At 36.6% G+C, this 72,089-nt stretch overlaps 3 protein-coding genes and 1 long non-coding RNA gene across 6 annotated transcripts; 2 read left to right on the forward strand and 2 right to left on the reverse strand.

The window, feature by feature from the left end:
* Nucleotides 1–7,780: 7,780 nt before the first annotated feature.
* Nucleotides 7,781–8,662, reverse strand: LOC113274296. Of its 2 annotated transcripts, none has more exons than XM_026523726.1 (2): nucleotides 8,289–8,662; nucleotides 7,781–8,206 (listed from the first exon to the last, which is right to left on the reverse strand). In XM_026523726.1, exons 1-2 carry the CDS (start codon nucleotides 8,562–8,564, stop codon nucleotides 8,195–8,197), a joined length of 288 nt encoding a protein of 95 aa, XP_026379511.1. In that variant the 5' UTR covers nucleotides 8,565–8,662; the 3' UTR covers nucleotides 7,781–8,194. The 2 variants fall into 2 exon arrangements, with proteins under 2 accessions (XP_026379511.1, XP_026379510.1); XM_026523725.1 differs by having other exon boundaries at nucleotides 7,781–8,091; nucleotides 8,289–8,617.
* A 7,633-nt stretch (nucleotides 8,663–16,295) lies between these two features.
* On the reverse strand, nucleotides 16,296–16,727 carry LOC113273168. The gene has a single exon (XM_026522929.1). The coding sequence runs from the start codon at nucleotides 16,725–16,727 to the stop codon at nucleotides 16,296–16,298; it is 432 nt and encodes a 143-aa protein (XP_026378714.1).
* Nucleotides 16,728–20,868: 4,141 nt separating this feature from the next.
* Nucleotides 20,869–28,117, forward strand: LOC113362757 (probable alpha-mannosidase At5g13980). Its single transcript, XM_026605249.1, has 29 exons — nucleotides 20,869–21,263; nucleotides 21,357–21,440; nucleotides 21,574–21,662; nucleotides 21,808–21,982; nucleotides 22,146–22,265; nucleotides 22,380–22,463; nucleotides 22,546–22,617; nucleotides 22,790–22,903; nucleotides 22,979–23,079; nucleotides 23,159–23,252; nucleotides 23,346–23,513; nucleotides 23,609–23,698; nucleotides 24,100–24,165; nucleotides 24,259–24,315; nucleotides 24,575–24,794; nucleotides 24,886–25,016; nucleotides 25,171–25,239; nucleotides 25,396–25,455; nucleotides 25,535–25,606; nucleotides 25,692–25,739; nucleotides 25,847–25,966; nucleotides 26,147–26,212; nucleotides 26,299–26,411; nucleotides 26,554–26,638; nucleotides 26,729–26,839; nucleotides 26,928–27,023; nucleotides 27,314–27,361; nucleotides 27,499–27,567; nucleotides 27,745–28,117. The coding sequence occupies exons 1-29, from the start codon at nucleotides 21,057–21,059 to the stop codon at nucleotides 27,991–27,993; spliced, it is 3,078 nt and encodes a 1,025-aa protein (XP_026461034.1). The 5' UTR covers nucleotides 20,869–21,056; the 3' UTR covers nucleotides 27,994–28,117.
* A 12,624-nt stretch (nucleotides 28,118–40,741) lies between these two features.
* Nucleotides 40,742–43,297, forward strand: LOC113362758. 2 transcript variants are annotated; one of them, XR_003365814.1, is made up of 6 exons: nucleotides 40,742–41,131; nucleotides 41,479–41,545; nucleotides 41,790–41,865; nucleotides 42,146–42,302; nucleotides 42,497–42,857; nucleotides 42,986–43,297. It is a non-coding gene; the product is annotated as an uncharacterized LOC113362758 (long non-coding RNA). The 2 variants fall into 2 exon arrangements; XR_003365813.1 differs by having other exon boundaries at nucleotides 42,146–42,857.
* The last annotated feature ends 28,792 nt before the right edge of the window (nucleotides 43,298–72,089 follow it).

The raw sequence follows: 72,089 nt of genomic DNA on the forward strand, positions 1-72,089 counted from the left end.
AAAACGTCTCTTTCTCACCATCAAGGTTACTAACAACTCTTTGTGGGGTGATTTGTGATGTTTCGACCATCGGTGCTTTTCCTTTGACATCATTATCTTGGCTTCTCGTTAATTTCTTAATACCAACCGCACCACTAACTTTTCTTTGGACACTACTAGCTTTTTTTGTTGTTGAGCATTATTGGGATGGAACACCCGGGTCTTTAATTTTTACTCCACTATCAACTTTTGTTTTTGAACTTTCTTGGGACGCAACAACCACATTCTTCTTGCGGCTTTTTACCTTCATTTCACTAGCTTGGCTTGGTCCGCCTTTTTCCATTTCCTTTTGTTTAAGTTTGTACAAGTGTTCAACTTCTCAAAACCCGAAAGATCTCTTCACATTGAAGGAGTCAATTGTTGACCTTCTTGAACCTTTCTCTTAGCTTCTGCCCTTTCCTGTTTCTTTGTTGTTTTGGTAGAAGACCTACCCTTGCCTTGTCCGTTGTTAGGTTCTAAAATATCTTCTCTAGTGAATGGACGGTTGAATTTCTGCAATTCATACAACCAAAGTTATCTTTGGGCCGGTAGTAAAGAAGCATACTTCTCAAAAATTTCCTTGTCTACCTCCGTGTCGCAAAACACGTCCCCAATACCTTGAATTGGTAATGGATCTTTAAATGTTAGTTTTTTTCCAAAATGGATCTATATCTTCGATCAAAATCATCCTTGTGGGATAATTTTCTACCGCATGCATACATGGGAGCACCAAAGCCGACTTAATGAGACAATTACATCTCATTCCTGGTGGAAAATTGTGTTCTTCCCAAGCCTCCACTTCCGTTAGAATTTTTAGGATTACCCATTGAGAAACATATAAACTTATTCCCCGGAGCCAAGGGCTATCCCGGTAGTCGGTAACCGTTCTAGATCGGCTCTTTTCAAAATCCCCTTTGATTCTATCGAGATCACGCTTGAAATACTCGACCATAGATTCAATAACAACAATGAATCCACCATCACAACCATTTAACTTACTCTTGAACTGATAGTGATCCGACTCCACAATGCTTGTGGCTTGATTGTCATAATGTCTACAACGGTTTACCCATGCACTAACAAACTTTTCTTTGTGGGGATCTAATAACTCGTTCTTCAAATATGTTATAACATCCGTGTAGGTTGACCATTTTTCAATTATAAAACGCTCCCTTAGGAAATATATTGGTTCCGTGAGCGACCATATTAGTTGTTCCCAATCAACTTGAAAATCCGCCCAAAGCACCTCGACTATTTTGTCATGATCTCAAACTTTTCTTTCTCTTCTTGTTGTTTCTCCAACGGTATATTTTTAATCCTCTCCATCTCGCTCTTGTTTGCTGGCCATATAACCCTCTTGCAATTAGTTTGCACATTGTTCCATATATGAAACGTGCAAAGATGATGACATACGTAGGGGAAAACACGTGGTATGGCCCACATCAATGCTTGCTCCTTATCCGTAATCAACACCTGTGGAGTATAACCTTCTTGATACAATAACTTCACCTTTTGCAATGCCCACATATAACTTTCTTTCGTCTCGTCTTTCAAGAAACAAAACACAACGGCAAATGTTGACTTGGTAGATGTTTGCCCAACAAAGTTCAATATCGGCATGTTGTACTTGTTAGTTTTATACGTGCAATCCATAAAGAGAATTTGATGAAAGCATCTTGCCAATTGTGCACATTCCGGATTGGCGATGAAAAGATATTTCACTTCCTTTTCTTCATTCGTTTCATAGGCGGTAGAGTACTTTGCCTCCTCAAACAAAAACAATAATTGTTGCATAAACACTCTCTCTCTTCCCATGACTATTTTCTAAATTTTTCTCTTTCGCTATAAAAAGTTGCCAATGAGGATGAGTTTTGGGGGTTTAACACCTTCACGCCACTAAGAATATCAATAGGTCTTGTGAGTCTTTTACTCAACACGTGTACTAACTCCCTTTCTAATGGGTTGAGCCTTGCCGTATAAGGATGGTTGATCAAACTCGCCGGAATATGATGATTATGATAACCCGGGATGACTTTCACCATAAACCACACTTTCTTATCATTGTTATATTTAAATTGAAGATTAAAAGGGCATCCACATTTCTTCGTATTATAACGTCCCTTCTTCCTTATTTTTTTGGTTTATACTCACTACCCTTTTTCCAATGGCTCTCATACTTTCCAGTACACTTGAAAACCATTTGAAAGGTGGTGGTTGTAACTTGTTTATTCTGGACTATGATGCACATCTTTTTCAATCCTTTTGATCGAGCCCACTTCTTTGCATCTTCCTTATCTTTCCACTCATAGTTGTTTGCATAGTGAGCACTTGTGTCCTCGAAAACTTGCACAGGTTGGGGTTGATCTTCCATAACCTCCTCTTGGTGTTCCATAACCACCTCTTGGTCTTCCACCGGAATGTACGGTACAATCTTTAATAAAATGAAATATGTCACATCATTATTCACAAAAGAAACTTAAACACACAGAAACGACTGGGTCGACAAGTGATATTCCAGCCGTCAATTAGTATACGGCTGGGTCGACAAGTGATATTCCAGCTGTCAATTAGTATACGGCTGGGTCGAAAGTATTATTCCCAACCGTAAACTGGTTACGTACAGGAATTCCAGGACGTAAATTGCCCTGTAACTGGAAGAGTCAGCTTACGACCTAAAAAACGAGCCGTAAATAAGGTTACGGTTGGGTAAGCCGACGCCGTCAGTATTAAATAACATTTAATATTTTCCGACAGTAAACCTAACCGCTGCCGACAGTATTAAATGCTCCCCATACACGTAGAAAAAACCTGGCCATAATTTTTTAGTTACGGCCAGGAAAACTCATCGATCCATCCGTGATAGTTTGATAACTGCTGGGAGTTCACCAATAATGAGCCGTAAAATAGAATTACGACTAGTAGTTCACGAGTTTCCAGCCGTGATTGGACCTGGCGTCTGGAAACCTAGGGCTTTCGGAAGGAAAAAATCGAAACTCCTTGCAACTCTGAGCTTAAAAATTGAAATAGGAGTTAGAATAGAGGTATACCTGGTAATCTTGAGCAATTGTTTCTTCGATTTCTTCTTCTTCTTGGGTTGGTCCTTTGAAATCATAGTAAGATTCATAAGGGTTATTTTGAGTTTAAGAAAAAATTTCATGATTTTATGAAAAATCAGCAAAGAACTGATCGTTGTTGATGAAGGGTCACCTACATCAAAAGTCTTGCTTAAATCACTCATTTCCAAAAAAAAACCCAAGATTTTTTTTTCCTCTTCTTCTTCGCTTCCCTCTGATCTTTTTTTTGTTTTGATTTCATCTACATTACCTAACTTAAAGAGATGAATTAGTCTTAATTGATCTGCTATTCATGATTAATAATGTTAATCAAGTTTATTATCTAAAATCATATGGGTTCATATTAGTCATTATATAAATATTTGATGGGGGTGTCCAAATTACTATTTGGTGACCCTAAAAATCCCCCAAAAGACCAAGACTTTTTAAGCCCTAAGGCTGGGTCTAATGGGATCCAAGATATGCACTATTGAAGTGTCATTCTTTTAGCTACTGTTACCCTGATTCCCAGTGAGTGCTTCGTTTTGCTTGGATCCAAGATGGAAGTAACCCAGGCACGCCCTTTGAAACTGCGTACACAAAAAGCATCATACGCCGTTCCTAAAGGCGCACCATCGAATATTCTATGGAATATTCTTCTGCACGCCATTAGGAACTGCGTGCCACGGTGATTAAAACCGCGTATTCCAAGTACGCCGTTGCAACCTGCATGCCCGTTTTATATTGGTTTGACCTTTTTTTTTACTACACCCAGTTTACATTCTTATGTTATACAACAAGTTATTTGCGTATACTTTCTCACAGTGAGCGTTGGTTAAACATAAAACATTATGAATAAATTGATATTAACCTTAGGGATACACGGATGGAATGATTACAAATCTCTAAACGATTATTTAATCATAAACTTAGACAAACTTCCCCGAAAGCAAGGCAACGCCTAGTATGTGCGTCAAGCATTTAAACCGTTATGTGGTCACAACAGACGAGTTTTGTCTCGTGCGGGTTTACATATAGGTATGCCCACAAAACCATTAATATCATGTCGTCGATGCGGTTTTTTTAATCTTCCTCTACATCTTGAGGAGGACTTGGTGGTGGTTGTATCGTGTTTAGTTGCGGGACGTTAGCCTTCATGATTAAGTAGCATTGATAAAACATGAAATCTTTTCCTGTATCCCGAGCGTATTTCCAATTTGCATGTCACTCCTACAAAAAAATAATAATAAATCAGTTAGTGTTTTTGTTCAAGAATAAAACCAAGTGGTCGGAGTAAAAAGATAACCTACTTACAAGCCTATCAACTGTCCATAGAGGAGATCGGTTCTGGGTAATATAAATTTCTTTCTGGTAACGCATGTAAACCCTCTCCGCCTTTTTTATTACTCCGAGCCTACCCTTTATAGCTGTCGTTGTTCTTTGATGAATATTTGTGAATTGTTGTTTGTAATTTTCGAATATGAGGTCCCAAACCGTATTTGCCGGAACCATGTGATGGTCAACCTCGGGAAGGGTAACTACACTTGCCCACGCATTGGTGATTGTAACATCCTCTTCGACGGTATACCGAGCCATTATAAGTGTGTTCTGCTTGCCGGATAGAAGCGACCAGAAGAACCAATATTCCCGAAGAAGATGTAACTGGATGGATCTGAATTTCTTATGTTTTGCACTATAATCTTGGTTAACGAACAAGTGATTTGATAGAGGACCTTCTGTAATAGTCCTTTCATGTAGCGATGATGTGTAAGGCTTATCTTGTTTTTCAAGTGGGTTGAGAGGCCCAATAAAAAACCCGATATGTCAGACACTTTAAATCACTTCGTTGATTTTTCATTCACAGTTTACCTTGTCGGAATAAGTAATTCAGGATAAAATAATAGGAAAATTTTAAATGATGACTGATTTGTTTATCCCCAAAGATATTTTTTGGATACAATGTCTAGTAAGAATTAAAGGGCTTTGAAACATAATATAATTTACTTCATTAATTTAAAATTAGTACACGAACGACGAAACGATATAAAAGATCAATAATAAACGCCCAACAATCCTTTAAACCGGTAGGTGTCCCTAGCGGCCGAGTGGTCTCTCGGGAGGGTTTACAAGAAGTATACACACAAAACCATGAAGAACAGTGATGTTACATTACCCCAAGCGCCTTGCTAGCGACAACGGGTTGAAGTCATCCGGGCGTCCTTCAAAAAGAGGTATCATTCATAAAACTCAAATGTAATATCATTTTCTTTTTGGAACCATCTTTTCGTCATCTATTCCTACATGCAGTCAACAATAAAACCATTAATTACGTCCTCAAAACTAATGTTTTGCAAATACACAACGAAAGCAAAATATACTTACGATATTATTTTTATTATAACCATATGTGAGGTTTCTAAGCAGGTTGGCTTGGATGATAGCATACATCCTAACATGCCTCAGTATTTTTGTAACATGATGTCTTACATCATCTCTTGTTCTTTGCTTGGGATTCAAAAAGTTTGCAACAAAATTGTTATGTACCAGTGGCCAAAACTTATCTTCATATGTTTTAACTCCTTCTACAACTGGAACTAACCTTACTGCGATCCATGACGCTATAAATGCGTTTTGCTCCTCAGGGGATGATGTATAATCCATATTGCATAATAGAAATAAAAGATTAGATGTAGAGATTAAACAAGATGTTAAGACTTGTGGTGTGTAGTTATCTATACAAAGGCCTCCTTTTATAGGATATCAAGGGATGAGTCTTCCCTTCGACATACTCTAAAATAATGCGTGTTAACCGAATAGTATGACAGTGTTCTAGACACATGTTTCAAAATTTTTGATCCGATGTAATAATGCAAGATGGTAGGGGGTGTCGGTGATAGGTCTATCCCCATCATCCAAGGGGTGTTTAAAACAGTAAAGGACGTTTATGAGCAGTAAGGGATGGGTTTAAAAAGGTTTTCACACCGATTCGGCAGGGTTACCCCAAGGTATTTCACACTTAAAATTTAGTCCTTTCCTTTAGCCCCTTACATCATAAGTTACAATGTCTGAATTTGATTCCTCTGAAGATCTTGTAATAATGAAAGCATGAGTGGAACAATTTAACAGTGAAGCCTATAGACGAGGAAGCGTAAGTCAAGAATTTTTTTGGTTTCGCGTATTTCATTGTTACAAGGAGGAGTATGGAACAAAAATGGGAAGAACATTAAACCACATAAAGGATATGTGCAGATTAATCAAATATGAACTTTCTAGCTTTCGTTTCCAATAGAAACAAGCATTCAATAACCACCCTAATCCCAAGGAGATGACCCAATCGACACTAGTAAATATTTTAACCATTTATACATAATGATTTAAACTTAATCAGAATGTATTAATAATTTATATTTCAATTTTACAGGAGTTACTGGCAAAGGAGGGGTACCGCGCGAGATAATGAGGTGAAATTTCCTCATGTTGAAGTTTTTGAATTCATGAAAACCAAGTATCGTGTGGACCTTCTAACAGAACTCAAAAGTGATCTTAATGGAGTTTCTGATGAATGGGAAGGTACTTATTAGGTTTTGCATAAGATTTTGTGGGTAAATCTGTTCTCAACCCTCATGAGACAACACTCGTCCATTTGAAACACCTTACGGTTTAAAGGCTTGTTGCACGTGCTAAGTGTAATCGTGATTCCTACGAAAGTGAGTTAGGTTTTTGAATCATTATCTACGATATACTAAGATGCTTATAATAAAACTCGTCATTATAAAATTAAGTTGTTCACTGCCTCATTGAAAGAAGGAGAAAAACACAATATGTAAGACCACACTTAACATCATAAATATTTGTTTACCAAACTAAAACCGACAATAAAACATAAAAACCCAATGGGTCATCCTACTTTAGGTTCATTGAACTGTAGCATATCGAGACCTATTATGGTGCGCGCCTATACATCCTCCTCGAATTGTACTCGTCGAAGGCGTCCTTCATAAGGATGTAGCATTAGTAAAATCTGAAGGGGCGGCTGTTTTTTTCAAGAAAATATGCTTTGGTCATTGAATCCTGCATGAAGTGAACAAACAATCAAATGATAGAGTATGGAACAAAGACATGTTTGTTAAAAACCAATATTTGTAACTCTAATTACTTACAATATCCATATCCCCTGTAATGAGTGTTGGTGGAACGTATATAATAAGTCTGCCTTGGAGGCTTACATACAATTTCACGTCTCTTTTTATGCTCCCAAACCTGATCCTTATGGCTTGCTTCGATCTACGATTGGGATTGGAAAAATTTTCAACAAAATGGTTATGGACCAGATGCCATATTTTATTTTATTTTTATTTTTTGGGAGGGGGGGTGGGTGGGCGTGTCTATCTATACCTTCCACAACGGAGTTGTCATTACACTAACTCATCCAACAACTATTGTCATATCTTCCTGAACGGTGAATTCAACATCCATTTAGAAAAAATGGTATAAAATAATAGAAGAAAAAATCAAATAAGATGTTCAAAATTGTGTATTCCATCTTGGTGCAAGTGCATTTATTTATAGGGAAAATTAAGAGATGTGTTGTCCCTACGAGACACTCATCACGGGCGTGCAATCTCATTCAATGTTAGTGTTGTAGAAAAGGTGCTACATGTCTCCCCACTAGATGAGTGTCATCGACCTGTTTTTCGCAATAGGAACTATTTTTCCATATGAAATTAAATTATTATTTATAATAGGTGGACCACACTTTATCACTAGCATTAATCCAAGTGATCAATGATACGAATACATGCTAGAGGACCAACAAAAACCAAAAATACAGAAATATTATAAATAGACGTCATTGTCGTCTGACATGCGATTATACTTAGCCCGTGTAACAAGCGTTCCAACCACTAGGCGACCCTATTGGACGAGTTTAGTCTTGTGAGGGTTTACAGAGAGGTTTACCCACAAAACCTGTTGAGACGGTGTTGCTGTCTTAAGTTTCAGATCCATCTTCTGGATTGCCCTGAAACGGAGGAGGAAAGAACTCAGGTTCATAGTCCCCACCAAATTGCGTTTTTAACCGCTCAATGTGTCCATCTTATTCCTTCATATTCATATGCAATTTGTCATTGACGATACTGGGTGAAATTCATTTATCGTGTTAGTTTAGTGATAATGTCTCCAAAAAGAACGTAAATAATAATTTTTTAATAAACTTACAGCCGTTGCAACGTTATGACCCCCAGAAGCCATTCCCCAGCAACGAGCTCTCACATGACCGACGTATCTCTTAACATATTTTTTCAAGTTTGAGATTCGGTTCTGTATTGACTTGGTGTTTCTTGCAATGTCGTCGTCAATTGCTGCTCTAAATTCCCCTAGTATTCGGGCCCAATAAACCCTCGCCTCCATGTCTCTGCCAATAATAGGATCACTAGTAGCAACACAATAAGCACGAATTAACGCGACATCCTCTTCGGTTGAATATGCAGCCATATTGTGGTAAGTAAAAGTAGAAAAATTGGGTATGATAGAATAAAAAAGGAGATAACGAAACTAAGAGTAGTTGAGGGTGTTTCAGTTAGGCTTAAAACCCAAACTACTTATAGAGGGTCCATTATGTGTTTGTTTACAATCCTTTTTATCTTCGAACAGGTGGCAAAGAAACCCTTACTTAATCCAAAAGACAATCACTGCTCAAAAACACCCAAAATGTTTCTCAAAGGATGATTACTGTTTTCCAGACAAACCTTACTTTTTAAAGAAAACCAACCCAGTTGATATTTTCGAACTTGCCGTTACACCGTCAATTAACCAACACACCATAAAGTGGTTGAGTGAATCACGTGGGTAGGGACATCAAACAAAGAAAAAGAAAATCTCCAAAAGTTTGAAGATTCGTAACAAGATACGTGGGTACAATACTCAAATAACTATCTTTGGACAAACCAAAAAGAAAAAAACAAAAAAAATCATTGTTAATAATGCATGGAAAAATATAAGGAAAATATGTCCTTTTCACATGACACGTCAACATTTATTAACCAAGAAAATTACTTTCTCACTATTACCACACACATTCATAGATTAAGAACAAAACCCGAAAAAAATGGTGAAAATACGGAAACATTATAAATCTATGTCATTGTCGTCTGATCCGCGATTACACTTATCCCGTGTAACAAGCCTTTCAACCACTAGGCGACCCTACTGGACGAGTTTAGTCTCGTGAGGGTATGCAGAGAGGTTTACCCACAAAACCTGTAGATGGAGGTGGTGATGTTTTTATATTTCGCCTCCATCTTGAGGAGGAAGAATATTAGCTGGTTGTACAAAGATATCAGGATCATACACCAATGGAAAGTGTAATTTCAGCACATCATATACCGCATCATGTCTCCATATTTGGGGAAATGGTCCATCTTTCTTCATAATTCCTTCTACCTTGCTCGTACTGGATTTAAATTTATAACATGTGTTAATACCAGGTTTTCATTAACATATTTTTTTCTTTAATGATTTTAAATTTTACTCACCGCGCGTTCATTGTCCCATCCATTGGGTAAGTTCATAAAATAACGCCTAACAAAACGTACATATCTTCAAACTTCTCTAACCAACCTCCTAACCCTCTGCAGCAATGCATAGTTGTTCCTTAATGTCTCACCTTGCCATGTGGTTCTGTATTCTACTCTAACCCGGTCCCAGAAGATAACGCTTTCTTGATCGTTGCCAACTAGTGGATCTAACCTAACAGAACACCATGCACCAATAAGAGCCACATCCTCATTGCGAGAAAATATAGCCATTCTTTTTAAACTGTTACCGAATTGATAAAATAAAGATTATATTTTAGGAGGAGATAAAACATAAGGTTTTTTAGTGCGTTTTATTTTAGATGAATGAAACTCTATTTATAGAGTTCTCAATAATTTGCCTTTGGAGAAAAGTTGGATCACGTAGGGGACGTCTACGTGGTCATGTAGGGGACGCCTGTATTCAATTATTTTCAACCCATGGTAGTCCACAAACGTACTCCCTTTATAAAGTCTAAAAAGAAAATAAGTGATAATAATTATCACAAGTCCCCATCACCCATAAATGAAAAAAAAAATGCATATCTACCACCTAATAAAATAACCAACAAGTTGGGTTGGACACACCACCAATTTATTATAAGTATTTTAGCCATTGAAAAAAAATAAAATTGGATGAGGTACACGATAAAATCTAAACGGATGTCATTGTCGCCTGACCCGCGATTACACTTAGCTCGTGTAACAAGCCTTTCAACCCTTAAGTGACCCTACTGGACGAGTTTAGTCTCGTGAGGGCTTACATAGAGGTATACCCACAAAACCAGATTGTATTATGATGTCAGGATGCACGACGGGTAACAATTGGGGGTCCATATAGGAAAAGTGATGCCTCATGCTGAGGTAGCAATTGTGATACATGAATCTCTTTCCCTTTCTTTGGAGGTACAACTGTCGTGCATTTGTATCCTGCAGTACGCAAACATATAGTTAGGATTAATGTGTGAAGGAAACCAAGAAATTCAAACGCATGTATGCATTCACATCGGGGAACCTACAATCATTTGTTCGGACCACCCTTCGGGAACATTGCGATATATTGGTATCTGGATTGCAACAAAAAAATTCACCTCCTTCTTTATGGTGAAGAAACGTGATTGTAAAGATTTCCAAGTACAAAGGTTGTGATTGCCAATTATATCGGTAAACTCCTACGAAACACACATCCAAAAATCCTAAGATTTCTCATCTGTTAATACGTCGAGATCATTAGAAACGTTGCAGTAAGCCCGTGTTAGAGCTTCATCCTCTTGTGACGTGTACTTGGTTGCCATTTCTTGGTAGATACAAGTAGGGTAAACCTACAAAAAATAATAACCAAAGTATAAATGTTATATCCAAACGAAAATTTATAATTTGTATTGGCAATTGTTTACAATGGTTCCAATGGAGGCTATTTATAAGCTAAATTCGACACATCCAGCAACAGTCAAAACTCAATACTCGAGAGTCCGCACTGGTTCCGATGTACCATATTTACAACTAATAATGAACAAAAAGGGTAACAATAAATGACCATAACTTTTTTGAGAGAGTATTATCGCTATTTACAAATGACCCCTACTAGGCCAAAACGTCAAAAACTTTTTATCAAAGGCCATCCCTGTTCAAAAACGTCCCTTTCGTTGCTAACCCCCACTATAAAAACGTCAGTAAGGTTACAAGAAAATATCCACATATTAGCTAAGATTTCTTTAAAAAAAAACCCAAGTCAGAAATAATAATTAAAAAATGAGTTCTAATCGTAAAGGAAAACAAATAGTTTGTGTAGAAAGCATAGAAATTTGTCCATTGTGTTTCAATGATAACCATAGCTTACTTCAGTGCCCGTGGATGTACTCAAAGTGTCCCCAGAAAAATTGTACTGGCATTAAGATGGTAATGTAGTCGCCTAGGGAGAAGATACGGTATTTGAGGTGTATGTATGAAAACTGTTGTGAAGAACCCCAACTATTGGCAGATGTAATGAGGGACAAGGAAGATTAACAGATCGATGAAATTTGCAAAAACTTGAAGAAAAAGGGAAAAATTAAGATCGAAAACCAAAAGATTGCTTCTTACTCGACCCCTGACTGCAGGTTCTTTATGAAACTCCACCACTCAAAAGATGATAGCACATTTGGGAAACATTTCTGGAAATGTCCAGCATGTAAGTCGGTGGAATGGACCGAATAGGTTCCGTTACGGTACGGATCATTGTGGTTGAGTTTGGTGATGTAACTTGTGGTTTTAAGTTTTATCGTGTGTTTTAGTTTGGTGAAGAGTGGTTTATGTTGTTAAGTGTGGTGGTATGTTTAGTGTGCTAGTATGATTCCGATGTAATGTGTTTAACTTAAATTTCTATGATGTAATAAAGAACTATTTTAACGACGAGTTTTATTATAAACATCTTAGTACATCATACATATTAATTCAAAAACCTAACTCACTTTCGTAGAAATCACGGTTACACTTAGCGGGTGTATCAAGCCTTTAAACCCTCAGGTGACCCTAACGGACGAGTTAAATCTCGTGAGGGCTTACATAGAGGTACACCCACAAAACCTTTGATTATAATAACACACTGGAAAAAGTTAAAAAATAACAAAATCAAACAACAACCTAGTTCGCTATTATATGCGAGTACCAAATGATCCGTTCGCAACGAACTGTCTAAAAGGATGTGGTTGTTACGCTTCGTACGTTTCCATCGCCGTTGCACGATTACCATTTGCAAGAACAAGTTACTGCCTAAAACGACTACAATACCTCTTGCTACCGCTCCCTATTTGAATACTAAAATCGGCAACAATCTGAGACCAAAAATGTCTTCCCATTTGATGATTTTCTGAAATTGGATACAAATCATATACCCTACAAACACTTATTACTAGGGCGTTATCTTCCTCCATTGAAAATTGAGGCATCACCGGTGTTTATTATGGTAGGAATAAACTGGAAAACTAAAAGAGTTTTGGATTAAAGATTTGCATAGCTCGATTGGGTTTATATATCATTTGTTTTTTTCGGTAACTAGGTACACAACAAAGACTTTTAGATTACATAGGTCCGTGAATTTCTCCTAACTTGACGGTCCCAAAAAGCAGAAAGATCCGTTCAAGGAAGGACAAAGGGGATTCCCAGTGATGTACATTGCGAAGCGACAATGCATGTATGCAGTAACGAGTAACATGTCAGTAGCGTAGGGGACGCCTAAGTGGTCACGTAGGGGACGCACAAAGATGTACTTTAGGAAACAAAGCATGTCGGCAAAAATGAGGAACATGCCAGAAGCGTAGGGGACGCCTAATTACCAGTAGGGGACGCTTAATGATGCGGCCCCCCATATGTCATAAGGATGTTCCTGATCATTCATCCATATATATTCAATTTTTTTTTATCAACCCATGATAGTCCACAAACGTGCACCTTTTATAAAGTCTAAAAAAAAAGAAATGATAATAATTATCACAAGTCCACATCACCCATAAATGAAAAAAATAATACATATCAGCCACTTTACGAAATAACCAACTGGTTGAGTTGGACACACCACCAATTGATTATAATATTTTTCGGATTCTGATAGTCGTTGAAAAAAAAAACAAGGAAAGGAAAGGTACATGATAAATTCAAAAACCTAATTCACTTTCGTAAGAATCACGGTTACACTTAGCATGTGCAACAAGCTTTTAAACTCTTAGGTGACCCTAACAGACGAGTTCAGTCTCGTGAGGGCTTACATAGAGGTACACCCACAAAACCTATTTATTTGTTATTGGATTACTAATGTTGTCTATGGCCACCGATAGCAACAACTCAGTCCGCCAGAATCACCTGTGAATTTTAAAAGAATGATCAATTATAGTAATAACACAATTCAATTAATAGAGATACATGCAATGCAAGAGGTGAAACAAACCTTCTCTATGTTATTTAATGTGATGTTTATGAAAAAGTGTTTGCGTTTACTGAAAGAAAAGATAACCACTTTCTTCAATACTATTACTGCTCCAACTCTGATTTGCTTTCCATACTCTTTATGGTTTACCACAGCTGTATGACAATTAGCAGGCATTTTTCCGCTGGGATCCTGTGATACATTAGATTAACAAACAATGTGTATTGACTTTAATTACCAGTTCAAAATTCGACTGAAAAACTAAATGGATTACAAAAAAATTTATAAAATATCACCTTCACTTTCAAAAGAAAGCTACCGAGTCCATTTGCTTTTTTCTCCTCCACCAAAACAACCAAACGATCGATTCTCTGACCAAGGTCGAAGAAATGCATTTTTTCCGAATCAGGGTCCCAGACGTGGCCCTAGTAGGGATAAGGAAAAACGAAGTATACTGGAAGAGAGAAGAACAACTGAAGGAGTGAACCAAACATTAGAATATTTTAAACAAAGGGATGAAAAAGAGTTTGAATGAGAGCAACAAGAAGCTCAAGAAATGATGATTTTTCTTCGAACAGACGACGATGGTCCATCTATTAGAAATTTAGCGGCTAGCAGCGAGTTGTTAGCAATGAATAGACAACGTGAGACTGACATGGAGATAATAAAAATTGATCTAGGGTAAATATCCAACGAGATTCAAAGGCAGTATTTCGTCGGACTGAAAAATGAGATTATGATTCGTCGGGGGTCAAGTCGCCGTTATACCTAATGTAGAATAGTTAGTTGCATTTAACTCTTCTTAGGAATATAAGTATTTAATTATTCGTGTGGCATTATGTAATTTGGTTTTATTTTACCTCGTTGTATTATTTAATTTACCGTCTTGAATTAATTTCCAATGTTGCGGTTTCTTAATTTGTTGTACCCCTGAAGTGAATGTTAAAATTTCAATTTGAATGAAACCACTTTAAACTTTGTTGCATTAGAAATAACACGATGTTTTTTATTAGGATTCCATTACAAGTATTTACTCATTCGACATTGTATGCCGGCACAACGTCCTTTAGGAGCTTGTACAAATCATCATACATAAAAGGCCTCTTTGAATCCCCACTAAAATCTATCCTGACTCTTGTTTTCTGTAAAAGTTAATAAAAAAAATTAAGTTATTCGGCTTTCGTATTTTTAATTAGAGTGCTAACACTCGGTATTTATGGAAGGATATGTTTACTAACCTGAGCTTAGTATGATAGCGTAGGATGGCTTATGTTTACATGAAGCAGACATGCAACAAAAGCATCAACATCCGTGGTAATCAGATCAAATCTTTTTTTTTACCGAGGCTTTAGTTCTGGCGTTGTCGTTTCCGGTAAGATCTTCAAATTTTTGAAAAACACGGTTCCAGAAAACTTTTGGATCATCTTCAACCCCCCGGTGGACCTTGATTTGTTACCGCAATCCATGCTCTCACAACTCCTAAATCTTCTTCACCGCTGAAGCGCATTGCATAAATAATTTAAATAATTTAATATTTTGTCTCACACGTTATATTAGGGGACTGGTTTATCTGGAAGACCTTAAACTTTGGAAACAATTTGTTTTGACTGGAGATCATAACTCATTGCAGAGGATTGTGTTTTAGACTAGATTTTTTTCTAGGAGATGTAAGGTACTTTGTGGGTGTGATATTGAAGGGTAACTTTACCGACGTTTTTATAGTGTTAGTCAGATGCAAAAGGGATGCTTATGAACATCAAAGGACGTTTACAAAAAGTTTATATAACTTGTGAGACAAACACAAGTCATTTGTAAATAGTGAAAATACTCTTTCCAAAAAGTTTAGGTCGTTTATTGTGGCCGTGTATGTTGATTACTAGGGATACATAGGCTCTATCATCACAATTGAATATGCTGAATGATAAAGGGTTGTCTTTAGTAAAACCATAGACATGTGAACGTCTAACCAACATTTATAATAAATGCACTAATGTAATCCAAAATGATTTTTGCTCGGTATTTGAATTGAAATTTCATTCTAAAATTAAAATCTTAAAATGTCATAGGAAATAATTAAAAAAAAAAAGAATACAAAACAAGTCTTAAGAAACAAGTGCATAAAAAGTCTTAGGAAATGAAACAAGTGCGGAAAAAGTCTTAGGATAGTAAAATAAGTGCATTCTACGCTCCGTTCTCATAAAAGTTATCATTATTAGTTGGGTAAACATCTGCGTTTTCATCCACATCGGTAGTACCCTCATCATAAGTGGGGAGGGCATCCTGCACCTCAGCGGGGGCGACTTTACCGTCTCGCAATCCCAGCACGTGACACTGCCAAATGTGCTTGGTTAAATCTGCTTGTAAGAATCTCCACTAGGCATGGCTTTCTCTCACGTTACCTTGTACTGGAGGTGTTTCTTCTCGTCCATCGTAGCTCGCCCATTCCGTATCACGATACTCACACTCCACACACATGTTATGCATTATTAAACACACTCTCATAATTGTTTGTACGTCAGGAGGAGACCAGTAACGACAAGGATTCCTAATTATACCCCATTTGGTATTTATACCACCAAAAGCACGCTCCACGTCCTTCCTCTTTGCGGAGTGGTATTCATTAAATTTCTTATGGATCGCCGGCATAGTCTCGCGTTTCTTATAGCCATGGACATCCCCCGAAATTTCATTGTAGATTCCGTCGACCAAATAGTAACCATGCTTGTACTCGTGACCGTCGATGCGAAAATTTCAAGCAGGGGATAACGCGGCCATCTCTCTATCAAATAATCCCGACTGCGCCAACACATTCAAGTCGTTGTTAGCCCCGGCCTCGCCAAAATAACAGTGCCAGAACCATCTATCGTATGATGCCACTGCCTGTAAAACAAGATTTGGTTTCTTAATGTGTCCCTCGTGTGGAACGGCTTCTTCAGTAGGACATAACCTCCACTCCCAATGGGTGCAATCGAGGCTTCCAAGCATTCCAAGAAAACCACGAGCTTCATTATGAGCCAATAGACTCTTAGTATCTTCGGTTGTTGGTTGCCTCATGTAGCGGTCGTTAAAAACCCTAAGTAGTGCATCCATAAAATTTTTAATGTACATGTATATTTTTTCCGCGACCATCTGAGTGTAATCGTTAAGGATATCTGCAGCTACCCCGTTTGCTAGGTGTTTCATGACGGCGAGCACTTTCATATGAGGAGAGTGACCGAAATGTTACAAGCATCTCTTCGCTGTAAAAAATCACGATATTGGGCGCAAATTTCAGTCAATATTTTAAGAAAAAGTTCTCGGGGAAAACCGTGACGTCCCTTAAAATGCGCAGGTCCGTATCTGCAACCCGGGTTGAAGTAGTCCTGCATCATCTTGGCATCCGCATCCACACGACATCTGTTAATGGTCCTCCTGCTCAAAACATGTACTGGTTCGGGTTGGTGCAAATCATGTGCCTCCTGCAAAATTTCCTGATACATGATTGTATAATCTCCATGACTATCATTGTGGTACCGTTTAGGGTATGTTGCATGTCTCCGTCGTCGCATATATATAACGACAACTGACTCCATTTTACAGCTATAAATTTTTTTTATCAGTCACGCCATGGATTTAAAATGGTATATTGTTTCATAAATGTCATTGAAAAATAATATATAAGGCACATAAACATGAAATATCAAGAACATAGAATATGGATAATACGATGTCCAGCATATATTAGGAGAAACTAAATATATCATACAAGAACAAAATAACAAACATGTACTACACCCTCGCTACTCAACAACATTATAAGCAGTTGTACCAGACTAAGTGAAAAACCGACTATCTGGCACAACTTCCGTATCAGCACCATTATCACCTCTCTGACCACTACCATGAACACTACCCTGCCAACTACCACCCAAGCTCAGCCCTAAAAGTTCACCCGAGTTTGGTAAATCACTATATATTGGATAGGCATGCGTCATTGACATGTCGGGCTCTACACGAACGTTATTATCAACACCTACAGGGACATAATATGCATTCAGTGTACTGGGGTCTCCGGACTGACGCTTACGGCGGTGTTGGGTTTCCTGCTGAGATACACCTGCATTATAAGTGCTAGCAAAGGTTTGTTCTTATCGACTTGAATACAAGAGGCCATGAGAAGTTTCAGAACTACGATGTGTTGTGGGGGTGTTATACTGCGCACGACGACGAGACTCATCGTAGATTCCCTGTCTGCTAGATTGGATGTACTAGTATGCCTCCTCCGCAAACTGGCGTAACTCTTCCTAAAAAATTAAAATAATTTTTTTAACATACTTATTTAACAATAAATAATCTCCAAATGAAAATGAAAATGAGATATAAAAGGATGAAAATGAGATATAAAAAGACTAACCTTTGAGGCGTTGATATCATAAAAACTGTATGGGTTGGGTGGTTGCCTGGGGACTGCAACTAGATCTTCAGACGAATCTTTGTAGAAAGGCATGTCACATTGTATGCTCGGGAGTTGCATCATGGACTGTCCGGCTTGGTCGTATGTGTATGTCTGGGATGACATGGTAGGAGGTGGGTATTGGGGCATCAAACTCCGAGGTATACCACCGTGACCAACTCCGATATCATCACGTGTGTCTATGTGAGTTGTTTCTGTCCTAAGAGCTCCCACACTATGAGTTCTCCAAAACTGGGAATACACTTCTCCCGGGACAGGAAGGTAGTGGTCACTAATATCAAGCACTGTCCTATCAGATACGTCCTCTAATCGAGGGGGTTTGCATGGGATAACTATCGCACCTAACACTTGCCTCATACACCTCTCGGCCAGATAAATAGAAGCTCTTGTTCCGTCCTTAACATCCTTGAAAAGATATCTCCTCTTAGACATCTCAAGTGTTGTTTGGAATGCATAAGTGTGTTGGTGTACACTATCCAGGAACCAGGGGTCCTAAATAACCGCATCTCCCATACTCATGTCTATCTGAGCGCGTGCATCAGACATAAAGTGTTTGTGAAGATCTACTTGTCCCCTATCCCGAAGGTTCGACCCACCAAATAGAAGAATAACAGGGTGTGGATCAAGTTCATCATTTCTTAGGTTTTCCTTCAAAATCGGTTGACAATTACGGAAATAAAAATAATACCAGAATTCTAAGATCATCGACATGCCACCCATCTCCTTCTGTTTGCACGAACTCCAGTCATCCAGATGTTTATACAAAACACCCAAAGTGGGAGAACCCCAATCATAAGACCCAACATCACCCAAATTATCCAACACTACACACCATTGTTTATCTACTTTAAGACTACAGTCTGGAAACAAAAAAGCACCAATACACCAAAGCAAGAAGATTCTAGTCAATTCATCGGCAATGTCGGTATTAAGCTGCTCCTCCCTACTCAAAATGTAATTAGCCAAGTTAGAATTTCGTATCGTAGATGCCTTGGAATCATAATCTCCAGTTTCAGACCCAGAGATTTTCTATGTCCCATAACATATAACACACCCCGGAAATACTTATCATCCATAGCTTCAAGTTCTTGCGGCGTCATTGTTTCCTTAGGTAATTCTGGGATTGGCTTACCTCCTCCGATTGGAATACCAGTCAACCGGAATAAATCTAGAGGGGTCAAACCTATCTCAAACTCAGAGAAGTGAAAAGTTTTAGTCTTCTTCCACCACCTCTCACATAAAGCTTCAGTTAATCCCTTATCCGCATACTTAGCATTAAATTGGAATACGGACTCAAAACCACACATTTGAAGAAGTAGAATTGCACGAGGGTTGTTATGAACCACTATCTTGTAAAATTTATATACGTTAGTCCAACTACTCCTAGATTTTACGTCTCTCTTTTTAACTAAGTCCTCACATTTATGTTGTATCCGTCCGACACCTTGAGATAGTTCGGATACCTTCTCATACCTAGACCAATCGACATGCTCCATTATCTAAAAAAGCAAAGAGTAAGGGAAGCACAATCAACATGTGAATAACAAAGAATCATCCACATATATTAATCTATGCATAATCAACATATGAATTCCCACAATCAAATTTACATCACATTGAGGTATGCACAATGCTCATATGAAAACCTCCATCAAAATGATATTAACAACATCAATTCCACCCATATAATCATCTAAACATCAACTCAAAACAATACATGAGTTAATCCTCAAAATCATTGCAAAATGCTAGAATGAAAACCTCCAACAAAATCATATTAACAACATCAATTTCACCCATATAATCATCTCAACATCAACTCAAAACAACACATGAGTTAATCCTCAAACTCATTGTAAAATGCTAGAATGAAAACCTCCAACAAAATCATATTAACAACATCAATTTCACCCATATAATCATCTCAACATCAACTCAGAACAACACATGAGTTAATCCTCAAACTCATTGCAAAATGCTCAAAACAAATTTGTTGACATGCTTATCAAATTACAAATTACAAATACATTTATCCATGCATAAAGACAATTAAATCATTCAACTACAATCATGAATTAATGAATCAATCAATCAATTTGTGTTTCACCTAAATGAACCCAAATAGCCAAAACCCTAAGTTGACATTCCATTTTTTTTTCAAACCAATTCAAAAATTACGCTACTGCTCCATGACAATATAATCAAGTTTATACATTCAATAGGATCGAAATCAATCCTTTATAACTAAAATCAAAAACCCAAAATCAACAAAATCAATCAAAATCAAAATTTCATACCTAGTGTTGCTTTGTTGATGAAATCTCCCAAAAATACCACCAATAGATTCCCCACGGCTTCTAGAACAAACCCTTGAAAGATTTTCGCTCATTAAACACTAAATCATCTTGAATCAATCCATGAAAAGTGAGGTTCTACGGATTTAGGTTGAAGAAGAAGAGGAAAAAAAAAGAAGAAGAAGGAGTGCGAGCGGCTCCTGTGTGTTTTAGGATTCCCTATGGCACACCCTTAGGAACGACGCGTGGACCGGTCAACACGGTCAATACGCCGTTAGGAAAGGTGCATACGAGTTTTCCAATGCTGCGCCGTTTCTAATGGCGTGCCGCGCACTTCAAACTGCGCATCGCCAAGGAATCTTGGATCCCCACTGCGGCCGGGTGTTAAGTTTTGGTGACGTGGATCGGGTGAGAAACTTGAATATTAGCGTACCATTTGACGCAGCCTAATAATGGGATTCAATGAAAAGCATGAGCTCCGAAAGCTTTTGTAGATATGAGTCAGATTTCCACTGAGACATTGAATTAAATTACGGATAAGATCACTAATTACTAATCATATTTTATTATTTGCTTAGGACTGACACTTCACTACACCACAGTGGAGCTGACACTTCAACTAACCTCAAAAACTCTTTGTTTCCTCTGGAAAATCAGCCAAACTCAATCAACTGGACCACTTTGTAAACCCTAATTCACAAATAAAACCCTTTCCCGTTCAAGCCAAACTCTGTGACTTCAATTTCTTCCTTAGTTCATTGATCCATGGACATCAGAGTGTTTTTCATTCTTCTTGTACTTTTAACTACAACATTTGATTCATTTGTAGAATCAAAATATATAGTTTATAATACTAGTCAAGGTATTGTTCCTGGGAAAATCAATGTTCATATGGTTCCCCATACTCACGATGATGTTGGTTGGTTGAAAACTGTTGATCAATACTATGTTGGTTCCAACAATTCTATTCAGGTCTAATCTTTTCCCCCAACATTTCAATTTTAATTGGATTTTTGTTTTAGAGGAAACATTGACTTTTTTTGTTGTTGTCAAACTTTGGTATAGGGAGCCTGTGTTCAAAATGTATTGGACTCTTTGATTCCGGCTTTGTTAGCCGATAAAAATCGGAAGTTTATTTATGTAGAAATGGTAAGATCAATAGTCTTCGTTTTGTTAATGGAACTGATTTGGGTGTTCAAAGGACCTGCTTATGTATGACACTATAACTATCTCTTGTAAAAGTTTGATATTAGTGTGATTTTGTTTGATGAATCATGCATAGGCATTTTTGGAGCGTTGGTGGGATGATCAGAGTGAGGAGGTCAGAAGTACGGTGAAAAAGCTTGTTAGTTCGGGTCAATTAGAGCTCATGTATGATTTCGTTTCGTTTGTTGAAGTAATTTTGAACGTATTTTGATAAGATACAGCAAATATGTGTTAGGGAAGCTGAATATATCTGTTGGCTATAATCCAGAAAAATAATATTGGTGGCTCATGTATGATTTTGGTTGTACAGAAATGGGGGAATGTGTATGCATGACGAGGCGTCGCCACATTACATTGATATGATTGACCAGACGACTCTTGGACATCGGTTTATTAAGAAGGAATTTGGTGTGACTCCAAGGATTGGTTGGCAAATTGATCCATTTGGACATTCTGCCGTGCAAGCTTACATGTTGGGAGCACAGGTTCTTTTGCGCCTTCTTATGTCCAAGACCAGATAGGGTCTTTTAGATTCACCACTTTTATTGTTTCTGTATACAGCACACACACTGCTTTTTTATTTGAAGAAGTTAATTTGTGGATGTTGTGTTTATGCTGATGTGGATTGCCAAAATATTTCTGCTGTAGGTGGGATTTGATTCTCTTTTCTTTGGTCGGATCGATTACCAAGACAGAGAAAAACGGAAAAAGGAGAAGACCCTTGAGGTTGTATGGCGGGGTTCGAAGTCCCTTGGTTCATCTGCGCAGGTGACATGACCTAAATGCGACAGCTAGTTGTGAAGGCTTTGCTCTTCATTCTCTTATGCTAGTTAGTTTTGTGTCACATATTATAACAGATACTTTTTGTTTTCAATGTTGCAGATCTTTGCTGGTGCATTCCCCGAAAATTATGAACCTCCCAGTGGTTTTTATTTTGAAGTTAATGCCGAGTCACCTGTTGTTCAGGTAATTAAGGCATGAGAAAGGACTTTTAAAAGGCTCTTGTATTTTATGTTAAGAAGTTACTACCATCCTGTCTGTATTGCAGGATAATATGAAATTGTTCGATTACAATGTTCAAGAGCGAGTTAATGACTTTGTAGCTGCTGCAGTAGCACAGGTAAGTAGGGACCTGTTATTTATCGCTCTCTTTCAGTATGGCCGTGTTCTTGAGTTCCATATGATCTTCAGAATGCTATTATTGATACTTTTGATGTCGCATAAGTTTTAGTCTTCACATCATCTGAGAAGTAGCGGAAGTTCAGTCTAACTGAACCTCTAATCTTTCTCAGGCTAACATAACTCGAACAAATCATATTATGTGGACCATGGGGACAGATTTTAAATACCAATATGCACACTCATGGTACAGGAATATGGACAAGCTCATCCACTATGTCAATTTGGTAAGTGGTCACCCATATCCATTTAGAAAGTGCTGATTGCTACTCTTGGTAATAGCTTTATCCTGATGCTTATAGGATGGGCGCGTCAATGCCTTCTATTCAACACCATCTATTTACACCGATGCTAAATTTGCAACAAATGAATCGTGGCCACTCAAGACTGATGACTACTTTCCGTGAGTCTTAATACTTAAATTAACCATTCCTTCGTTATTCATTTTAATCTTTGTAAAAATAGAAGCTTGCTGTTTTCAGATATGCGGACCGTGCAAATGGATATTGGACAGGATACTTTACGAGTAGGCCAGCTTTGAAACGCTATGTCCGCGTAATGAGTGGTTACTACCTAGTAAGTTATTTGTTCCCTGATTCATATTTTGAGTAAGAATTGCGTCTTCTATAGTTAGGTTTTTTTTTTGCTTACGAGCCTATGCGCAACCAGGCAGCAAGGCAATTGGAAGTCTTCAAAGGACGGAGTGAATCTGGCCCCACGACGGACAGTTTGGCTGATGCTTTGGCGATCGCTCAACATCATGATGCAGTTACTGGAACAGAACAGCAACATGTGGCTAATGATTACGCTAAACGATTGTCATTGGGTTATGTTGAGGTGCATGATTTAGGTGTACTAGCAAAACATCGTTCTAGATTGTTCCATTCCATACTTGAACTTGAAATTCTTATTCCTGAGTATTTTATTATCAGGCTGAGGAGTTGGCTGCATCTTCACTTGCCTGCTTTGCAGAATCGAAATCAGAAACTAGATGTGGGAAAACATTGACTAAATTTGACCAGGTAACATGTTCTTGTGGTGATGTTTATTGATCGGTCCATAGAATATCTAGCTGTGTCCTCCAATCTAATTTCATTCTCACATATAAGAGAAATAGAAGAACTTCTAATGCATGCAGAATATTGAAACTCAATATCCCCAGCGTTTTATTTTCTTGAAATGTTTTCTTGTTTACCTCCTGTTTAGTGTCGGTTCCCCGTTCCCTAATTGCAAATGAAGAGAAATCACAATTGGCTTTCCCCCCTTAAATGAGGCATAACAAAGTCACTGGAATTCAGTTTTTTGAATACTATATTGTTTATGTTTATGCAAGAAGTCGGGCCAAGGCCAAACAACTGTTTTCTAGTTCACGTGAAGTGGAATTACTATTGCTGAATAACGATTAGAAACCTCTCTTCTGCAGTGTCCTCTTTTGAACATAAGCTATTGTCCTCCATCAGAAGTCGATTTCACAAAAGAGAAAAACTTGGTAGGGTCTCCTCCTTTTTGTCTTTCCTTTCTTTCCTGATATATTAATGATTACTAAGTTCTCTCAGTCCTATTTTTTGGGTTCCTTTTCCAGGTTATCGTTGTTTACAACCCGCTTGGGTGGAAACGGGAGGACGTAGTTCGAATTCCAGTAAGCATTTTTTGATCTGATTCATTTTCATGGCAGTGTGCAAAGTTTTGTAACCTGTTTCCCCTTCGCTTGTCATTCTTGTTAGATATTAGAAAATCCGAAGCTTTTCCAGCTGTATCTCTTCTAGAGAATATAACGATGAACTCAGTTTTAATGGCATTATAGTTTGCTGTTATTTAAAAGCACAGCTAGATTGTGATGTAGATACGTTTGAAGTCCCCTTGTCTCATTTCTTCTTAAATGTACATCTTTGCCTCAGATCATCAGCGAATCAGTTACCGTACGAGATTCAAATGGAAAAGAAGTTGAGTCGCAGCTCATACCTCTAGTTAATGCTTCTGCAGCCATTAGAAATTACTATGTTAAAGCATACTTGGGTATAACTCCAAGTGAGGCACCTAAGTATTGGCTAGTATTCTCAGCATCGGTACCTCCTCTCGGTTTCAGCACTTACATTGTCTCAGGTGCAAAAGGAGCAGGTTAGTCCTTTTATCTTCATTTTTAATCGTAAATTTTCCTGGATATTGACACTGATGGCTGCATTATTATTTTTGTTTGTTACAACTGCAGGCATTAGTTCTGCAATGTCCACAACACTTGCATCAAAAGGAGGTGATATGAAAGTTGGGCAAGGGAATCTGAAACTCATTTATGATGAAAATGAAGGCAAACTTACTCATTATATTAATAGCAGAACCTTGGTAAGATATGTGGTTAGTGCGTTGTTGCCTGCAAAATAGACTCCTGTGATTATCATCTCTGGAACTCTTTATCTGCATAATATCGTGATTTTATTTTTTGTGCTATATTGTTAGCAAATTCTGCAAAACTGAAGTTTTTTGTTTACTTTCAAAGGTTAAATCACCTTTAGAAAACTCATACAGTTTTTATGCTGGACATCTTGGAACCAAAGAGGATCCTCAGGTAGTCGGTTATTTTCAAGCAAACTTTTTTTTGTAAACCGTCTCAGTCTATTATGTTTTTTTTTTCTTTCTTGGAACGTTTATGTTTTTTAATTTATTTGTAATGATACAAAATTTACCATTTGTGACTTTTTTCTTCTTCTTTTGGCTAACTAAGGCCTCGGGAGCATATGTCTTCCGGCCAAATGGCACTTTTCCCATCAAAACTGAAGCGAAGGTACATTATCCCCTCTAAAGTAATTGTTCATATAAGATATAGATTGTGGAAGTCAATTTTAAATGTTCTGTTGGTGCAGGCTCCGTTGACTGTTTTCCAAGGACCAGTTGTGGATGAAGTACATCAAAGGATCAACCCATGGATCTATCAGGTTCTCTACCTGTCAAAGTTTTACTATTCATGTGTCGTCTTCACACCGTCTCCGTTCTGTTTCATTAATAATAAAGCCTTTGCAGATCACTAGAGTCTATAAAGGAAAGGAGCATGCTGAGGTTGAGTTCATCGTAAGTGTGCCATCTACTTCTGTTTGCAACTTACTATGGTTATGTGCAACCATAGTACAAAGTTGACGTTAACATCTCTCTCTCTCAATGACGGTCTCGAACTTCAGGTTGGACCTATCCCTGTTGATGATGGAACTGGGAAAGAAATTGCAACACAAATTACAACTAACATGGAGACAAATAAGACATTCTACACAGATTCCAGTGGACGGGATTTCATAAAAAGGGTATGTCACATATATTGCATATATCTGCAATTATTCTCAGAGTTTTCATGTTGCTAGTCAGTTCACGTCTTTGACTAACATATTAAGTATATGGGAACGTTTTGGTACGAGTGTTACTGCCTTTTTTCCCCGTAGATTTTGAGTAAATACTTAAAGTTGGACTTCATGTTTGATTTCCAGATTCGAGATTATAGAACAGATTGGGACCTGGAAGTGCATCAGCCTGCCGCAGGAAATTATTATCCTGTATGTTTCTTGTGAAAGGAATAAGTAAAGCATTTGTCTTTAAAAAGATTATGGACTTTATGTACCAAGTTTTTTTCCCCTTTCAGATTAACCTCGGGTTATACATTGAAGATAAAAGCACAGAGCTCTCAGTTTTAGTGGACCGAGCTGTAGGTGGATCCAGCTTAGTGGATGGACAGATAGAGCTCATGCTCCACAGGTTTTCATCTTCTCTTTCTTATGTGTCAGTGCAGAAATAGGTGTCTCATTTCCGTGGTTACGTTCGGTTCCACTAGTTGTTAACTTTAAGTGTTAGTTTCAGACCTTCTTTTCCTTTTCTTTCTCTCCTTTTGCTAATACAGGAGGCTGCTCCACGATGATGGTAAAGGAGTTGGAGAGTCGCTAAATGAAACAGTATGCGTCCTTAGTGAGTGCAAAGGACTAACAGTAAGTGCATCTTCCCACCTTTTTAGTCACATGATTATGTGGTTTATTGAACGGAACCAAACTCTTACTGGATTGTCCCCATTACTGCAGATCCAAGGAACCTTCTATCTCCGAATTGATCCTTTAGGAGAGGGTGCCAGGTGGCGCCGATCATTTGGACAAGAGTTATATTCTCCGTTCCTTTTAGCCTTCACTGAACAGGTGACTGGAAAAATATCTGATAGTACTTGTTTTAGTGGTGTTGCCCGTTGATCCTCGTGTGCTTGCTTCTTATCTTCTGATTTGGCAGGAAGGAGATAACTGGACTAGCTCCCATGTTCCTACTTTTTCCGGAATTGATCCTTCCTACAGTTTACCTGATAACGTGGCATTAATAACTCTACAGGTAATGAGTATTGTCCTTGTGATAGGATTCATGGGAAAGTAACTTGTGTTCCTTTGCTCAGTTCAAAACGATGAAAGAGAGTAGAATACCTACTCCATAGGAACTCAACCTTGGAATAAATAAAAATGGAACTCTAAACACTAATTGCGCCATGGTGGAACTCTAGACAGTTCAGCATTGACTAGAAAATCTGGTTTCCGATGTTTCTCAACCTTTGCTCCCCAAGCCATCTCACTAGTAAAGTTCGAACTTCACAAAAATATGTTAATGGTCTTTTTCTGAATCTGCAGGAGCTTGAGGATGGAAAAGTTCTACTTCGGTTGGCACACCTATATGAGGTAATTATTCATCTCTACCTAGTAGTTTACCTTAAACAGTTTTGGCAAACCGCGATCTCATTTTTTATAATACTGGAGTCAACCCAAAAAGTAATGTACGTTCTTCTAAATTTCTCTTAATAACTGAAATATGCAAGGTGGGAGAGGATGCTGATCTTTCTGTAATGGCTCATGTCGAACTGAAAAAATTGTTCCCTACCAAGAAGGTAAGTTCTCTGCATGAGACTGAGACTCTTTATCGGGGTAGGGATCCCAGGGGCCAAAAATAGGCTAGCGAGCCAGCTGACATTGGTGGCAATTGCCCGCAACCTATACTGATCTGAGCAGCACGCCTGTATAAATGTTATAGGAGTACTTTGTAAATTATTGATTGTACTTCACAGATAAAGAAGGTAACAGAGCTGAGCTTATCTGCAAACCAACAAAGAGCAGAAATGGAGAAAAAGAGATTGGTTTGGAAAGTAGAAGGCGCTTCAGGAAAAGAACCGGAAGTTGTGATAAGGGGAGAACCTGTCGATCCTACGAAACTAGTGGTGGAGTTGGGACCAATGGAAATACGAACCTTCACAGTTGATTTGGATTACATATACCTGAAAGATCAAAATGTTTCTGTAGGTTCCTCACACATTTAGAATGACCGTCCTCTTCTTGTTGATTTGCAAGTTTAAATGTTGCAGAGAGAGCTACTCTTCAAATAGTAGAGGTTGTAAATAATGTCCAGCTAAAATAATGACAAACTGAATTTTTCCATCACAACCTTCGGTAGTGATTTTTTTTTCTTAATTTTTTTTAACAATTCCATATAATCTTGGGAACATTCTTCTTGTACTAAACTCCTCCGAGCAAGAGGTTGAATGGGCGAGTGTTTGCGCCTTGAGGAATGATCGCCACCAAGGTTGCATGGCGACGGACAGGGGACACACGACGTGTTGCGGGGAACATTATATCAACCGGTTCCCAGGATTTTCTTAGGCGTAGAAAAAGAGCCACGTTTCATTGAAACATTCAGATTCATGTCACGTGTTTCTTTCCCCACTCCCCTTCTTTCTTCTTAATGTCGTTGCCAAAAACTCAGACTCATTTTTTCATAGGAATGAGACGAATTAGGGTTTCTTCCTCGTCGTCCTCATCACCATCAACAAATTCACGACCTATAACACCTTCCTGATTTGTGTTGTAGTGATCTTTACACTCGTCGTTCTCGTGTTCAAACTTCAAATTTCTCAGATTACAAGAAATATTGTATCAACCGCGCTGAAATCAAAATTCTCTCTGACTATCAAACTAATGTGCGGCAATGTATTGTAAGTAGCAACTATTATTTTCTTCTTCTTTTGTTAAACACTATAATGTGTAGTATTTTTTAAATCTTTATCTTTCCTAGTGCCTATACTCGAGTCAAGTTCACTGATGATCTCGTTTAACTGAATATTTGGCTTAGTAGATGTATTATGAATGTGTTGATTTAAGTAGCTTGTAAGTGTTTGATAAGTTTCCGTTGATTTGATTAGGCACTTAGTGTTTACACATGTATATTCGATTTAGTATGTGCTGCAAGAGTGTTGATTTAAGTAGCTTTTAAGGTTTTCGAATGGCTTTTCTGTTGATGTTGGATTAGGATTAGTCTTTGTTTGTTTGTTTCTTTTCGATAGGTGGATAGCAATTAGGCGGGCATGCATCTGACTTTGATCCTGATGGATCTTGAAACTATAATTCAAGAGTGATGATTCAAGTAGCTTAAGGTTTTAATAGTTTTGCTGTTGCTTTTGGATTAGTTTTTCTGTTGCTGTTGGATTAGTTTTTTTCCTTACTTTTTTGTGGGTTGGTCGTAGGAATTATGATGTTTATGAGTTTTGAATTTTCAGGTTATCGGTGTTCATATCCAACGATTTTACTATTTTACCAAATAGACGTCTGCATTGGATTGCGAAGTCTAAGTTTGCATTTAGTGGTTTATCAATTGTTGATGGTTTTTCTTGTAGAGTAATACAATTGTTGGGTGTTGATACTTATGACTTGGGGGTTTAGATTCAGAACTTATTAACACTTTAAATATGCATGGGTGTTTGGAACATTGATAAGAGCTGGTTGATAAGTTAGACGCATAACATCTGGCATATGGCATATTAACGGCATGTTTGTATAACATCTGGCATATGGCATATTAACGGCATATTAACAAACGAGCTAAATTATATCTTTTCTTTTTTGTGGTTTGTCTCCCTATTCACTTGTAAGAAAGGCACAGACAGAAAGAAGTTTTGTATGTTTTTGTTCCAGTGATCTTTGCTGAACTGTTTTTGGGTACAATATTTTGTTGAATATGGTGAAATAAGGATGCGTGCATATCTCATTAGCTGATAAAGCTTGTTGATGAGTTTGCAGCATTCCCTTTCAACTGTAATAGAATATCTGTATCTTTCGAGCATAGTGTGAGGTAGGCCTGATTATACTAGTATACACATTTGACTAAGAATTCAGATAGCTCTTGAAACTGTATACCAAGAATGTTGGAATAAGTAGCTTGAGTTTCTGATTCCTTTTTTTTAAAAAATTAGATTTTCAAATTTAATTTTTTTGATCATACTTGTAGCAGTTATGATTTTAAAAAGGTTTCAAATTCTAAGTTGCAGGTATTAATATCCAGCGATTTTACTATTCTATTAGAGAGACATCTAAATCAATTTTTAGATTCTGAGCTGCCAGTTAAATAAACTTATTTGATTTTATTGATGATAAGATAAACACCAATGTAGATATCTCTCTAATAAAATGGTAAAATTGCTGGATGTTGATATCCACGATATAATTTTGGAGTCTATGAACATGTAATTTCTTAAACACTATAATGTGTAGTATTTTTTAAATCTCTATCTTTCCGAGTGCCTATACTCGAGTCAAGTTCACTGATGATCACACACAGTGAACCACCATACGAAGCTTCTGATTGAAAACATTTGGACATATATTTAATTTATATAAATTTTGTCTTCCTAAATTTTATAATTATCATTAATATTCAATGTTATCTATAATAAAGCATCCGCTTCAAATACTAACCATGAAGCGACGCTTCACGCTTCAACATGCGCATCGCTTCTTAAAAATGAAAAACGCTTCACGCTTTAAAAACCTTGCTTTTAAGGTTTTCGAATGGCTTTTCTGTTGATGTTGGATTAGGATGAGTCTTTGTTTGTTTCTTTTCGGTAGGTGGATAGCAATTAGGTGGGCATGCATCTGACTTTGATTCTGATGGATCTTGAAACTATAATTCAAGAGTGACGATTTAAGTAGCCTAGGGTTTTAATAGTTTTTCTGCTGCTTTTGGATTAGTTTTTTTGTTGCTGTTGGATTAGTTTTTTTTTCTTTCTTTTCTTTTTTTGGGTTGGTCGTAGGAATTATGATGTTACGAGTTTTGAATTTTCAGTTTATAGGTGTTAATATCCAACGATTTTACCATTCTACCAAATAGACGCCTTTATTGGATTGCAAAGTCTAAGTTTGCATTTACTGGTTTATCAATTGTTGATGGTTTTTTTTTGTAGAGTAATAAAGTTGTTGGGTGTTGATACTTATGACTTGCGGTTTAGATTTAGAACTTACGAACACTCTAAATACGCATTGGTGTTTGGAACATTAATAAGAGCCGGTTGATAAGTTAGGACGCATGGCATCTGGCATCGGTTGATAAGTTAGGATGCATGGCATCTGGCATATGAACGAGCTAAATTATATCTTTTCTTTTTTCTAGTTTGTCTCCCTATTCACTTGTTAAGGCACAGACAAAAAGAAGTTCTATATGTTTTTGTTCCAGTGATCTTTGCTGAACTGTTTTGGGGTACAATATTTTGTTGAGTATGGTGAAATAAGGATGCGTGCGTGTCTCATTAGCTGATAAAGCTTCTAGATGAGTTTGCAGCATTCCCTTTCAACTGTAATAGGTTATCTGTATCTTTCGAGCATCGTGTGAGCTATAGGTTATATGCATTTGACTTCGAATTCAGATAGCTCTTGAAACTGTATACCAAAAATGTTGGATTAAGTAGTTGACTATCTAATTGCCTTTTTGTTTTTTAAAAATTAGATTTTCAAATTTAATTTTCTTGATCCGACTGGTAGGAGGTATGATGTTAAAAAAGTTTCGAATTCTAAGTTGCAGGTGTCAATATCCGGCGATTTTACCATTCTATTAGAGACGTCTAAATCATTTTGTAGATTTTGAGCTGCCAGTTAAATATACTTATTTTATTTTGTTGATGATATAAGATAAACACCGATGTAGATATTTCTCTAATAGAATGGTAAAATTGTTGGATGTTGATATCCACGATATGAGTTTGGAGTCTATGAACACGTAAATTACTCAATCAGTTCCCGCAATACTGGTAAAAAATTAGAATAAAAATTGGTTTGTCAAATTTAGGATGGTAATGCTTGTAAACAAGTTCGCAGACTCCCTTTCAACAGTAATGCTTCACCTACAGAGATTGTTAGTTTAAGGAGCTTCGTCGTTGCAAGTTTTTTTGTGGAATTTGGACTAGGTTAGGATTTTTGTTTTTGTTGAACTTGTACCAGGTTAAAATTCTTTTTAATCGGTTGGTGTCAATTGAGATGCTAGATGCGTTTTAAATTCAAGTCATAGGTACTACCATGTAGCGGTTTTACTACTTAGAGATGTGTCCCCCGTTACCGTGCGATTCTTAGTCGTCGCCTTCGTTAAAACTTGGTGTGTTACTTGAATGTAGATGCCTCTTTACTTGAGTTTAAAACTCATTGGTACTTCAGTGAATATTGACTCGTCAGAAATCAAATGAAATAAAAACTGGTCTTGTAAAATTTAGGTTGCATGAGTATCTTATGCACTGATAAAGCTTGTAGATGAGTTTGCAGCATCCCTTTGAGCACTTCTCTTTCAGGAATGCTGGTTGTCTTGCCTTAAGCTTGCTGTCTAGGTTTATTCGTCTGTATTCCACTATGTGCCAACACAAGAATTGATATTTGAGTTGCGATCTATACAAAGAATCAACTAGCTTTTCAAGTTAGAACTTGTTTTTTTATGATCGGCCTGTAAAAATTAGCCCACTGACAAACTTTTAATTCAAGTTATAATGTAAAAATTAGCCTACTGACAAATTTTTAATTCAAGTTATAATCAACATTCGGCGATTATATTACTCTGTTGGAGGGGCATCTGTAATGGTTCATCAATCAGAAGTTGCGAATTAACTATACTAGTTCATTATGAGTTGTCAAACTGTTGTAGATGTCTCTCTAGTAGAGTGGTAAAGTTGTTGAATTTTGATGTCCATAATTTGAGTCATTATTTATTAACATCCTAAATTGTACTGACTGATTAATACTAAACCAAAATAAAACAAATCAAATGAAGCTCGTAGATGAGTTTGGAGTATTTCCTTCTAGACATGATGTGTCACTTGGATCTCTTTCTTTTAGAGAGAACTAGAGTATTATAGACTCTGGAACTGTATTTTTGGAGTATTGAGTGGCTTAAACTTTTAATTTTATTGGTTGGTTTTTTGTTGATTTTTTATTAGGCTAAGATCTGCTTTTTTATTTCTTTTTCTTTGTCTTTTTTCTAGGATGGTAGGAATTAAATGTTTGACGAATTTCAAATTCAGATTGTAGGTATTAATATTTGACGATTTTACTGTTCTATTTGGGAGACATCTCCTTCGTTAATATCACTCTAAAATATTAATTAGCTAAACTTGTTAGTTGATGATTAGTTTGAAAACTTCTGTAGATGTCTCTTTAATAGGGTGGTAAAGTTGTTGATATTGATGTCCAGGATTTGAGTTTGGAATTTGTCAGCACTTTATTTACTATGGAAGGCAATAAAATAAGATCAGTCAATCAAAATTAAGATGTTCAAGTGTAATTCAATTTCTCTAGATGATTTTGCGGCATTAGCGGGAAAAAAATTCCTCTAACGTGGTAGGGCAGGCAGTATTGCTTTTACGAGCTTGCAGATTAGGCCATTTCAGCTGTGTACTCCAATCTCAAAGTTTGCCTTGGAGTTGCAACTGGCACCCAGTAATTGATTAGCTTCTTCATATTGCTGTACTTGCTGTGTTATGAACATGATGATAGAGCGTTCTCATTTGTTTCCCTAGTTCAATTTTAAGAATGGCATGGACAAACTGAGTTGGCCATGCTGTTGTTGTCATGTTAGTTGGTGAACTCATTTGTTTCCCTAGTTCAATTTTAAGAATCGCATGGACAAACAGAGTTGGCCATGCCGTTGTTGTCATGTTAGTTGGTGAACTCTGTCTGGACACAATTTTTTGGCATTTTTTTTTTGTGGAATATGGTATCATTTGTTTCCCTAGTTCACTTGTAAGAATGGCATGGACAAACTGAGTTGGTCATGCTATTGTTGTCATGTTAGTTGGTGAGCTCTGTCTGGACACAATATTTTGGCATTTTTTTTGTGGAATATGGTGCCGATGTAACTACAAACAAATTCGGGTCCATCAAGATTTCAATGTTAAAGCAATTATGATGCTGATGGCATGCTTTTGGGTTACATCTCAACTCTTTATGGGGGACTTTCATCACTTCTGAAAAAAGTTGTCAGTGTCTTGGTTGATTTGATGGAGTATTTCTGAGGGAAAAATACGATTTAGTCCAAAATCCCATCCAAATATACTAGGTAGTCCACACCCATTCAACTATGTACAAATTAATCCTTTATCTATTTGAAATATGGAAAATATATTAATAACTCTTAATATTTACATTTTAGTCAAGATATTTTCAGTTTAATCCACGTTGACTTATAATGCCGTCACCGATTTTAAATAATATAAAAATAGTTTTAAAACGATTTATCTTTCTAATCGCTCATCCAAAATTCACAAACTTTATATATTCGGAAAGCTCTTTTCGATAGCTACAAAAGATAGCTACAAAAAAGAGTACCTATATGACTATATAATTTTCATTTTTTAGAAATTTTAATTTTCACTTCATTATTTGATGTGCACATAAAAGTGTACCTGCACGAAACTTTTAAAAGTTTATGCAGTCAGTTTTTCACATTTGCACCACTTTGTATACACCAACAAAACATGGATATGCTTAAAAAAACAAAACGAAAAAAAAAAATGGATGAAATTGGTCATTCATATCCACTCTCAAACCTCTTTTTTCATGGAAATTATACTGGTGCACCAATATGTACACCCCTGTAAAACATGCATGAAACCGTTTATTCATAACCACACATAAATTTACTTTTTCATGGGAAAATACATGTGTGCATCAATATGTATACCCGCATAAAAAAGATCATTCATGACCACACCTAACCTTCTTTTTCATGGAAATTACATGGGCCTACATATTTGTACACCTCTCCGAAAATGCATAAAATTGACCATTCATAATCAAACACAAACTTACTTTTTCATTGGACTTACGTAGATCCACCCTACAAAACATTCATATATAAAATCGATCATTCATACCCACACATCGACTTATATTTCATGGAAAATACATTGATTGACATATATGTACACCCATACAAAACATGGAACAAACAACCATATTTGCCTACAAACTAATCTATTTCGTTGGATTTAAACAGGTGCATTAGTATCTACATAGCTACCCATATTGTATAAACATAATATGTGAAAATTCATACGGATTTGAACCATCAACCTCCACAAACCCTGTGATCGGCTTGGGCGCTCTACCATTTTGAGCTTGTGAGTCCCTAAATTAAATGCATAAAACGGAAAAAAATTGATGCCATAGGTGCATCAGGGTGTGATGTAATCAGCACGTGTACAACTACATACACATCAACAATCATTGTATAATTATGTACACATTAACAATAAACAGGTGTACAACTATGTACACTTCAACAATCAATAGGTGTACAACTATGTACACATTATGAATTAACATGTGTATAAGTATATGTACATTAAGAATCAACATGTGTATAACTCTGTGATCCAGGTTACTCTCACCAACAAGGCGACAATCATTTGAATATCCACAAAATAATATAAGCGAAAACACTATCGAGAATCTCCATAACCAACTACGTATCATTTTCTCACATGTGCACAACTTTGTACACCCTAATTATGGATAAAAAAAGAAGAAGAAGATAAACTCACCTAGAACAATGATTTTCCATGTTATTCGTTGCACATCTTGAATAATGTTTGCAGCTTTCTCATTACGAATCTCTAGTTGCAATAATTTTCACCTAGATGAAAATCTTCAAATGATAAGTCGTTTAAGTAAATTAAACCAAAACCTTGTACAAAGAACTTGCGAACACCAAAAATATTTTCAACAATATAAGCAAGTTTAACTTACCTCCTGCTGAAACTGCATCCCGTGAGGATTGACTATGTCCATCTTAAAAAACGCTCCAAGACTTTTAACCTCTCCGGTGCTCGCCTGATTATTCATGAGGTGAAATGAGGAATAATTTAACAGAAGTGAAACTTCATATTATAAAACTAATGAATTGGCAGGCGTTCAATAGGATAGAAACTCAAGAGTTCCATTTGTGCAGAGAGTCACTTTTGTTGGCAAATAACAAAAGTAAAGTAAAACATCAATTAATATACACAAATCTACATGTATACGAATGGTCTACATGACAAACAATGATTAGATTTATGAATGAAAATCCATTTACATTATCAAATCAAAATGATTAAATGACGAGCTTTGCATCTTGTATTTGTCAAGCAAGGGAGGAAGAGGATCTGCGTCTATACCCATCATCTATACGCTTGCTTGAAGTTAGCAACCTTTTTTAAAGGAAAAGGAAATTAAAAAAAAAAGAGATAAAAAATAGAATAATCACAATATGAAACCTATGAGCTGGGGAGAAAATAAGGTTGGAATGCATGTAATGAGTCTGAAATGCTATATATACCCAACTGTAATGCATCTTATCACAAACATTAATGTCTCTAATCATTAATTGATAATATTTGGTGTTGCAAATCATATATATTCAGCTAAATTTAATAATACAAACAAGCACAACCGAGTTTACCTCCAAAAGGTGCGGTGGAGCCTCTATTCATTTCCATATAAATTCCTAGGAAATCAATTCTTGGGTAGGAGGTTGTCGGCACATCCCTTCACCAAAATTAACAAAAAATGGAATCAAATGTCTTTCTTACATAATCAATAGGTGTACAATTATGTAAACATTAACGATCAAAAGTTTACTATTATGTACACATTAACAATCAACACGTGTACAACTACGTACACATTAAGATCAGAATGGGAAGAGCACGTTAAACTATGCATCAAGAAGTCAAGAAGCTATACTAATTACATGCCCATATTTTCAGAATATTTCTAACCCGATTAAACTAAAATAAGATGAGAAATTATATTCACTAATGCTCTTGAGGTAATTAGATAAAGCTTATGGTTTAAGAGAAATTGTTCTTTTATTTGTTAACTCGTAGAAAGGGTAGATTAACGGGTTCTCTTTTTAATTAAAAGAAGTCACAGAGAGTATTCAAAATTAAGCTTACTTGTCCATCTTGCATCCATTTTTCGACATCAATACACCCTTTTTTTTTGTCAAACCGGCCTCCGCCAAGTCTCCATTTATGTCTCTGTTGGTTCTCCTATATATGTATCATGCTGCGATTTCTAATTGGACCGTACAAGAAACTGTCCAAGTCCAATTCAATCACTGCCGCCGAATTCTAAATCCAAAGTCTCTCTGAAGTTGGCCGCAACACCAGCCTACTCAGTTCGTCCAAATCCTAACTCCACCGACTACAACCATCATCCAACACCATTTCAGATCAAACCGATTCATCACTTACGTTTCTGACTTCCCTGACATTGACAACACCTTTTCCCACTACTTACAACCAATTCATCCAATTAACCTTGCAATATATTCAAACCAACATACAGTCCAACATACAGATCAACTCAAATCAGCCAACACATTTCACCGATTCTTCCTTGAAGTCTCCATTTGCATCTGTTGTTGATGCATAACCAAATGAATCCCCAGACTCCATCGTAATTGCTGTTAAACCATCACCAAACTTCAAGACTTCATAATCTAAATTCACCTCCAGTGCTTGTACTGGATAGGCTTCTTTTCCTTCTATTGATACCAGCAAGACGACACCATAACCATCAACCACTGGTCATACCATCACAAATGAACTATGGTGGAGATTTTTCCACGTCGTCCACTAATTTCCTTAACCCAACAACACTTTTAAAATGTGCCCGAGTGGAAAGAAAGCAATTTGTTTCGCTTTATCAGTTTTTTTGTTTGTGAGTGGTGGTGCTTGTTTTCATGTGTTAGAGTAAAGTCCAAAACTTCTTAACACCCAATTGATTTGTGCCTTGCAAACTTGTTCCCACTTGGATAAGAATTTAGGGATGTTATACTTTCTGCACGGATGCCAATATCGTCAAGAAATAAAGAAGACCCATTTCATTTCTCAAGTACTTTGACCTCAGTCGGAGGTGATATGTTGATCGGATGCCTGTGCTCCCAGTAATTTGGTTCAATTAACCAAATGTACTTATAAGGTCTGGTTTAAGGTGTATAACCTACATAAGCACAAATATAAGAAAATTATTACAAATATAGAAACTAACAAATAAAAATTGAGAGATAAAAATGTAGTACATATTAAGTGTCCATCATGCTTGCCTTAACCTCTCAAATTGAGGAGTATTAATGGCAACTTTTTAAAGCAACAGCTGTGCCAAGAGATTGTCGTTCGTGTGACGCACTAAAGCTTTCACTATAATATAAGTTTAACAAACAAAAATGAATGTATATAGCAATTAAGAAGAATCTGCAAACGACGGATAAGTTCTTTCATTAGCCTAGCCAAATCAACGAAGTTTAATAATTACTCAGTCCAACATTTTTCTAGAGATTGCAAGGCAAACTAAAATATTAAAATCAAGTATGTTGCACTAGACTTCTGACGAACTCACATATACAGTATGTGTAGACTCAGTAAGTAGTTAATATCATATTTGTAATCAACACAAAAAGATAGATCGAAATTCAATTAGGAACCCTAAAAAAATTTAAATTTTTTTTGATAATTTTTGACTCAAAATTATAACAATCATCCCAAGATTATAGATCGAAACATTGATTGTGAATCAGAAAATAAATTTGATATGAAATCAAAGCTTTGAGTTCTCAAAATCTCAACAAAAAAAAGTTCAGAAACTTTTCAAAATCTCAAAATGATTATGAATTTACAATACCTATACCTCCAATGGTTTCCGGTGGCTCCGTCAATGAACTCCACCTTCTTCTATACCTCCAATGGTTTCCGGTGGCTCCGTCAATAAATTCCACCTTCTTCTTCAACAGATCTTAAGAGAGGAAGAGAAACAAATTTGCCGGAGACGAGAAGCGGGGAGATGAAGATATATCTCGATTTGAGAACTGAAATAATGGAACTAAAGTAGATCAGGAAACTAATACTGTTAGTGGGTAGTTTTGTCATCATAAAAGTTTATTTTGGATTAAATCGTTTGAAAAAGGATTAACCCGTTTATAATTCTGTAAATTAGAATTATCTAGTACTAGGCTTAAGAGGGTAGGACTGAAACATCCAAAGCTCAACACAAATGGGATTAAATGTTAATCCCTACTATTTCTGATACGCTACGGGTGATAGTAGTTGTTGTAAAACATTCAGGTTGACTTCATTAATTGAACACACAAAAGAAGAAGATTACATGACTTTTTAATGACAACAGATATGCAGATAACGGTAAATTTAGAGACCGTTAACAACTATTAATGACTCACCAGAAAAAGAAAAGAACCAATTAAAAGAGGACACTGGGACTCTATCAGTTACAGTGATTAGTAGAGAAGCTTAGCTAAGACAGTTGGCAGTAAATGAGTTGTGCACAAACTCTTATTTCTATCACCCTCACAAAAGACTTTAACACCTTAGTAAAACACTAGGGTGGCCAAAATCGGAGTGCAAAAACTCCGTTCAATTGGAGTGCAAAAACTCCGTTTAGATGTTGGGATCCATTAAAACTCCATATTAAACAAAATTGATATAAAAACCCCAAAATTTTAAAATTTGATACAAAAATCCCAAAACAAAATTGGTTTCATCAAATTCTATGATGAAACCAAACATGGTTTCTACTTATTTTTGCCTATTTTTTATCATGAAACCAGAGATTGATGAAACAATAAATTTACGATGAAACCAAGTGTTGGTAGTACTGTTTCTGGCTAGTGGTGGTGTTGGTTGGTGGTGGTGCTTTTTATGGTGATGGTAGTGCTAGTATTTGTTGGTGGATGTGGTGTTGGTTGCTAGTAGTGGTAGTTAGTAGTGGCAAAAACACCTTTGAGGTTTTTGTATTACTTTTGTTTTTGCTGGGTTTTTTGTGGGTGGATAATGACATCTTTGGGGTTATAACTCGCGGCACGTTAGCACCTTGAGTCTGCGCCTCAGAAAGTCGAACCTTGGAGCAGCTAAGCCTTTGGTAAATACATGTGCAACTCGAGCATCAGTGGAAATGTACTGTACCTGCAAAGATTTGTTGTGAACAAGCTCTCTGAAAAAATGAAAGTCAATATCCAAGTGTTTCATCCTGCTATGAAACACAATATTGGAAGTTAAGGCTATTTTCTATTGTCACACAGAATAAGAGAAGGATCAGAAACAAAGATGTGTAAGTCCCTTAGTAATTGACATAGCCACACAAGCTCAGCTGCTGCAGAGGCCAGAGCTCTATACTCAGCTTTTGTGCTTGATCTGGCAATTATAGCTTGTTTCTTAGTTGACCAAGACACATGATTACCCTCAAAGAACACACAATAACCACTAGTAGATCTTTTAGTAGAGGGATCACCAGCCCACTCTGCATCAATATAACCCCGAAGTGCTGTAAAACCCTATTGAAAATGGATACCATGACCCAGAGTTCCTTTAATGTATCTAAGAATCTTTTGGCAGCTTGCAAGTGAGTGGTGGTAGGTGAGTGCATAAATTGACACACTCAAAACAAAACAGTAAAAATCTTGCCTTTAGTACATGATCCAAACATTAAACACACACTTGATTAAGATTAGGCTAATCCGGTTTTATTAAACTAAACATGATTTGTTGCTAAACCATTAAAATGGTAATTAGGCCCACCGAACGGAGCGAGGGAGGACTCTATATATGGTGACTTTGTGTCAATGTGGGACATGACATTTTTTTCAATTTTGACACAAAAAGATTGGAAATGCTCCTGCCCGAAAAACCAAAAATACCCCTCTTATAGCTGGCATTCTTGTCAAAGTGACATAGAAGTTGCGGGATCGAATCCCGGCCACTTCCAAATTTTTTTTTTCCCCTTCTTCTTCCTTCTCCATCGATTTCTTTCACCGTTCATCATCTCTCAACTGCTCCCATCTTCTTCTCAGAAGTTTCTGTCCACCACCATCACCATCCACAGCGGTGCCAGATTCTCCACCATCATCATCATCACGTCCATCTTTTTTACTATCATCAGAAGATTTAGGTTAATTATTAGGTGTTCCTTCAATTTCAGTACCCTAATTTCTTCGTTCATTGATGTGATTTTTCCTTCAATTTCAGTGTTGTTGAACTAATTTGTTCACCAAACATCGAAATTGAAGAAGAAATCGACGGAATTTGGGGAAATTAAAATTATTGCACCCCTCCTAATTTCAATATCGGTTTTAACTTCAATTGTTATTGTTACATCTTGGTGAGTTTCAGATTTTTTATGGTTTTGATTGTTTTTGTTTTTGTTTTAGTTGCTTCCGATTGTTCATTCAGTATCAAGTTTGTGTGTGAGTTCCAGATTTTTTATGATTTTGATATTTTTAGTTGAATTCTGGATATGACTTGAAGAGTTTATTTTGGGTATGAGTTGAAAATTTCAATTGGAACTTAAAATATCAAATCCTCTAATTTTCAGTTAGGGGTCAACTGTTCAATTTGTTTTATACTTCTAACTATTTGTTGAAATGTCTGATAGAAAATAATGTACAATTTTGCTTTGGTTCTTAAAGAAGCCATGTGTTTGTATAAAAACTAATGTCTGGCTTTCAGTTGTGTATCATAGGTATTGAACCGAGAGTCTACGGTAATGGAGTTTACACAGGGTTGAGGAGTTCAGGTGAGGGTTACATTACATTCTTATTGAATTTTTTCAATGATGGTTGCAAATTATTATTGATAAAAAATTAAAGTGAAATGGGCTTTTTCTGTATATAAATTTGGTTGTTCTATTCATTTTCTTTTAAGAAGTAGTGGGCAATTTTGAATTAAGTGTTGGAATTTCAGACATGGGATTCCGATTAAGTTTTTTCATTTGTTTTACTTTCCAATCAGTTTCTTACTGTCTCAAAATGACTGACTAGGAAATTGGCGAGATCATGTCGAGATGGAAAAGCACTTGCATGGCAGGTGACAATTACAAAACTCTGACCATAGCAGGTAAATTTGTGAGTTATAGAGGTGCAAATGCACACAATACAATGCATATAGGCTTTTGAGTTTGCGGGTATGAAAGATGAGATTTTTTTTTGTTCAATAATATGAAGAATTCTTATAAATAGTGAAAGAGAATTACAGAAAAATGAGATGTCTGTATGAAAAATGAGATGCCTGGATGAAAAACTTGTCAGTTATTGCGAGGACCAAGCTGGAGAAGTATATATTGCGTCCCTGTCTGTTTCTCTCGTGTCTAATGTAACTTTTTTGGGTCAAAATACAGCTGTGGTGAGGACGAGCATCCATTAAATGAGTTACTCATCTTGCAGCTCGGATCCGAGCACCCCAACGGCCGTTACAACATTTCTTTATGTAAGATTTTTGGTAGTCATTGGAACCATGAGAAAAGAAGGTTTCCACAAGGAGCAGAGACTGAATTGGTATGCTATGCTGTTAATGAAACTAGATTTATTCTGAATTCTCCAGAAAACTTCTATATGAATAAAGGAGAGCAACATAAGAGAGCTAGTGAAACAAAACCAGAGCAAGCTGTGTTGCGCGACTCAGGTTCGTTCTCTTGATTATTTAACATTACATAAAACTGATTTTGCAACCTTTCCTAAATATTCTTCAGATGCTGTACACGCAAAGAAACGGAAAACAAGTGATTCTAAGCCATGCGAAGTGGAATCCGAACAAGAAGAACACTCCCTTTCATTGTCGCAGCATTCATCTCCTTCCCAATCTGACCAAGTGCAGACACCGATTAAAGCAACACCTCGTCCATTATGTTTGTTGAAGCAATGTTTTCAGAATCCAAATGTAAACAATGTCGTAGAGACTCAACCCCATCAGATTAATAGCATTCAAAGAAGCCCACGAGATTTTTCATTTTGTATCTGGAGAAAATCCTTGACACCCCCCAAAGCAAGAACAGTTTCCACATACGAACATAGGATCGCAAACCAATTGAAGCTATGCCAGTGCATTCCTTGGTAAAATTTCATTTTTCCGTACATTTATCAAGTTCGCTTTATTATCGCTTTAGTCCTTTTTAATTGAATCATCCTTTATTTGTGTGTGTAAACTTTATTGAACCATACACATCTGTTTTATGTTATAGATTGGAGCTGATGTTCGAGGTAAAGTGGATGGAGCGGTAAAGTGGATGGAGCGTTCGATTAGGGATTCCTAATGACTAAAAATGTTAATGGCAAGATCCTTAGAGGAATCTTATTTGCTCCTGCAAGTATTATCAATAATTCAAAGGTTTCCTTGCGTAATGTATTAAAAACATTAATTAACGATTGTGGCCTAATTGTGTTTAGGGAAACGGGTTTGTACCAAGGGGTCGTTCTTCCTGACTTCCTCCGAGTTCACCAGCTTTAGGTAATTTAGTTTTGCGTCAATTTTTTCGGTCCGCCATCCCACCGTGGCAACGGTCATCTAATATCTCCCACTTGGTTCAACAACAAAGCATTTAGTTTCTTTTAATTTACTTTTTTTTAGCAAAAGACCTTTCGGATTAGTAACAAAAACGACTGGAGGCAGCCACCCATTTTAGAAAACAGAAAATCTCAATCAATGTGTAAGATATCATGTATAACTGAATTCTTAGATCAAATGGAACGCTATTGCCGGACCATAAAGACACAAACACCATTTATAAGATGCAGTAGCCATTTCTATGATCACAACACTAAAAAGACGAGGGTACCCAAATATACCTCAATCTAAAACTTTTTCCACCTATAAGTCCTTTCTCCGAAAGTGATTGTCTATGGACAGAGTCGAGACAATACAACTGATCGGTTTACACTTCGTGTGATCGTCTATGGATACAAGATCGAGACAATACAACAACAAGATAACTTGCATGACTATGGATACAAGATCGAGATAATGCAACAACGAAGTATGTTTACTTGATAATACGTTCGGACTTAACCAAACACAATAGGATTGCTATCAAGTAAATAGGAATTAACGTTTGTGTATTTTACTTATAATTATAATAAAACAATTATAATTGCGGAAATAGAAAAGTAAAAGACACAACAAGATTTTGTTAACGAGGAAACCGCAAATGCAGAAAAACCTTGGGACCTTGTCCAGAATTGAATACTCTCAAGATTAAGCCGCTATACAAAATCTAAACCAACTTCGTATAGTTGAGACCAAGCAAATAAACCTATAGTTCACCTTGTTCCGTCCGTATCCCTGCGCCTTCAACTTGCAATAAGTCACGCACTTGGAACGATTCCTTTGGTTCGTATTCCAAACAGTAAAGGAACAACAAATTTGTTCGGTAACAACTCTTTTCAATCAAGTCATATGAGTTCGACAAAAGGCTCTTCCGTTTATCCCAATAAACTCCTTTGTCAGGTCCTTAGATCTATCCAATAACAACTACCAAAGTAATTGTCAAAATTTTGCAATCAATACTTTTAATCACAAAGAAACGTATTGATGCCGATCTACTCAACTAATCAATCCAATTTATCACAAAGATAAATCGATTATAGTTGGATCCTTTTCCAGCCGAAACAAGTCTTGTGCACACCAAAGATTATGAACCCAAATCAGAAATCTTCTTCGTCTTCAAATCTTCTTAGATCTTCAATAAAAACCTACACACAATCAACTTGAATCTCTTGTGATCAATCACACACAGAACGGAGTCTGTTAACAATGGATTATCACAAGACGTCTTTAGATCTACAAACAGTCTAAAGATCCCCGTCAAACTTCGATCTAGTTTGAGTGAATCTTATATCAGAAGATAAGATTCTCAAGCATAAACAAAATAGGTGCAATCTAAGTTCAACCACTGTTAGTCAATCAAATCAATCGAAAACTAATAATAAAATGCAATTATCTAGTTTCCCACCAACGGTACTCGTAGAGATTCTCAATCCCAAAGAAGTCTTTAAAACGAGCGGTCGTAAGAGATTTCGCATAAATAGGTTACTTTCCTCTCCGAATAGACGGCTCCACCAGTAACAACACAACAAGGTAGTTTTGCTGGTTCTGAGGATTAGTTTGCTTGAAATGCAAACTTCAATATTTATAGACCAAGGAAGTTTGGACACCAAGGAATTTCCAAAACTGAAAATATTCTCAAGATATGCAATATATTTCCAAATTCGGTTTCCATAATTCCTGGAAATGCTTTGTCCAAATATTATCCGAAATCTTATTAGAAATCTCCAATTAGTAAATGCACATTGCCAATTTTTATTTTCTAAAGATATGCATTTTAACTGTTGGAAATTAAAAGCATATAAAACTAAAAATCTTAATTAAAAGATTCTTAATTTATTTCGATCTGGGATTCTCCTTTAGCTATTAAGGAATATCTTTGAACAATAAAAGATAAGTGTTACTGCACATGTTCAAAGTATGTCGACATCTTTACTTTGTAAATCCTTTTTTGATATTTACACTCTTGGAACCGATTTGCCACACTTCCAAAACGAGTTTAGAATTGGTTCATATGACTTCCAAGAACTATGTAATTGATTATCCTATCAAATCACTAAACATGGGTTTCACGGTTCTACCACAACAAATTTCGGTTCTACATCCATGTGGGTACTATAATTAGTCACGCTAGTTACCAAAACTTGGTTGACTAGGTACTAGGATCGGTTCCCACATATATACGGTATCTAACTTGTATTTGGTGCACATTTCCATAGGATCGATTCCCAATAACTAAAAAAGTGTTGCGCATGTTCATAAGATCGGTTCCCAATAACTAGAAACTTGTTGCACCTCTTACAAGGATCGATTCCCTTTTTGTGATCGGTTGCACCTCTTACTATGATCGGTTCCCCAATGACAGAGTTGGTCATACCAATTACAACAAATCGATCATACCATCTCAGGTGATTACTTAAGATCGGTTTCACTAATAAAAGTCATACCAATACAAAAGTCAGGCCTTGCAAATAGTTTTACCAAGATACATAAACAAGTTATGGGCGGTTATACTAAACCCACATATTGGTAATTCAAAAGATTTGCAATGAACAACAAATACCAATAAGCCTAGCGATTTCCCTTTCGATTCACAAAACAAGTTTATGAATGTACTTCCTTTAAACGAATGCAAAACAATGTTTCCTAGGACGAAATATTCACCCCATGCCCATACATAATCACAATAACATTCATACAATTATGTCGATGTCTTATATACGAATTTCAAAAGATAAGCGTTATACTTCGTATTGTATTCCTTAAAACTATGTCTAACTAGAGTATAATCATTCACAGCTTCACAGTTATGTTTTGAATATGCACGACTTGAAATATACATTAGGGAATGAAACAGTTCAAGTCAAATATCACTAACCTCAAGTGGAAGGATGATTGTTGTCGTTGTAACTCCTTGCTTCTTCACATCTTCAAGTCTTAGTAATACTTGTAAAGTCTCATTATCCTAATACTTTCAAGCTAACCTATACTAAATTGACTCTAGTACATAATCAAGCGACTCTTAACATGAGTTTTGATTCACTAAAATATGACAACCAAACTTGACATACCAATGCTTGGTGGGTTCAACCGAGCTATGCTCTAACAAACACTAGACTGGCCATTATCCTTAAGCTAAACTTTGAAAAGACGAGGGCACCCAAATACACCATAATCTTTTATTTTGATCACAACTTATACAAGACCCACTGTGTATAAACCTCTTGAGGCAACAATCACTCAAGGATTATTTCAACACAGTGTCCACTTGAAATAGGGCTAGTCCGAACTGGTGACAGACACATTTTTGTGTCTGAATCGTCCTTAGTTTCTATATTGTTAATGCTCATTTTTGTACTTATTATGGTGTTTTATGTGTGTGTAGGTATTTTTGGTGAATAAACATTTTTGAAAAAATCGGCTCGAAAAGTTGTTTAAAGCACCCGGAGGACACGTGTTATTCGGACACCCAGTTTTGGATAAGGGGCAACTCATTTACTATTTGCACCCATAGGCGCCAGATTCTATTTGCACCCCCATCTCTGTTGGGGGCAGGTCATCTCCTACATTTCAAATTCTGGTTTTGGCGGGAAATGGTGCTTTTCAGGTGGCAGAATTAGGATTCGTATTTTGGGGGTGTTTTAGAAGGACTCAATGGCTGAAACTTCGTGGGACGTCTTGATTAAGCTTAACAAGCGTTGTATGATCAATGGTTTCAACCATAATTGGCTATAATGGTGGAGTTGAAGAAAAACAGAATCTCGGGTTTATCTTCAAAGAGAAAGTTCTGTTTTGAATTCCAAGGAGTTTGAGCGAGAATCAATCACTGGGTTTGGTTGCTTTGGGCCTGTTTGGACCAAACAGGGATGGTATGTTCGACATTTTCGGTTAGAATTGGTTGCATCGTCGGAATGAAGAAAAAAGCACACGGGAATATCAAGTTTCTTATACTGTCCCGTGTTTACATGAAGTTGGCGTGTGTTTGACTCAATCCAGCGTGTCCGTATATTGCATTCTACGTGTTTGGAGTTTGACAGGAGCAAGTTAACGCGTGAAAAAAAGAAATAACAGGAAATAATCCCGTGAAAAATATATGATATTACTGCGGAGATATTTGGGAATTATGAGTGAAGATTCTTGTCGTTGTGGAGTATAAAAAGGGTCTTGGGGAGTCAGAGAAAGAGGACGGAGAGTTTGGGAGATTACAGAGCATCACAGAGTCGAGAAAATCAAGTTGCAGAAATCACCATTTCTGCTGCTGTGAAGAACACGAAGAACAAAAGACCCACAGAGACAGTCGTTTATAAACAGTAACAACGACAGAGGGGTGAGGGTCGTATGCTGCAGCATCAGTGACAGTTTACATATATTGTTCCCTGTAACAGCTGGTTTGTAACAGAAATAAGTGTTACAAACCCGGTTTTTAATTATTTTCTCCCATATTATCATCCTTGTGAGCACCTTTTGAGCAATAAAAGTGAATTTTGAGCGTGTTTTCCATGATGATGAGCTAATTCTCGCTCAATATCTATGCATGAATGATTGGTAACAATTTTATTTTCTCTAATTTACAATTTATAATTCCTTCAATCACCGCTTTTGCGGAGTTCTAAATGTTCACATAATTTTCTTAATTACTTGTGATTCAATTTGATAGATTATACTTTGTTTAATCGATTTATAGTCTATTCTTAGGGAATACAATTAATATTTGGGAATATGTTTGATTATGTGTGAATTAAGAAATAAAGGACTTAAAGGATAGTTAGAGTTTTGAAACATATTTGGTATCGTTCATTCATGTGTAATAGTGGAATCTAGTGTCTTGGTTACTTTTAATATCTTGAAATCAATTTTGCAACAAGTTTTCTATTTTTAAGTTTTATAAGTCTAAAATCTTTTGCTTTCACAAGTCTCAACGAACTTATTACTACAACTCAATTGAAAATCACATCAATTTTTGGCGCCGCCGACGCGGACTTGTCTTTAGGCTAGAGTTTTTAGATTTTTTTTTTTTTTTTTGTTTTTTTTTATTTTTTGTTCTTCTTTACGTTTTGGGTTTTTGTCTTTTCCTTACAGATTTTGGAATTTGGAGCGAAAGAAAAATTTGCCAAAGCTTTTGGTGAATACTTAAAGATTTGGAGTAAAGCAAAGCGAAAGAGCGAAAGAAAAGGAGAATAAATTAATTAAAAAAAAGAGAGAGAGAGAGACATTTTTTTTTAGAATTTTTTTTTAGATTATCTTTTTCTTTTGCACTATATTTTTGGACTGTGGACTTTGGGACTTTTTTTTAAACCCTACGGAAGGGTAGTTTAAATATAAATTGTTTGCAGAGAAGGACGGCGATTACGATATCGCCTCGGCCCCTCGGGTTCGTACATGACATAGGAGTCGTGGCCCGAGTCGACTTCAGCGGTTCATCCCCCGTCTGGTACGGGAGGTAAGTTTGTCGAAACACTCGCGAATCCCTGTCAGCGAGTTACTGTATTCCTTCGTTTGCATATATGCTGAGGATTTGAAAACGGCTGCTTTAATTTCCTAGTAAAGGGCAAGGACTGGCCATACAAGATAAGGGTTCGGATTTCATCACCGTTCCCTTCTTGCCCGCCTTAGGAAAACGAAACCAAACGCGAACCTAAGCCTAAAATTTGACTAGAACGAGACCTATAGGGTAACGAGCTTAATAGGAAAGTCATTCGAAAAATATTGGTTACTCTTTTAAGCATGCTTCAAAGTTCATGATGGTTTCTGTGAGTTGAATACGCCGCCTTGTAACGCCGGTGAGGCCTTGGGTATCAAAGCTCCACTGAGCTTCCCTCGTCTCGATTCAACTTACTTAAACTCGGATTGATTCCAGAGGGGTTTGCTTAAATTGTAACGAATTCCCTTTCGAAGGATTAGAAGCTGGTCTAGAAACAATCTAAGTGGAGCCATCATGCTTTTTGTTTGCTAGAAATCAGTAGGTTTTTGTGGTGGAGTCAGCCTTGTTTGTGTTTGCATAGAACTTCCCTTCCTTTTAGGATTTCTTTCTTTTTCTTTTGTTTTTCTAGTGTATGCCAGGTTATTAAAACGGGCTTGGAAAAGAAATCTAGGTCGATTGATTAGTGAAAACCTAGTAGTTCTTCTTGTGAAGCGGGGAGCTCGAAGACTCTTCTTTTGAGAGCCCTGTTTTTGGAAACTTCAGTTTTGAGAATCTGTCTCTTCGTGAGGAAAATACCCCTAGTACTTCAGCTGTGCCAGCGATGGCAACTTTGAAAGATTACATGTTCCCAACTAGGTCCACCCGAGCTTCGTGCATTAAATTGCCAGCCACTACGGCTAATTTCGAGATAAAACCTAGTATTCTTCAGATGATCCCTATATTCTTAGGGAAAGATGATGAGAACCCTTATTTTCATATTAGGGACTTTGAGGAAATTTGTGGGACAATTAGAATAAAAGACCTTACTGATGAAGTCTTGAAACTTAAGATGTTTCCCTTTTCCTTGAGAGATAAAGCCAAGACCTGGCTGAACAACCTACCATCTGAATCCATTGAAACATGGCAGGAACTTATTGCTGCTTTCTATATGAAATTCTACCCTAAGCATAAAACTGCGTCTGTTAGGCAGAAAATTAGTGCTAGTGTGCAACAAGAGGGAGAGTCTCTTTATAGGTTTTAGAGAGATTCAATGATCTCCTATCCCAGTGTCCTCACCATGGATTTGATAAGATGAAACTCGTAGAGATTATTGATGGTTTAGACTATTCAACCAAAGCCATGGTTGAGTCTATGTGCGCTGGTGAGTTCACTAGTAAAAGTGTTGATGATGCTTTTACCTTCTTAGGAGCTGTCGCTGAAAAATCCCAACAGTGGGAGTCTTGTGTTGAACCCCCCAAAAGACTCTTGGTCAATAGAAGTAGCACCAATGTGGTAGATACAAGCTTCGGGTCTGATGCTAAGTTTGCTTTGTCTAGAAGGTTAGAAGCTTTGGAATTGAATCATCCTAAACATAGGTCTCTTGTTGAACCTGATGATAGGTTTAGAGCCTCTCAAGTGTCTAGTTGTGGAGTAGAACCCAATAACTCGTTTTGGGAAGGTCAGGTTAGTGAAGAGCAAGCCCATGCTCTATAACAATGCTAGGTTTGAGAACCGTCAAAGTTTGACCCATACTCAGAGACTTACAACCCTGGTTGGAGAAACCATCCTAATTTTTCTTGGTCTAAGGGTCAGAATCAAGGACAGTCTAGTAATTCTCAGCCTCCCCCAGGTTTTGGTTATGCTAAGAACTCTTCAGGTCAACCCCAGTTTCAGAATGAGAAAAAGATCTCCACCTTAGAAGAAACCCTTACTATGTTAGCAAAGAACCATGAGATGTTATCAAAGAACCACTATGGTTTTCAAGAAGAAACCAGGCAGAATTTTAAGAATAATTCCCAGTCTCTTGTTGCTAACTTAGAACTTCAAGTCGGCCAAATATCTAAGTTTCTTAGTGAAAGAGAAGATGGAAGGTTCCCTAGTCAAACTGATCCTAACCCTAAAGGAGAGAAATCGTACAATCATGTGAATTCTATAACAACCCTTAGAGTGGAAAAATTGACAATAAGGTTTGCCATGCCTGATAGTGAACATGCTGTAGTTCACCCTTCTGAGCCAGAAAATGAGGAGACTGATAGAGTCTCCAAAGAGCCAATGAGGGTCCTGCTGAGCCCGGCTTTGTTCCCAGAGCCCCGTTCCCCCAGCTGCTAGTTCCAACTAAGAGGGAGTCCAACTTTAATGATATATTGGAGGTTTTTAAGCAGGTTACTATCAACCTCCCATTGTTAGATGCGATTAAGCAGATTCCCGCTTATGCCAAGTTTCTTAAGGATATGTACGCGAAAGCGAAAACTTAGTGTCCAGAAGAAAGCCTTCCTAGCTAGTATGTGAGTTCTATTATTCAGAATACCACTACTCCTAAGTATAAAGACCCAGGGTCCCCTACTATTTCTTGCACAATAGGTAAATACCGTGTCGAGAAAGCTTTGCTTGACTTAGGAGCCAGTGTGAACTTACTCCCATACCATGTGTACCTTAAGCTAGGACTTGGTGAGATGAAACCTACCCAGATGACACTTCAGTTAGCTGATAGGTCCGTTAAAATTCCTCGTGGTGTGATCGAGGACGTTCTTATTGAGGTCGACAAGTTTATTTATCCAGTGGATTTTGTTATCCTAGATACCCAACCTGTCCCTGACCCAGAGAACCAAATACCAGTGATTTTAGGTCGCCCGTTTTTAGCTACATCCAATGCGATCATTAACTGTCGAAATGGTATTATGAATTTGTCTTTTGGTAATATGACTATTGAGCTGAACATTTTTAATATAGTAAGCTACCCTCTGAACTAGATGACTCGAGCATAGAAGAGGTGAACATGATAGGAACATTAGTCGAGGAGTCATTACCAAACACTTTGTTAGAAGATCCATTAGAGAAATGCCTAGCCCACTTTGGGATTGATTTTGATGATGACGATGTGATTAATAAGGTGAATGCTTTGTTAGATTAAACCCCTTTGATAGACACTAGTAATGGGTGGAAACCTAAGTTCGAACCTCTACCCGTTTCTAAGTCTACCCTAGTTCCTTCGTTAGAAAAGCCTCCTAAGTTGGACCTTAAACCATTACCAGATTCCCTGAAGTATGTGTTTTTAGGCCCATCTGAAACTTTACCTGTGATTATAGCATCTGACTTGGATAGTGATCAGGAAAGTAGGCTAGTGACCGTCCTTCAGAATAACAAGGAAGCTTTAGGGTGGACCATAGAAGACAAGGGTATAAGTCCTACTGATTGTATACATCATATATATTTAGAAAGTGACACCAAACCTTCTAGGGAGATGCAACGTCGACTGAACCCTAATATGAAAGAAATAGTTCGAACCGAGGTTCTTAAGCTGTTACATGTAGGCATTATCTACCCCATTTCAGACAGTAAGTAGGTCAGCCCCGTTCAGGTTGTTCCCAAGAAATCCGGTATTATTGTAGCCCAGAATGATAACAATGAGTTAATCCCAACCCGGGTGACCACGGGTTGGCGTGTCTGTATTGACTATAGGAAATTGAACAAGGTCACTAGGAAGGAACACTTTCCCCTTCCCTTCATCGACCAAATGCTAGAGAGATTAGCTGGACGTAGCCATTATTGCTTTTTAGATGGATACTGCGGTTATAATCAGATTGTCATAGCCCCAGAAGACCAAGAGAAAACCACTTTTACCTGTCCCTTTGGTACCTTTGCGTATAGACGCATGCCTTTCGGGCTATGTAATGCCCCTGCGACCTTTCAGCGTTGTATGCTGAGCATATTTTCTAACATGGTAGAACGATTCTTAGAGGTCTTTATGGATGATTTTTCAGTGTTCGTCTTTCGATAAGTGCTTGCATCATTTGTCATTAGTTTTGACTAGGTGTAAGGAAAAAAATTTAGTGCTTAATTGGGAGAAATGTCACTTCATGGTTCGTTCAGGAATTGTTCTGGGGCATATCGTATCTTCGAAGGGTATAGAGGTAGATAGAGTCAAAGTTGACCTTATTAAAACTTTACAGGTCCCAAAAACCGTAAGAGATATTAGGTCATTCTTAGGGCATGCAGGTTTTTATCGTCGATTCATTAAGGATTTTAGCTTGATTTCTAGACCTCTTTGTAATTTGCTTGCAAAAGACGTTAAGTTTATCTTTGATGATGCTTGTTTAGAGGATTTTGAGAAGCTTCAAAATTTACTCACTACCGCCCCCATAGTCCAGGCACCCAACTGGAACCTACCCTTTGAGATCATGTGTGATGCTTCAGATTATGCTATTGGTGTTGTGTTAGGTCAGCGAGAAAACAAATTACTTCATGTGATTTACTATGCTAGCAAAACTATGAATGATGCCAAGTTGAACTATACCACTACCGCGAAGGAACTGTTAGCCATTGTGTTTGCCTTAGACAAGTTTAGACCCTATATCTTAGGTTCTAAGATCGTAATATATACTGATAATGCTGCTTTGAAATATCTTTTGTCTAAAAAGTATACGAAACCTAGATTGATTAGGTGGATCCTTTTGTTGCAAGAGTTTTCTCCAGACATTAGAGACAAAAAGGGTGCCCAAAATGTAGTAGCAGACCACTTGTCTAGGCTAGTTGTTGATTCCCCTGATGATTCCCTTCCTATAAGGGATAACTTTCATGATGAAAAACTATTCTTTGTTACCTAATTACCTTGGTATGCAAATATAGTGAACTATCTTGTTACTGGTCGAATGCCCCAACATTGGGGTAAACAAGATCGTTCTAGGTTTTTAGCCGAGGTGAAGCACTTCTTTTGGGATGATCCTTATTTGTTTAAGTATTTTCCAGACCAGATTATTAGGAGATGTATACCTGAGAGTGACCAGTCCAGTATTATTTCCTTTTGTCATGATCATGCTTGTGGGGGTCACTTTAGTGCTAAGAAGACTGCTGCTAAGATATTGTAGTGTGGATTCTATTGGCTTTCATTGTTTAAAGACTCGCATAATTACTGTGTTACTTGTGAGCGTTGCCAGAAATTAGGAACCATTTCCCGTAGGAACATGATTCCCTTGAACCCTATTTTAGTTGTTGAGGTCTTTGATGTGTGGGGTATTGACTTTATGGGTCCGTTTCCTAATTCGGTAACCTTTACATCCTTGTCGCTGTAGACTATGTCTCTAAGTGGATTGAGTCGGTTGCGTGTAAAACCAATGACCATAGGGTTGTGATTGAGTTCTTGAAAAATAATATACTTACACGTTTTGGTGCACCGCGAGCTATAATTAGTGATGGAGGGTCGCACTTTTGTAATGGACCTTTTAGGATTTTGATGAAGAAATATGGTATTAAACATAAGGTAGCTACCCCGTATCATCCACAGACTAGTGGTCAAGTAGAGGTTTCCAATAGGGAGATAAAACGTATATTAGAGAAAACAGTTAATCCTAATCGGAAAGACTGGTCATCTAGGCTTACTGATGATTTAGGGGCTTACAATACTGCGTTTAAGACCCCCATTGGAATGTCACCTTATCGACTTGTGTATGGCAAGACATGTCACTTACCTGTTGAGTTAGAACATAAAGCATATTGGGCTGTTAAGCAGCTAAATTTTTCATTCGACAAGGCAGGATCCCATAGGAAACTCCAGCTCAATGAGTTGGAAGAGATTCGTATAGATGCTTACGATAGTGCGAAGGAGTATAAGAACAAAATGAAACTTGTGCATGATAAGAATATTTTAAGAAAGTCATTTTCTCCAGGTCAATTTTTTTTCTGTATGATACCCGCTTGCATCTTTTCCCTGGGAAGTTACGTTCTCGGTGGACGGGTCCTTTTATTGTTCGCACTGTTTTTTCTGATGGAGCTGTTGAGATCGAGACACCAGATGGTAGTAGTTATTTGAAGGTTAACGGTCAGAGATTGAAACCCTTTTTAGAGCCCTTTCCTACAGGTGATGATGAGGAGGTCCCTCTGGAGGACCCTGTTTACCCTTGATTGACCATCGAGGCGATTGTATGTTGTATATTAGTTTTTGATTTCTCTCTTCACCCAGGTATTATCTTTCCGACTTCTCTCTTTACTGATTCCTCATGTTACTTTACTTTTTGGTATTGCTCTTTCATTAGAAACATTGAGGACAATGTTATGTTTAAGTTTGGGGGTGGGGAAGAAAGTTTTTGTTAGATTTTAGTTGCAAGAAAAAAACTCCAGAGCCTAGAAATTTATGCTTATTAAGGTTGGCACTAAACAATCTAAGTGGATGGGAACATCTTGGTTGTAGGAGTTGAGGAACCAATCTGATTAGATGGAAACATCTAAAGAGTCTATTCATAAAAGCACAAAGCTCAGGTGTTATAATTAAAAAAAAACATGGTAGTTTCGCCATATCTCGTTGAATCCTAATCCCTTCTGTTTTTATTTCTTAATTGATTTAGTGGGGCACACGATTCAAGTTGTTATCATTGCTAGGTGAAATAGAGTGATTGAGATGAAAAATAAATAAAATAATAATAATAATTGAGACCAGACCATCAGTCCAACCAGAATAAATTCAATAAAGTCGACTACTAGTGCCCTTGTATATGCAAGTTGTGTTGATATTAGTCAGACCGGTATCTCAGTCCATTAGGATAGGTCCATCTTGGAAGAGGCCTTCAGACAGATATGGGAAACACCGTTCACTTTAAACCATCTATTTTTCTCTTTATCCATCTTCTTAATCTTTCCATATGATTGGTTGACTCCGGTTATGATGTCTAGAAACTACCTGAGTAGAGCTCTGTCACTTATATATGAATTATAGTATGCTGAGTGCAACTCGTGTACAACAATTGGAATTTCGTTTCAGGGTACTTCCTCCTATAGTCAATGTTTGTATGCCAACCAAGGAGATTCTTTAGTGCCTTCCAGGGTTCTGCGTAGATAGCTAGGGTCTGGAGTAATGGTTTTGTGGGTACACCTCTGGTAAACCCTCCGGAGACAACACTCTGCCGCTAGGGCCACCTAGCAGTTTAACGGCTTGATGCACGTGCTAAGTGTAGTCATTTTATTTTCTAGATTAGATTTGCTCGAGGACTAGCAAATAATAAGTTTGGGGGTATTTGATAGACACATTTTTGTGTCTGAATCATCCTCAGTTTCTATATTGTTAGTGCTCATTTTTGTACTTATTATGGTGTTTTATGTGTGTGTAGGTATTTTTGGTGAATAAACATTTTTGGAAAAATCGACTCGAAAAGTTGTCTAAAGCACCCGGAGGACACGTGTTATTCGGACACCCGGTTTTGGATAAGGGGCATCTCAATTACTAAGGGGCACCTCATTTACTATTTGCACCCATAGTCGCCAGCTTCTATTGCAACCCCCATCTCTGTTAGGGGCAGTTCATCTCCTACTTTCAATTCTGGTTTTGGCGGGAATATGGTGCTCTTTGGTGCAGAATTAGGGTTCGTATTTTGGGGGTGTTTAGAGGACTCCATGGGTGAAACTTCGTGGGACGTCTTGATTAGCTTAACAAGCGTTGGATGATCAATGGTTTCGAACAGAATGCATATAATGGTGGAGTTGAAGAACAACAGAGTCTCGGGTTTATCTTCAAACGGAAAGCTTTGTTTCGAATTCCGAGGAGTTTTGAACGAGAATCAATCACTGGGTTTATTGCTTTGGGGCCTGTTTGGACCAAACCGGGATGGTATGTTCGACAGTTTCGGTTTAATTGGTGCATCGTCGGAATGAAAAAACACACAGGGGAATATCAAGTTTCTTATATTGTCCCGTGTTACATGAAGTTGGCGTGTGTTTGACTCAATCCAGCGTGTCGTATATTGCATTCTGCGTGTTTGGTTGACAAAGCAAGTTAACGCGTGAAAAAAAAATAACAGGAAATAATCCCGTGAAAAATATATGATATTACTGCGGAGATATTTGGGAATTATGAGTGAAGATTCTTGTCGTTGTGGAGTATAAAAAGGGTCTTGGGGAGTCAGATAAAGGGGACGGAGAGTTTGGGATATTACAGAGCATCACAGAGTCGAGAAAATCAAGTTGCAGAAATCACCATATATGCTGATGTGAAGAATACGAAGAACAAAATACCCACAGAGACAGTCGTTTATAAACAGTAACAACGACAGAGGGGTGAGGGTCGTATGCTGCAGCATCAGTGACAGTTTACATATATCGTTCTCTGTAACAACTGGTTTGTAACAGAAATAAGTTTACATATATCGTTCTCTGTAACAGCTGGTTTGTAACAGAAATAAGTGTAACAGAAATAAGTTTTTAATTATTTTCTCCCATATTGTCATCCTTGTAAGCACCTTTTGAGCAATAAAAATGAATTTTGAGCGTGTTTCCATGATGATGAGCTAATTCTCGCGCAACCAAGGCAATGGATGAAGTTATCTATGCATGAATGATTGGTAACAATTTTATTTTCTCTAATTTACAATTTATAATTCATTCAGTCACCGCTTTTGCGGAGTTCTAAATGTTCACATAATTTTCTTAATTACTTGTGATTCAATTTGATAGATTATACTTTGTTTAATCGATTGATAGTCTATTCTTAGGGAATACAATTAATATTTGGGAATATGTTTGATTATGTGTGAATTAAGAAATAAAGGACTTAAAGGATAGTTAGAGTTTTGAAACATATTTGGTATCGTTCATTCATGTGTAATAGTGGAATCTAGTGTCTTGGTTACTTTTAATATCTTGAAATCAATTTTGCAACAAGTTTTCTATTTTTAAGTTTTATAAGTCTAAAATCTTTTGCTTTCACAAATCTCAACGAACATATTACTACAACTCAATTGAAAATCACATCAACTGGCCTAACACGTGAATAGTTATATCAGACAAGTGGAGAAATCCAATACACCTTGTGTGATCGTCTATGGATATGAAATCGAGATAATACTATAAAAAAAGTGTTCACATGATAATAGTATTGTTATAACCTTATAAGATAAATATCAAGTGCCTAGTCAACATACAAGTGTAATTACTTTAATTATAATATAAAACAATTATAATGTGGAAATAAAGTAAAGCATACACCAAAATTTTGTTAACAATCTTGTAGAAAAACCTCGGGACCTAGTCCAGATTTGAATGCTCAATGAATTAAGACGCTACAAAAAGTAAAACTGCAACTTCGTGTAGACAATACTAAGTAAACTAAAATCCTATTTACTCAGCTTCAACAGTATTCTTGTTTTGAAAATATCTAGCAGAACCGAAGTTCTCAATAGATATTTCATACCAGATATCCTGGCAGAACAGGCGTTCTCTTTAGGACTAAATATATTATATATCTTCTTAATGATAACAAAAATTTCTTCTTCAAAGTCTTCAATCTTAGATTTAATATTCAAAGCAACAACCTGCAAAAACAAACTTGATTCCTTATTGATTTGTCGCACATAGTGGAGTCTGTTAACAATGGCAAATCAATGAATCTATCTTACGGATCTAGAAAAACGTAGATCCGTAGAAACGTTAAATCTTTGTTATAGTTTGAGTGAGCCTTATATCAGAAGAGAAGGTTCTCAAGAATAAACAAACTAGGTGCAATCAAAGATTTAACAACCGTTAGTCAATCAAATCAATAATCGAAAACTAAAATAACAATGCAATCATCTAGTTTCCCACCAACGGTACTAATAGAGCTTCTTGATCACACATAAGTATTTAAACGAGCGTGCGTAAGAGATTTCTCCTAATTAGGTTACTTTCCTCTCCGAATAGACGGCTCCACCAGTAACAACACAACAAGGTAGTTTTTCCGGCTCTTAGGATTAATTTGCTCGAAATTCAAACTGAAAAGGCGAGGGTACCCAGATATACCTCGAGCTAAAACTTTTCCTACCTATAAGTCCTTTCTCCGAAAGTGATTGTCTATGGACTGAGTCGAGACAATGCAACTAATCGGGTCACACTTCGTGTGATCGTCTATGGATACGAGATCGATACAATACAACAACGAAGTATGTTTACTTGATAAAAAGGTTCGGACTTAACCAAACATAATAGGATCACTTATCAAGTAAATAGGAATTAACGTTTGTGTATAATAAAACAGTTATAATGCGGAAATATAAAGTAAATGACACAACAAGATTTTGTTAACAAGGAAACTGCAAATTCAGAAAAACCTGGGACCTTGTCCAGAATTGAATACTCTCAGGATTAAGCCGCTATACAAAATTACACCTAACTTCGTATAGTTGAGACCAAGCAACTAAACCTATAGTTCACATAGTTCCGTCTGTATTCCCACGCCTCCGACCTATAAATAAGTCACGTACTTGGAACAATTCCTTTGGTTCGTATTCGAAACAGTAAAGGAACAACAAATCTGTTTAGTATCAACTCTCTTCAACCAAGTGATATGAGTCGGACAAAGGATCTTCTGTTTATCTTAACATAAACTCCTTCTTCAGGTCCTTAGATCTATCTTATGTTCAATTACCGAAGTAATTGTTTAAGATTTAGCCAACAACACTCTTAATCCGAAGAATTGTGTTGATGCCGATCTACTCAATTAATCAATCCAATCTATCACAAGGATAAACCGATTATTAATTGGATCCTCTTTTACCGAAACAAGTATTGTGCACACCAAAGATTATGAACCCACAAATAAAAAATCTTCGATATCTTCTTCGTCTTCAAATCTTCTTAGATCTTCAATGAGCACTTGCACACAATCACTTGAATCTCTTGTGATCAATCACGCACAGAACGGAGTATGCTAACAATGGATTATCACAAGATCGTATTTAGAACTAACAACAGTCTAAAGATCCCTGTCGAAACTCTGAACTATTTTGAGTGAATCTTATATCAGAAAGAGATGATTCTCAAGCATAAACAAACTAGGTGCAATCAAAGTTCAACCACCGTTAGTCAATCAAATCAATGAAAATAAAAGATAAACCGCAATTATGTAGTTTCCCACCAACGGTACTAATAGAGCTTATCAATCCCAAAAAAGATTTTAAACTGAGTGGTCGTAAGATATTTTCCCAATTAGGTTACTCTACTCTCTGAATAGGCGGCTTCACCAGTAGCAGCACAACAAGAGGTAGTTTGCTGTTATGAAGGATTAGTTTGATAGAAATGCAAACTTCAAGTATTTATAGACAAGGAAGTTTGGACACCGAGAAATTTCCAAAACCGAAAATATTCTCAAGATATTCGTTAAAGAACAAATTCGGTTACCATAATTCCTGGAAATGCTCTGTCCAAAAATAATAATAGAAATCTTTCAAAAAATCTCTAATTAATAAATGCACATTACTAATTCTTATTTTCCTAAAAATGAAGTTAATAACCTTAACTAAAAGATTCTTAACTTATTTATGTTTCGATCCTGGGATTCTCTTCCCTTAGATATTAAGGGAATAACTTTGAACAATTAAATAATAAACATTCACAGCACCTGTTCAAAGTATGTTGACATCTTAACTTTGTAAGTTCTCTATCACACTTACAACCTTGAAACCAATTTGCCACACTTCCAAACAAGTTTAGAATTGGTTCATCTAACTTTCAAGAACTATGTGATTGATCAAATAACATTCAATCACAAATCATGGGTTTAACGGTTCTACCAAAACAAGTTTTGGTTCTACCTTCCATGTGAGTATTGTACATAGTCACACTAGCTTTCCAAAATTTGGTTGACTAGGTACTAGGATCGGTTCCCCACATATATATGGTATCTAACTTATATGTGTTGCACATGTCCATAGGGTCGGTTCCCTTTTGCCTAAAAACGTGTTACACATGTTCATAGGATTGATTCCCCTTTCTGCTATAAACCTTGTTGCACCTCATACAAGGATCCGTTCCACTTTGTGATGTACTGCACCTCTTACTAGGATCGGTTCCCCTTTCCCATATTTGTTCAGACATAAAATCACAAACCCGATCATACCATCTCAGGTGATTACTTAAGATCGGTTTCACTAATAAAAGTCATACCAATACATAAGTCAGGCCTTTGTGAATAGTTTTACCAAGAACACAACAAGTCATGAAAGGTTCTACTAAATCACACATATTGGATATTCACAAGATATTCAATGAATAACAATCCCAATAACGCCTGGCGAGTTCCTTTTCGATTCACAAACAAGTTTATGAACTTACTTCCTTAGAACACATGTAAAACATTGTTCCCTAGGATGAAATCCTCACCTCATACCCATACATAATCACAATAGCATTCAAATGATTATGGAAATGTCTTATCTACAAAGTTTAATGGTTAAGCAATATTGTTAGTGCTCGATTTTCTATTTATGATGTCTTTTTATGTCTTCGTAGGTGTTTTTGAAGAAATACACTTGTGCGGAGAAATTGGCTCGAGAAGTGGTCCTAAAAGACGTACTACATGCAACCCGGAAATATGTTGGAGACGTCCCAGAAAAGTTATATTTACACCCCAGAGGAATTGCTATCTACACCCCACAAATGGATAAGGGGCACCCCCAGGGAAAATACTGTTAGCACACCGGAAGTTGATAAGGGGAGGTCATCCCTTAAATTTGGAATGTTGAAATTGGCGGGAAATTGTTATCTTCTCCCGCGTGTTTTACTGGCGGAGTTGGATTCGATTTTTGGATGTGTCGGGCAGAGATTCAATCACGAAGCTTGTTTGTGTTGGAATATACTTGACTAAACAAGGTTGGTATAATGGATTTAACGGATTAAATTGGGCTGGCCACTGGATAATCAGTTCTCGGCAAATAGAGAAAGTATAAGAAGAACTGCGTACTTCTGAAGCTGATATTTTGGAGAGTTTCAAGGGTTAATTTGCTGCGATATTCTTGTTACCTATTTAACAGGATTAGTGACGTGATTGGGGAGTAGAAAAAGGAATCAAAATCTTCTTATATGTGGTAGTTATCTAAAATAGGGAGGGAAAAGCTACTTACGGCAACGGGCAGATAATCTTGGTCATGTTTTGATTATTTTGGAAGGTTATAGAGAAGATATTCCCTGTTAGATTCAACGTTATCCCATACGAAGAGTTTCAGTTGAAACAGAAGCCGCGTGAAACAAAAGAAAGGAAATATTTTCCTGTAGCTTTTGGTTAAAGAAAAGATAGAGATTCTCGGGATTTAATTACCCTGTGCTGTATAAAATGGTTAGTACGAGTCACAGGCAAGGTGTTGAGAGTTTGGGGTAGTTAGGAGGTTGCAGAACGGAAGAACACAAAGAACATAGACCTCCTTTGTCAGTCGCACATCAACGACACAGAGACTTGTCGTTCTCTCAGCAGTCTTATATTTTCTGTTTACATTGTAACAGTTAGTCTGCAACAATTATAAACGTTGCAGTTGAGCTACTTCTATTCTTTTTCCCATATTTCTTCAATAAAAACATCGTTTGAGCCATGAGTAAGTCTTTTGATCATGTTTTTGATATGAATAGCTAAACCCCAACACTGGGACGACGGGGGAAGCCATTTTCAACATTGTGGTAATTCTATTAATTATTTATATGACTTTTTGCACTAAAATTGAATTGATTTATGATTTCTATTGAATGGTTGTGATTTCAATTGATGGGTCATGCTTAGCTTAAGTGTTTTGGCGTCCCATGCTTTGGATTTACAGTCACTACTTTCGGAATCTACTTTAGCAAAGAATAAGAGTCAATAATCTTTATCATATGAGTTATAATTGTGTAGAATTGATTTTTGAACCACATGAGTATGAAAATTGGTTAAATCCCGAGTCCTAGTACCTCTCGATATTTGTGACAACTTTTTTGTGTATATATTTTCTTTATTTTTAAGTCTAGAACCCAGTCTTATCAAGTCCGAGTTGAACGAACTTTACTACCACTTTCAAAACTACATCAATAAACCTTGTATTGTATTCCTTAATACTATGTCTATCTAGAGTTCAAATATGCTTCGCAGTTTTGTTTTCAATATGCACGACTTGAAAGATATGTTAGGGAATGAAACAGTTCAAGTCAAATATCACTAACCTCAAGTGGAAGGATGATTGTTATCGTTGTAAATCCTTGCTTCTTCACATCTTCAAGTCTTAGCAATACTTGTAAAGTCTCATTATCCTAATACTTTCAAGATAACCTATACGAAATTGACTCTAGTACATAATCAAGCGACTCTTAACATGAGTTTTGATTCACCAAAATATGACAACCAAACTTGACATACCAACGCTTGGTGGGTTCAACCGATCTATGCTCTAACAATCTCCCCCTTTGTCAATTTTAGTGACAAAACTCTTACAACATATGGATAAAAAAATTACAAGAATTCATTACACATACGCTTGATTCCCGAATTCAACAACACAGGAAACTGCTTACGTTCAATCCTTGAAAATGCCGTTGTTGACATTATAATAACAAAGCTAATAATCACCCTAAGGAAGATAGGTAGATATTCAATCCGCACGTATTTGTTATACCAATTCATATGATATTTTACTCCGCCTTAGTCTGTTCTTTCACTCTTTCGTTTAGATAAAACGTTTAAGCACCAATGGTCTTTTCCTTAGCGATACCAATCAATATAAAATCAATGTCAGTATCACTTGTTTGCTCCATATATTTCTCCCCCTTTTTGTCACAAAATGACAAAGAAACAAAAAAATAAAGGACAACACGAAAAGAATCTCACAAACCTCAAAATAGACTTGCAACTTGTAGAGTTAGGCACGAGGGTTCCACACATCATGTTCTGATAACCAATATCAAAATCGAAACTACAAGTAGTTTTATTTTGATATGTTACCAAGGAAAAATTGTCTGAAACAATTTTTCCATTTTAGTTTAGCAAACCAAAAATAAACTAAGCACCTTAGTCCCTTTGCTAAACCGTCTGTACAAAAACAATCGCTTAATTCGATAAGACCAAAATAAACATAACTCTATTTTTCTCATCAGGTTCTAATTATCCATAAACTTAGACCTTTCAATTTCAAACAAGATAAGTACTAGGTTAGTTAACTAGCATTTCTTGTTAAGGCATTCAATTAGACTTGAACAACCGAAACCTTACTTCGATAAGTCTAACTAAGATCAGAATTAACTTAGTTTCTCTTATCCGGAATCGAATTGGACTGAACAACTCATCCCGTAAACCTTTTCTTCCGTTAAGCTATAAATAATTCATACAAAATAAATAAATCAACTTGCATAATTATTCACCTCAACCGGAAGCAATTGAAACAACATAGACAATAAAGCACCGCGATTGCACCGAAATTTTGTAAGCCTAAACAATTGATACCACACAATAAAGCAAGATAACAATAGTTTTTCTTAACCGGAACCAATTGAATCACACATACATCCATACACACATAATGGAATAAAGATCAATTGTACCGAAATTTTGTTAAGCAAAAGAAATAAATATATATGAAATAAACTCAGGCTTTTCTTAAACAGGAAAACAATTAACTAACAACATTGTTACCTCAAATTCGCATCCACTTCTCCAATATGATTGCATCTTCGTCCAGGGAGAATTGATATCGAAATATCATCATGTTGTCATCCTTATGCAAAGCAAAAGAATAACAACAACCAACCTTTACCAGAGAAAGTTTGAAAATCGGTTTTAACAATTGCAAGCAAAAGTTGAAAACCGTCGAAACACATATGCTTTTATGCTAAACCAAAACCGATTCAACATATGGTGACTTTTTCGCATATTGTTTCTACCAGAACCCCTCATGATTCTTTGATAAAGCCTACCAACATGGGCTAGAACTTAATCCTGCTAAATCAAAAAGTCACCCAGACCACAAGGGTTCATAACATATGAGATCGAACATTAAGGTAGTAAAACCGAAATCAAACATCCCATAAACATACATAGCAATAATATAAAAGCATTCAAGCACAGGCTATGTAAACCGAAAACTATCACAAGAAAAATTATAAATCAAATTATTTTATTCATAATAATTTTATTCATAAATAGACCTTACATAAAGTATCCTAGTTTCAAATAAGAATTTAATCTTATCTTTGCTTTGCATGCCTTACTAGAGAATTCCTTTAGAAGAATCTCAATTTTAGTTTCTTCCCCTTTAGAATATTCTAAATTTCTCCTAAATTCTCCAAAGTCTTCAGGCCATCTATATTTTGCAATAGATTCTTTGTATCCAGCGATACTCATCTTAGCACCAATAAGATCATCCTTGAGAAGATCTCTTCTTCCAATCAGCTCCATTGTTCCCTCAAACAAATTTTGAGCAAGAATTGCTGAGGGAGATGTCTTGATAGGGAAAGAACAATAATCGGAACAAATTCCATATATTCTTTTTTCATAATATGTGCGGCTAGACTCAAGAGTCCTTTCAATCTTTTCCACACAACTATTAAATATAACATCATACCGTTCTTTTCCTTCCACCATGAAGGGGATCATATAAAGAATTTTTGAACAGGGAAAAGTAATGCATGAGCTAATTATTTTCGAAATTTCTTTTATCAAGTCTTCTTCACTTTCTACAAACGGTGAAAGCATTGTAAGACTATATTACAGGAGAAGCACAATCAGACTTATTTATAATCCCTATTTTTAAAACTCAAAAATGAAAGATTTCCAAACCAATTTCGAAAAACAACTCTTTCCTTTCAGAAGAAGGAACAAATACTAGGGTTTGATAGGTCCTAGAATCTTGGTCGACCCCCTTTTTGTTTTTCTACTTTGTAGTAGATCATCAAACGATGTTTCACATTGATATCACTGGATATCTCTAAATCCTGTTTGAGTCTAACCACTAGACTTTCATAGTCATCTCCGTCTAAAATTATAATAAGATTGTTTTTCTTAGACATGATTTTAGATGAAATTCTTTTTCGATACCTTTTCAAATTTCGGTATCAACTTGTAAGTAGTCTTTGAATGAAGATTCTTCATTTCTAGAGACATTGCATCTTTCCACCTTGGAACATCAGGTTTCATATCCTTATTGAAAAAGTCATTGCCCTTTATGTTATTTCTCCTTTTAGGAATGTTTATTTTCGGATATGATCTTGAATTCATGTAATAATTCGTTTGTCTCTCTGGACAATAGTGATCTAAGGGGGTTTTGGGAGAGAATTTATCCAACTCTTTTGAGACAAATGATAGAGCATTCTGCATCTTTCGAATGTTACACTCCCGTTGCATATGACCTTTTTCTCTACAATAAAAACGATGCTTATTGAAAGGTTTATAGTTTTTCGATTTACCTTTATGAGATTTTTGGTCATGATGCTGCTTCTTAGTTGGAATCTTCCTCGGTTTGCATTAGGATACCTTTTCTGTTGGAATCTCACTGGCGCATTCAGGCGAATCATGCAAGCATACTTGTACAGGTGGATCTTCTGGAGTGGATGAGCAAATAGCCTTTACAAATTTTACTTCTTTATTGATTGACGAAGTATCAATCCCATCAAATCCTAGTACGCGTTTGTCCCCATGACTTCTCCCTGCATCTAACATGGAGGATGTTGATTGTGCTATCATTGAGTCTTCTCAGTCTGACAACTTCTTCTTCTAGCACCTTGATTTTTCTAAGAGCTTTAGCTAGTTGATCTTCAAGAGGATTTTTCTTAAAGGAATCAGACTCAAGCTGTTCGTTACTTATTGAATGTTGAGAATTAAATTAATCATGGCTTCTGTCTCAAGAAGTTTTTTGTTCAACAAGTAATGTTTCCTGTTGAGGTTCTCAAACTCAAGGGTTTTTGAGTGAAGACTTTCTTTGTAGTCTTGAAGTAGATATCTGGAATTTTGATATCCAAGGAAGAAGACAGAAAATACTTTTCTTAGTTTCCTATTTTCTCTGCTGAGAGGAGCAAGAAGTCCAATCACATCTAAGGAAGATAGTCTTTGTGTGGAGACAACTTCTATTAGAGAGGAGTATTCAGATAGATCATCTTCAACATATTGATCAATTTCTGAGTCACCATCTTCAGAAATCTCATCAAGTTGTTTTTCAAGGCAAGTTTTCCAATCAGTGGAATCTACATTATAGATATCAGATTGTTCGGTAGATTTACAGGAGATGTTATCCTCAATCCCTGATTTATCATCTTGACTTTCGTTAACTGAATCACTTATTAGATTCATTCTTATAGTTTGGATTGCACCAAACACAAATTGTTAGATCTTTTCGTGTTTGCCTGCTCTGATACCAATTGAAAAGGCGAGGGTACCCAAATATACCTCAAGCTAAAACTTTTCCTACCTATAAGTCCTTTCTCTGAAAGTGATTGTCTATGGACTGAGTCGAGACAATGCAACTAATCGGTTCACACTTCGTGTGATCGTCTATGGATACGAGATCGATACAACACAACAACGAAGTATGTTTACTTGATAAAAAAAGTCCGGACTTAACCAAATACAATACGATTCACTTATCAAGTAAATAGGAATTAACGTTTGTGTGATTTACTTTAATTATAATAAAACAATTATAATGCGGAAATATAAAGTAAATGACACAACAAGATTTTGTTAACGAGGAAACCGCAAATGCAGAAAAACCCTGGGACCTTGTCAAGAATTGAATACTCTCAGGATTAAGCCGTCATACGAAATTACACCTAACTTCGTATAGTTGATACCAAGCACCAACCAAAATTACACTTAGTTCCGTCTGTATTCCCACGCCTCCGACTTATGAATAAGTCACGTACTTGGAACAATTCCTTTGGTTCATATTCCAAACAGTAAAGGAACAACAAATCTGTTTGGTATCAACTCTCTTCAACCAAGTGATATGAGTCGGACAACGACTCTTCTGTTTATCTTAATATAAACTCCTTCGTCGGGTCCTTAGATCTATCTTATGCTCAATTACCGAAGTAATCGTTTAAGATTTAGCCAACAACACTCTTAATCCAAAGAATTGTGTTGATGATGATCTACTCAATTAATCAATCCAATCTATCACAAGGATAAACCGATTATTAATTAGATCCTCTTTTACCGAAACAAGTATTGTGCACACCAAATATTATGAACCCACAAATCATAAATCTTCAATATCTTCTTCATCTTCAAATCTTCTTAGATCTTCAATAAACACCTGCACACAATCAATTGAATCTCTTGTGATCAATCACGCACAGAACGGAGTCTGTTAACAATGGATTATCACAAGATCTTCTTTAGAACTAACAACAGTCTCAGATCCCTTTCGAAACTCTGAACTAGTTTGAGTGAATCTTATATCATAAGAGAAGATTCTCAAGTATAAACAAACTAGGTGCAATCAAAGTTCAACCACCGTTAGTCAATCAAATAAATGAAAACAAAAGATAAACCGCAATTATCTAGTTTCCCACCAACGTTACAAATAGAGCTTCTCAATCCCAAAGAATAATTTAAACTGAGCGGCCGCATGAGATTTTGCGTAATTAGGTTACTCTCCTCTCCGAATAGGCGGCTTCACCAGTAGCAGCACAACAAGAGGTAGCCGTTACGAAGGATTAGTTTGCTAGAAAGGCAAACTTCAAGTATTTATAGACAAGGAAGTTTGGACACCAAGGAATTTCCAAAACCGAAAATATTCTCAAGATATTCATTAAAGCAAAAATTCGGTTTCCATAATTCCTGGAAATGCTCTGTCCAAAAATAATGATCGAAATCTCTCAGAAAATCTCTAATTAATAAATGCACATTACTAATTCTTATTTTCCTAAAAATGAAGTTAATAACTTTAATTAAAAGATTCTTAACTTATTTATGTTTGATCCTGGGATTCTCTTCCCTTAGCTATTAAGGAATAACTTTGAACAATTAAATAATAAACATTCACAGCACGTGTTCAAAGTATGTTGACATCTTAACTTTGTAATTTCTCTTTCACACTTACAATCTTGAAACCTATTTTTCACACTTCCAAACAAGTTTAGAATTGGTTCATATAACTTTCAAGAACTATGCGATTGATCAAATAACATTCAATCACAAATCATTGGTTTAACGGTTCTACCAAAAAGAGTTTCGGTTCTACCTTCCATGTGAGTACTGTGCATATTCACACTAGCTTTCCAAAATTCGGTTGACTAGGTACTAGGATCGGTTCCCCACATATATATGGTGTCCAACTTATATGTATTGCACATGTCCATAGGATCGGTTCCCCTTTGCCTAAAAACGTGTTGCATATGTTCATAGGATCGATTCCCCTTTCTGCTATGAACCTTGCTACACCTCATACAAGGCTTGGTTCCCATTTGTGATGTACTGCACCTCTTACTAGGGTGGGTTCCCCTTTCCCATATTTGGTCAGACATAAAATCACAAACTCGATCATACCATCTCAGGTGATTACTTAAGATCGGTTTCACTAATAAAAGTCATACCAATACATAAGTCAGGCCTTTGTGAATATTTTTACCAAAAACACAACAAGTCATGAACGGTTCTACTAAATTACACATATTGGATGTTCACAAGATATGCAATGAATAACAATCCCAATAACGCCTGGCGATTTCCTTTTCGATTCACAAACAAGTTTATGAACTTACTTCCTTAGAACACATGTAAAACATTTTTTCCTAGGATGAAATCCTCACCTCATACCCATACATAATCACAATAGCATTCAAATGATTATGACGATGTCTTATCTACAAAGTTTAATGGTTAAGCAATAAACCTCGTATTGTATTCCTTAATACTATGTCTATCTAGAGTTCAAATATGCTTCGCAGTTTTGTTTTCAATATGCACGACTTGAAAGATACATTAGGGATGAAACAGTTCAAGTCAAATATCACTATCCTCAAGTGGAAGGATGATTGTTGTCGTTGTAGCTCCCTGCTTCGTCACATCTTCAAGTCTTCGCAATACTTGTAAAGTATCATTACCCTAGTACTTTCAAGCTAACCTATACGAAGTTGACTCTAGTACATAATCAAGCGACTCTTAACATGAGTTTTGATTCACTAAAATATGACAACCAAACTTGACATACCAACGCTTGGTGGGTTCAATCGAGCTATGCTCTAACATAAACTTTCGTATTTATAGACCAAGGAAGTTTGGACACCAAGGAATTTCCAAAACTGAAAATATTCTCAAGATATGCAATATATTCCAGATTCGGTTTCCATAATTCCTGGAAATGCTTTGTCCAAATATTGACCGAAAATCTCTTGGAAAATCTCCAACTAGTAAATGCACATTACTAATTTTCATTTTCCTAAAATAAAATTAAAAACCTTAAATAAAATATTCTCAATTTATTTTATTCGGTCCAGGATTTTCTTCCTTTAGCTATTAAGGAATAACTTTGAACAGTTAAAGATTAGCGTTACTGCACATGTTCAAAGTATGTCGACATCCTTACTTTGTAAGTCCTCTTTCGTACTTACAATCTTGAAACTGATTTGCCACACCTCCAAACAAGTTTAGAATTAGTTCATCTGACTTTGAAGAACTATGTCATTGATCAAGAATACTCAATCACCAAACATGGGTTTCACGGTTCTACCAAAACAAGTTTCGGTTCTACCTCCATGTGAGTACTTTGCATAGTCACGCTAGTTACCAAAATTCGGTTGACTAGGTACTAGGATCGGTTCCCCACATATATATGGTATCTAACTTGTACTTTTTGCACATGTCCATAGGATCGGTTCCCCTTTTCCTAAAAACGTGTTGCACATGTCCATAGGATCGGTCCCCCTTTCTTCTAAAAACTTGTTGCACCTCATACAAGGATCGATTCCCCTTTATGATAGGTTTCACCTCTTACTAGGATCGGTTTCCCTTTACCCAGATCGGTCATACCAATAACACTAAATCGATCATACCATCTCAGGTTATTACTTAAGATCGGTTTCACTAATGAAAGTTATACCAATTCAAAAGTCAGGCCTTTGTGAATAGTTTTTACCAAGAAAATAAACAAGTCATGAGCGGTTATACTAATCACACATATTGGTAGATCAAAATATATTCAATGAATAACAATACCAATAATGCCTGGCGATTTCTCTTTCGATTCACAAAACAAGTTCATGAATTTACTTCCTTAAAAAAAATGTAAAACATTGTTTCCTATGATGAAATCTTCACCTTATACCCATACATAATCACAATAGCATTCAAACGATTATGTCGATGTCTATACAAAGTTTAATGGTTAAGCAATAAACCTCGTATTGTATTCCTTAATACTATGTCTAACTAGAGTATAATCATTCATGCTTCACAGTTTTATTTTCAATATGCACAATTTGAAAGATACGTTATGGAATGAAACAGTTCAAGTCAAATATCGCTAACCTCAAGTGGAAGGATGATGTTGTCGTTGTAGCTCCTTGCTTCCTTCACATCTTCAAGTCTTCACAATACTTGTAATGTCTCCTATCCTAATACTTTCAAGCTAACCTATATGAAGTTGACTATAGTACATAATCAAACGACTCTTTAAATGAGTTTTGGCTCACTAAAATATGATAGCCAAACTTGACATACCAACGAGGTTTAAACAAGGACAACTTTATGATCTGAAAGAGATCCTACATACCTACAAGGTCTGAAACTGAGCTTTACTTGATGCTGAAACTTGACAGACTACTTGAGGATTTGACTTTATTATCTCAAAAGATATGTTGCAGATCATATTAAAAACATTTATATCCACTTAACTTTATCAAACATAATACTTTGTATAGATTTCCTCCTACTGAACTGTACATATCAACAAAAACAGAACCTTACTTTCACTGAAATATACAATATACCACGTACTAGAGTTATATTATCAGTGAGACCAAAACATGCATATGACAGAAATTTTTATAGCTTATCTACAATCTGAGAAACAAGATTGCCTTACCATACTACACAAGAAAAAATTACACTAGGCAAACAAAAAATAAAACACAACAAGAAACATATAAACACAAACTTACTCGATCGCTAGATCTATAGCTTACTTCTTCTGATCAACTTCTGGTTTATTCTTTTTCAGCCATTGTTGATACTTCAAGCAGTTCTTCTTGAAATGACCCTTCTTCTTACAAAAGAAACATATATAAGAACTAGTTGAACCTTGCTTTTCTTCTCCTAAACTGTTCTTTGTATCTGTTGATGGTGCTGCTTTGAAGTTCTTCTTTGTGGGACTAAAGGCATCTGAATGTTTTATTCCGTGTGCATAATTTGGTGTTTCACACCTAAGTATGTCTTCCTCTTGTACAC

Source organism: Papaver somniferum, chromosome 4 (assembly GCF_003573695.1).
Source record: "Papaver somniferum cultivar HN1 chromosome 4, ASM357369v1, whole genome shotgun sequence".
NCBI lineage: Eukaryota > Viridiplantae > Streptophyta > Magnoliopsida > Ranunculales > Papaveraceae > Papaver > Papaver somniferum.

What these genes read in the sequence shown, in the direction of transcription:
- LOC113274296 (XM_026523725.1), bottom strand. Translation starts at nt 8,564, where the DNA reads ATGGCTGCATATTCAACCGAAGAGGATGTCGCGTTAATTCGTGCTTAT. An exon ending in GTCATAACGTTGCAACGGCT is followed by an intron (nt 8,092 to 8,288) that starts GTAAGTTTATTA and finishes CCTCCGTTTCAG; the next exon opens with GGCAATCCAGAAGATGGATC.
- LOC113273168 (XM_026522929.1), bottom strand. Translation starts at nt 16,727, where the DNA reads ATGAAACACCTAGCAAACGGGGTAGCTGCAGATATCCTTAACGATTAC.
- LOC113362757 (XM_026605249.1), top strand. Translation starts at nt 21,057, where the DNA reads ATGGACATCAGAGTGTTTTTCATTCTTCTTGTACTTTTAACTACAACA. An exon ending in CTTACATGTTGGGAGCACAG is followed by an intron (nt 21,983 to 22,145) that starts GTTCTTTTGCGC and finishes TTTCTGCTGTAG; the next exon opens with GTGGGATTTGATTCTCTTTT. An exon ending in TGTCATTGGGTTATGTTGAG is followed by an intron (nt 23,514 to 23,608) that starts GTGCATGATTTA and finishes TTTTATTATCAG; the next exon opens with GCTGAGGAGTTGGCTGCATC.